The sequence below is a fragment of the Myotis lucifugus genome, unplaced genomic scaffold (genome assembly GCF_000147115.1).
Source record: "Myotis lucifugus unplaced genomic scaffold, Myoluc2.0 scaffold_70, whole genome shotgun sequence".
Taxonomy (NCBI): domain Eukaryota; kingdom Metazoa; phylum Chordata; class Mammalia; order Chiroptera; family Vespertilionidae; genus Myotis; species Myotis lucifugus.
This window is the reverse complement of record NW_005871118.1, coordinates 4,155,996-4,228,084: the sequence shown is the minus strand read 5'-3', so window position 1 is coordinate 4,228,084 and position 72,089 is coordinate 4,155,996. Positions and strand designations below refer to the sequence as shown.

At 39.3% G+C, this 72,089-nt stretch overlaps 2 protein-coding genes and 1 pseudogene across 7 annotated transcripts in view; 1 reads left to right on the top strand and 2 right to left on the bottom strand.

Annotated features, from left to right (window-relative positions):
• Positions 1-20,137, top strand: part of ARHGEF26 (Rho guanine nucleotide exchange factor 26) — a 112,298-nt gene extending 92,161 nt beyond the window's left edge. Inside the window, 4 exon segments of the mRNA XM_006090334.3 lie at positions 4,977-5,186; positions 15,831-15,898; positions 17,375-17,479; positions 17,982-20,137. Coding sequence (XP_006090396.2) covers positions 4,977-5,186; positions 15,831-15,898; positions 17,375-17,479; positions 17,982-18,124 — 526 coding nt within the window. The 3' untranslated portion in view covers positions 18,125-20,137.
• A 5,825-nt stretch (positions 20,138-25,962) lies between these two features.
• DHX36 (DEAH-box helicase 36) lies at positions 25,963-71,437 on the bottom strand. Of its 6 annotated transcripts, none has more exons than XM_023755171.1 (25): positions 71,135-71,437; positions 66,495-66,619; positions 65,550-65,781; positions 60,816-60,854; positions 59,893-60,063; positions 58,524-58,601; positions 57,717-57,793; positions 57,435-57,601; positions 56,036-56,117; positions 52,605-52,745; positions 52,233-52,335; positions 51,368-51,455; positions 48,584-48,639; positions 47,049-47,113; positions 46,128-46,271; positions 41,880-41,997; positions 41,131-41,229; positions 39,554-39,727; positions 39,319-39,405; positions 38,331-38,414; positions 35,590-35,689; positions 35,409-35,499; positions 31,547-31,667; positions 30,052-30,204; positions 25,963-29,692 (listed from the first exon to the last, which is right to left on the bottom strand). In XM_023755171.1, exons 1-25 carry the CDS (start codon positions 71,369-71,371, stop codon positions 29,507-29,509), a joined length of 3,018 nt encoding a protein of 1,005 aa, XP_023610939.1. In that variant the 5' UTR covers positions 71,372-71,437; the 3' UTR covers positions 25,963-29,506. The 6 variants fall into 6 exon arrangements, 4 of the variants coding, with proteins under 4 accessions (XP_023610939.1, XP_023610940.1, XP_023610937.1 ...); XM_023755172.1 differs by adding an exon at positions 69,960-70,210 and having other exon boundaries at positions 35,409-35,689; positions 71,135-71,251; XM_023755169.1 differs by having other exon boundaries at positions 35,409-35,689.
• On the bottom strand, positions 56,215-56,310 carry LOC111826353 (annotated as a pseudogene).
• Positions 71,438-72,089: the final 652 nt, after the last annotated feature.

Here is a 72,089-nt window from a genome sequence, read left to right as displayed (position 1 = left end):
AAAAGTTTTTTTATGACAGGGAAGCCATGGGAATGTTTGATAGAAAGCCTATGGAAAGGAAGCTGCTGAATAGGTAAAAAATAATCACTACCACTGGCCAGCAGGGATCAGTGGTTGAGTGTCAACCTGTGAACCAGGAGGTCACGGTTTGATTCCTAGTCAGGGCACATGCCTGGGTGTGGGCTCAATCCCCAGTGTGGGGCGTGCAGGAGGCAGCCAAAACATCTCTCATCATTGATACTTCTCTTTTTCTCCTCTCCCTTCCTCTCTGAAATCAATAAAAAATATATATTTTTAAAGTCACTACTTGGCTATGTATGCAGAAAACGGTGTTTTGTTTTGGATAATTGTTGATATCATCTTTTCCTTTAAATTTAACTCTTTTATAAAAGGAAGAATTGGGAGAGGGGGGTACTGGTTTGCTTTTCACCTGTCAGATTTTGGTTATAAAATAAAGTTGCGGAACAATGCCAAAGGAATGTGAGACAAGTCACAGGGCTGATAGCAGGGGGTTGCAGTCTACCCTTCCCTCATGTCCCCACTCCCATCTTTCCTTGCATATTCCTGGCTATGTCTTGGTCAACTAACCTATTTCCCATTCTCGGTCATCCTGATTATGTACTTACGATGTTGGCTAATGCATGGTAAGGTGGAAACTCCCTCTGAGGTGTTTGCATGTCTGAAAGCACCTCCCTGATCTAAGGCAGGCCCAGATGGGTCCGAGCCCCACAGGAGGACCTGTTCTGTCCCACGTCTTCTTTATGACATGTATGGACCCAAATCTGGGTCCAAGGAAATATCTTGGTTTACGGAGTGAGATTGGGATCCAAACTTGTATATTTTCCAGACATTTCCTCCAGATGTCCTGATATTATTTGTTGACTAACCCATCAATTCCTCCAGATTTGAAATGCCACCTATGTCATGTACTAAATTCCCAGGTGTGAGCACACTGTTCTTTCTGTTTTGCTCATGCCCTGTCCCAGTCTTTGAATTACAATAGCTTTACAATCTGTTTTTACTATGTCGTAAGGCTCATTCTTATCAGGAAGAGTTGATACCTTTATAATATCAATCTTATTTTTTCAGGCCATTTTCTGAAGTACAGTAGTTGAAGGCTGTCTTTATATAGCAGGAACTGGTTAAGTTTAATCCTAAATATTTTATGTGTCTTGTGACAATTATAAGGGTGATTCTTCTGTTATATTTTCGGAGTGTCATTTATGTATAGAAGAGCCTCTTTTTTAACCCAACGATTTTACTGAATTTCATCTGCAAATAATCAGTTGTTTGTACGGGGGAACAATGCCATTGTCCAATAGTCGCTTAAGCTATACCCATCGGCATCCACAGACACCTGGAGTGATGGTAGTCTTTCACATCTATGCATTTGTTATTTTTAAATTTATTTGTACCTTGAATTGTGAAATACTTCAAACGAACAGGAAATTGTCAAATACTAACATACCTATCATTTATATTTAACAGATACTAACTTCTTTTCATATTTATCAGATCTCTGCTTTTTAAACAAAAACCTGGTATAATACCACAGGTAAACCTGAAATCCCTTTACCATTATTCCATCTCCTTCCTCCCTCTTCCCAGAGTAACTCCTGTCCTGAGGTTGGGGCTATCATCCTATACTCCCTGTGGTGTGTGTGTGTGTGTGTGTGTGTGTGTGTGTGTGTGTGTATGTGTGTATGTATATATGTGTGTGTATGTGTATATATGTGTGTGTGTGTATGTGTATGTGTGTATGTATATATGTGTGTGTATGTGTATATATGTGTGTGTGTGTGTGTGTGTGTATATATGTGTGTGTGTGTGTGTGTGTGTATGTAGTTTTAGTGTTTTAAAATACATGTTTATGCAGTTTTCAATGTTGTCCTAATTTAAAAGTAACAAATATATCCCCGTTATAGATCATTCTAGTCTTTATAGAAATGTATATGGGACAGAAGGGTAAAAGTGCTCCATAATCCTCAGTTTAAGAAAGCCACTGTTCACTGTGAGGTGTATCACCTTTCAACCCGTGCTGGTAGGTGGAATTTAGTAGAACCAAAAACGATCTGATCTGCTTAACAAAAGAAGGCCTCCCCGAGGGAAGCCTAATTGGGGTATGTATTTACCACCATATCCTGTTCTGTACGGATAGTTCTTTATCTTGTTAAAAAAAAAAAGACAAGAAAAGGTTGTCAACAAAGGTTACTGGACTTGAAGCGGGGTTTAACCGGGAAACCCATCATTGTTTATGCCACAGAGCAACAGACTTATATAGACTTGATCGCTGCACCTGATAGAGCCCCGGCTTGCACAAAGCAGCCAGCCTTGATGAGCAGCTGGTAAACTTGGAGCACGTATAGGACAATCAGAGGAAGTCTACATATAAACTTCTCCCTGCGAGGGAAGGTGGTTTTTCCATTTGCCTTTTTCTGAGCAGTTTAACTTCCTAATTCGTGGTCCAAATTGTTTCAGAGACTATGTAAACCATATGTTTGCTAAGCGCTGGAGACAAACATGGGGAAGTCTGATTAGCAGCAGCTTCCCTCCGGAAAGGGGCTTCTTCCCCAGCCCAGCTTAGCCTGCTTTCTACTTACTGGACAGGAGCGAGGAAGCAGAGGAGGGAATCGGGTCGGAAATAGCTGCCTCTGGCTATATCCCCCCCCCCTCCTTCTGCTTAAGCACGTATTCTAACACATATGTTATCCTCTGTATCAGCAGGAGAGCGATAGTGGGTGCTGACTGACATGAGGAGGAGGCAGTTCAGTATTTAGCAGGTCTGGAGAGGGGAAATGCAGTTACTTTGAACCTTTAGGAGATTAAGTGCATGTGTGTGAGGGAGCATGAGCAGTGAACGGGCTAGCAAGAGTGAGATGCTTTTCAATATTTGTTTTATTGGGTTTGAATAATCGCTGACAAGGATAAAGATGTTACTACTGTTAAATGAAAGCATGTTCTTTTTATATTAAATTTATTAAAAGAGTAGGGAAGTTGTAAATGGTATTTATTATGAGATGATGAAGTTTACAGGTCCAGATAAAATGATGTTATTGGATGATTGCTATTGAATCAAATTTTTTTTTTTAAAAAAGGCAAACATTTCCTGCTTCCTATTTTGGACTCACAAGTCAAAACAGTGGGATAGTTCCCTTATAAGGCCTCTTCAATGACACAGATGTGCAGATGTGTAGAAACTGTCACCTGCAGGTGAACTCTCAAAGCTATGAATAAAGTGGCGTAGCTCATCACCCAATCTGGATATTTGATAGAACAACAGGCATACACTGGGTCAGCGGTCACCCTCGCTCTTAATGGTCTTGTAGTTCTTATCGCTGAAGAGAACAATTAAAAACATTCTATTATAATTTATCTCCTTCTTCTGTCTCTAATTACCCTCAAAGACAAAGATTCAAAGCACCCATGAAACACAATAGCTACTATTGTTTGCATTTGGGCAAACACTGGGGAAATTAGAAACTCTAAAACTTAAGAGACAAAAAAAAATAAAAAAATTTAGGTAGTTTATTCGTATTAGTTTACATTAGTTTCCTGTAAACTCTTGGTCTTGGTTTCTAGTGGGGACTACCCAACAGGTAAAACCACTTCATGCTAAAGACTTTTTGGAATGTGAGTCATCTTGAATGACTGCTTTATAGCATGTACATTTCTTTGCCTCCTATTTCTTTGGAAATGCAAAGACTATCTGTTCAGTGTCATTGTATAAGGCACTACTTAAACACCCAGGCACACAGCATTAGGGTGGTTGGAGTTTTCTGTCTGCAGCAAATTATTTTAACTGGAAATTGAGTGCCTTTGACTAACGGGGGTAGTATTTTTTAACTTGAGAGTTGGATCCAGAGTAACTAGGAGTTGCAGAGAGAGGGCCATAACCAGGAAGCCTTCCTCATCTTGTTGTTTTTCTTGTTGAGGTTTTGCTTTTGCTTGTGTGTTTGTTTTATCTTGAGTCCTGGGCTGTTAAATCCATGTCTGAGATATCTGGACATACATTATAAACTTTCTCTGCTCTTCCAAAAACTGACTGCTTTGTTTCTGGTAAACATGGTCTTTTAAACACACAATCTTAGTTGTTTGTAAAGTGTATCATCTCTTTCCTCCTTTTATAAAAATTGTGAGCTTTGATAAGCCTCATTTTGGTATGACCAGTACTGTTGAATATTCTGAGTATGGCTTTGCGAGTCTGTAGGCAATTAGTTCCGGGAGAGCTTTGGGGGTGATCTTGCCGTGTGAGCTTTCAGTTAATACAGATTATTACCCTAGCAACAAAAGGCTTGTCAGAGGGCAGGATTTTGCTTTGATATATAATAACTGTGTTCGCTGTTTTTTGAGGGAACACTCTATCAAGCTAAATTTTAGAAAAGATATAGTTTTTCAAGGAGAGTACAAGGGAGTAGTTGATAGGCAGCTGTCCAGCACTGAATAAAAGAAATTCTAAGAAATCTTGAGCAAATGGCTTGTTCTGGAATTCCTAGTATAGGAATTTTTCTTTTATCTTAATTTCCCTAAGTTCATACATTTGTGTTTATTATTAAGTCAGGAAGCCATTTGACATTGTTACTAGACTATACTTAAATGTATTGCATAGTTATCAATTTATTCAACAGGTATTTATTGAACTCTCCCATGTTCAACTGTAAAGGTACATAGTCACAGTAGCGGGAAAGCTGTATCTAACCTGGGTAGGGGTTTTCAAGGAGATAAGGGTGTATGCAGGGAGTGATTATAACTAGCCACCAAGAAATCCAAGCATGAACCAGAAGACGAGAAGGGTTTAAGGATGGGAGCAAGGTGGTAGCATCAATGGCTTGTAGAAACTGGTAGGTTGAAGAATTGTTGGGCTTTATTAGAAGAAGAGAGACAGGCAGTGGTGATGAGAGTCCTGTTTGACATCGGGATTACAGGTGACAGTCTCATCCACTGAATTATTGACATGTTCTTTTCCCTTTTCCTTATAGTGAAGAAAGTTACAACGTCAACGATTATTCCTTAAGAGATCAGCTATTGGTGGAATCTTGTGACAATGAAGAGCTTACTTCGTCGCCAGGGAAGAACAGTTCCACAATGCTTTATTCAAGACAGAACTCTGCCAGTCACCTCTTCACTCTGACCGTCCTTAGTAACCATGCGAATGAGAAAGTGGAAATGCTGCTAGGGGCTGAGACACAGTGAGTAGGGGTGGGGAGAGGGTTTCAGAACAGCTGGTATCAGTCTTCCCTGCCTCATGGCCCTGGGACTTCCTGGAAATAGGGAGGGGACTTGAGTGGGTGTGGTGATTGCTGGGCTGTGCAGGGGACCAGCAGGAGACACCTTCTCAACTCTGAGGAAGGCGATTCTTCAGCTCGAAGACAGTGCACGACCTCCTTTGGGCGCCCCTCTCCTAAGGAGAGAGTGTAATATGTCTGAGCTTTGGATTTTGTAAGACTTGAAGTAGCCCTAACCGGTTTGGCTCAGTGGATAGAGTGTCAGCCTGCGGACTGAAAGGTCCCAGGTTCGATTCCGGTCAAGGGCATGTACCTTGGTTGTGGGCACATCCCCAGTAGGGGGTGTGCAGGAGGCAGTTGATGGATGTTTCTCTCTCATCGATGTTTCTAACTATCCCTCTCCCTTCCTCCCTGTAAAAAATTAATAAAAATAGATTAAAAAGAAAAAGACTGAAGGATAAAAACGTCTTACACACTTTGGAGGTTAGTGCGTGTCCAGATGTTCTGGAGCATTCTCAGAAACTGGAGACTTCCTTTCATCACTTGCAGTTAGTAATGGCGAAAGTGTGTTGGTTTTGCTTTGTGTTTCCCTTTTCTCTGTGTTTATAAGGAGTGTTTGTTTTTTATCCAGGCCTTGCCAACATAGCAGAGCTCTTCCCAGCTGTCTCCTTTGTAATGTATGTCATCTCCACCACTGTTTCTGAGATTCCTGGAGGAGAGTAGGAAGTAAACCGACGTGCGCAGTTCTTTTTGCACCGAGGCCAGGTCCTTTCCTGGGACATTCCGTAGCATTATTCGCCCCACCTGCCTTTTGATCGTACCCCGGGCTGAATGGATATTCCTTTCCTCAGTCAGAAATATTCTCAGAAGATCTGGTTATGTCACCAGTAAACTCATGCGTGTGACTCATATTTGTAGTTCTTTAATTAATAGAAAAGAACATTCCAGAAAGGGCATGGGGCAGACGTCTCCTTGGGTACAAAGGGAGTGACTCCCTCACTCTCCCCCACCAGCAACTCAATTACAGTTCAAAAGTAAATAACTAGACAAAGACTTTTAAGCTCACGGATGTGGTGTTGAAGGAAAATATATTACAGCCATATGCACTTTCCTTTAAAAACAGTAGACTGTTTAAAAGTCTAGCAAATTGACCCTGGTGGCTCCATTCGTTGAAGCATCGTCTGTTTACCAAAAGGTTGAGGGGTTCGATTCCAGGTCAGGGCACATACCTAGGTTGCAGGTTCAATCCCTGGTAACCAATCGATGTTTCTCTCTCACATCTATGTTTCTCCTTTTCTCCCTTCCTCTCTCTCTAAAATCAATAAACATACCCTTGAGTGAGGAATTTTAAAAAAAATCTGGTAAATTGGTATATGCCATAATTGGAAATGTGCAGGTATCTCTGGGTTACTTGGTTTTGAGCAATCAAAGTTTGGGTCTATGTATCATGTTTTCTTTGCTTCTAAGATTTGCAAAATGTATAGGAGTGTATACATTTTCATGTCTTGCCTCTTTTGTACATGGTTAATATAGTTCATTAGCAATCCAGTTGAGAAAAGAAGGTTTTCACCACCGTACTGGCCTTGAGTAATTGTAGAACCCAGGCAAGACACATGTATCCTTTGGCTACTAATTCTTCAATTTGAAAAAGAATAGGGTTCATCCCTAAATATTTACCTTCTTTGAAAAGCTGTTCTTAGCAGAGGCCACGTGGGGGAATAGGAAATGTAGAGTTAGCTGTAGGAGGGGTGCAGCTGTTTGGCACAAAGACAGTTCAACAATCATGACAGTGACATTGAGGAAGAACAGGTCGATAGCTCTGATTACATGAAGAATGCAGAAAAGCTCACTGAAGGAAATGGGGCACACCCTTGGTGAGCATCTGGGCTGTGCCAGGCACTGAGCCAGCTCTAGAACAGGAAGAAGGGGCCCATAGCTGTTTCCAGAGAAAGGGAGAACCTCAGAGCTGAAGGGGCGTCTAAGTCAGGTGACAGTGCCGATTCCCCAGGATCAATATTATGTCTGTTCTGGCCAACTGAAGAATACTACCCTCTTGGAATCCCAAAAGTATCTTGTTTAGACAATAAAATATGTGATGACCCTAATTACAAGTCCGTAGTCCAACTCCCTTTTCCCTCTAGAAGTAAAACGAGACTCACAGAGGTGAAGTGATTTGCCTGCAGGAAGTGAGTTATTGCCAAAGCTGGGACTAGACCCTGACTTTCCTCAATGCAGAATTATTCCTAGTAGCAGAGTTTTTCCTTTAGTTTTCTTACTGAGAAGCTGCCGGCCATACAGACAGTCCTACCCCATCCTTGCTGCTCAGGTTGGCCTTGTTCTGGATCTAGAAGGGATACTAGGAAGTCAGTTGCTATAAAATGTGGGAAACTATTAAAATGTGGATTTTTCCCCCAAGTCCGTAAGCTGTAAAAAGGAAAAAGTTTGTGGAAACTTAGATGATAAATTTTTAAAATACTATATGCTTTGAAATATTTTAAAACAAAATGCTGAATATAAGTATCTGAAAAGTTATTTTCTGCATAAAACTACTTTTTGTTGTTGTTGTTCCTTTGCCTGGGTTTTTCCCTCTTCCTGGAATGCCCTCTACAGATCTCCTTGAATTACCAAGTGCATCTCCTCTCAGGGCTCATGCCAAGTCTTCCCTCTACGACAGTGGTCGGCAAACTGTGGCTTGCGAGCCACATGCGGCTCTTTGGCCCCTTGAGTGTGGCTCTTCCACAAAATACCACGTGTGGGCGCGCACGTACAGTGCGATTGAAACTTCGTGGCCCATGCGCAGAAGTCCTTGTTTTGTGAAAGAGCCACACTCAAGGGGCCAAAGAGCCGCATGTCGCTTGCGAGCCGCAGTTTGCTGACCACTGCTCTACGAAGACACCTGTCAGGGCTGCTCGTGGTGATGTTGTCCCCCCAAATTCTGGCTGCTTGCTGTCTGTACCACTCTTGATAATTCATTTTTCTCCTTAGCTTTTTTTAAAATATATTTTTATAGATTTCAGAGACATGAGGACAAGGAGAGAAAGATAGAAACATCAGTGATGAAAGGGAATCATTGATCGGCTGCCTCCTACTGGGGATGGAGCCCGCAACTCCGGGCATGTGCCCTGACTGGGAACCTAATCATGACCTCCTGGTTTATAGGTTGACACTCAGCCACTGAGCCACAGTGACTGGGCTCCTTTGTTTTCTGTCTTGCCTATATTCTACCCCTAAATCTCTCTTTACTTACAGCTGAACTTCTTGAGAGCATAATCTTCATTTCCCCCTGTTAATTCAGCACTTTTATTGGGCACCTACATCCTTTCAAGAGCTACTCTAAGTCCTGGGATGTAGCCGTGAACAGTAGAGACCAGACCCCTGCCCTTTGGGCTTCTGTTCATGTGAGAGGCTTACCTCTGCGTTCTTCCCACCCTCAAGGAGGGTGACTGGATGGCAGTGAACTTTGGCCAGTCGGCTTGGGCAAATGGCCTTTGATGAGCTGGGGCAGTGGGAAAGTATTTCTTCTTGATCCAGTTAAAAGTCAATGTAAATGCAGTGAGGAAGCAAAGCCAGGCAATGGAATTTGGAGTGAATGTTGAGTGCTGGGTCATGGACTCTAAGTTAGATGGTGGAGGAAGACTTTTCTGAGGTGACATTTGAACTGAGAGCCCTAAGTGACAAGAAGTTACCCATAGGAAAATGCAGAGCCAGAATGTTGTAGGCAAAGGAAACGGCGAGTGCAAAACTCCTAAGGAAACGAGTTTGATGTTGTCAAACTTGGCTTGAACATAGTGAATGTAGGTAGATAAGAATAAACCAGGGAGCGGGTGGGTGGCTAAGAGGCCAGCGGAGGCCAGAGCATTTCGGAGCAGAGCTATTCCAGGGCCTTCTGTGGGCTTTAATCTCCAAACATTACCAACCTGGCATGAGGGTAGGGGTTTAAAATGTATAGTATTTTGACATTTCTGCAGCATCAAAGCATGTAATTATTTTAACAGTAATTCATTTTTATTGGATTTCTGAAAACACTTGGTTCACAATGGATTGGGTGGTGAGGATCGTTTCTTTACCACGGATATTTTGAGAAGCACTAATCTGGAGCCTCATAAGCCATGGTTGGGGGATCCCTGGAAGACTGGAGGGGAGGTAGAAATTCCCATGGGGAGAGCAACTCAGGCCATGTTGGAGGGGTCAAGGGGCTTCGGGGTGGTGCCCTGGGCCATGGTGTATGAAGGGAGAAGGAAATATTACATTTAGGAGACAGAGACAACAGGACTGACTCACGATGAATTGGGTGGCACTGCATGAAAGAGAGGGGTCAATGATGCTTTGGATTTTTGGTACTTCATATGGAGTTACCCCTTAACCATCTTCTATATGGCTTCCTCTGCCTCCCTGCTGAGGCCGTCCCATCCAAAATAAGCCATGGCTTCCTAGTTACCACACCCAGTCAGTCTTCTTCTTTCTTTACCTCAAGGCCATTTAATGTTGACCATCAGACTGGGGCTAACTCCTTTTGGAGATTCTTTCTCAAAGACTTTTTAGTTTTATGTCCATGTTTAACCATCCCTCTTCGCTTTCCCTTCAGAAATGCAGCCTGTCTGAAGCCAGGCATCACCCCTGCCCACCGCTTTCCCCAGATACTCAGTCTGGAGATTTGGTGTCATTTCTGATGCCCCCAGTCTGCACAGATCCATCACCGGCCAGCCCTTCCTGTACTAGAGTCTCCTGCAGCCTTCTGCGTGTTTCCACTCCACTCCCTCTTCCTAGGACACCCCCTACGCCACTTATCTTTTGAACCACCTAACTATCTTCTCTCTAATCAATTCTGCATGGCGTCACGACTAAATTCCACACTCAGCTCTGGTTTTGTCCTTGTCTCACTTTGTACCTAGCAAGCTCCCAATAGATATTTTTGGAATTGACCCACAATGAATATAATTAGCTTTTCTTTATCCAAAGGAAGGCAGCGTAGTAGCCACATAGAGGGAAATACTGCCTCTCTCCCAATCTCTGTTCAGGGTTCTCTTTTTGGTGCTGGAGCAAATTTTCTCTAAATTCCATGTGTTTTACAACGTTTGCTCATTAAGGAGTTGATTAAATTTTTTTTTTTTTTTTTTAGGATGTACATCTAGGCCATGTGTACTGCTATATCTGTTTGCCTGTTCAAGATCTTAAGTCATTGTCTTGTTAATGAGACAGGAGTCTGTGAAAATTACAAAAGCTCCCCCTTTATGAAAGGACAAAGGAAGCATGTTTGACTACTGTCCTCTCTTTTCCCTCTGGGCCTCTCAAGAGGAATGTGGGAGCCGAAGAGCCCCCTTTGTCTGCCTTCATTCGAATGAAGCCCAGACAGCTGCTGCTGGCACGGACCGGGGCCGTGGCAAGTGGCATTCTGGCTCCTTTGTCCCCAGTGGCATTTGGATGGCATCTGGGTCTAGTGTACATCGTGATGGGATGCCAGGAGATACTCAGCGGTGGGCACAAACTTTCTCCACCCATTATTTTTAGCGATAAGATGTAATCACCTTACACGGTAATAAAAGATCCTTCTCAACGTTTCTCTCTCGCAAGAACTGGGAGCCTAATGGACGGGGTTGGTCCTGTCAGCTGTGCAGACAGCCAAGTCCTGGGCCTGCCGACAAAGGCGCATGGATTGCCCGGAGTCTTTGGTGCTCTTCCTGCTTATGTTAATGATTTAATTAACAACAGAAGGTAAATGGTATGGGATAAAATTGTAAATAGTATGTTTGACAGACTCTTACACACCCTTTAGGGAAAATCCACAATATAGAGATGACAATGGACGTGGAAAAAAATACATTTATTATAGGTCGGAGTATTTTCTCCGTGTTGAATCTTGAATCCGTGTCCAATAATGATCTTTTACTTGTACATTGTCTGTCAAAATTCATTATCGTTTGTGATCCTCATTACTGACCCCAGTGAAGGAGGAGGGCAGGTGATAGTACGGATCTTTCGTTATCCAGGAAACAATTGACCCACTGCAGGTGAACTCCTGGATGCTGGAATAGACCAGGTCTCATGAGCTATTAGATATGACAAGAAATAATTACACTCTAGTGCATGTCACAGAGCCTAAATTCTAGCACTCTTAGTGGGCTTGGGGAATGATTTTGCTCCGGCTCTAGTCCAGCTTCATTGGTTTTGTCAAACAGCATCTTGACATCATTTTTCTTCTTACCCTGTGAGTTTTCTTTCATGGAACACTTTATTGAGCTCAGCTAGTTGAATTGAGTGTCAGAGTGAACAAAAACAGCATCTCCACTGTCTTACTTGTTATGCAAGCTTGGAAGACTTAACCAAAGGCTGTGGGTATATACGAATTTCAAAAGGCACCACAGGTAAATGTCTAGGCTGTGAGAAGGAACCCCAAAGGTATCCGGTCAAATGCCATTCTAAGAAGGATAAAAGGAAGGTGAGGCAGCAGCTGGGGTCTCAGCCTCTATGGAAAGGACAGGAGGACCAGGTCAGGGGTCAGGTCCTTGGTGGGCATTCCATTCCGTTCAGCCTCATCCTCAGCCTTGCCTCTTCGTTTCAAAGCCGACTCTGCACTTTCTCAGTACTTAACTGTCTTTTCTAGCCGATGCCTGGAATTCGAGGCAAGTCCAGCTTTGCACACAGTATCTTCGAACTGTGTGCAACTAAGTTTTAATCGATTGTGTTTTTAATGAATGATATGCGAGCAAACTCCTGCGCAGAGAACAGTACTTGCATCATTCATGCCTTGCACTGAGAATGTGGGGGTTTTGAAAGGATGGCATGGGCAGATGTTTGTGTTAAAGGCGTCTCTTCTCAACTCCATCGTCTCCCTCTGCCTGGTCCATGTGTGCTGTGCAAAGCGCTCTGCCCAGGCCCATGGCTCTGCGTTGGGTTTGTTTTCTGCTCCGTCTGCTCCACGCTGAGGCCTGTGAAGAGCAGGAGAGCCGTTTACTCGCTTGGCGGCCTCAGCCTAGCCCAGACCCTGGCACAGGCCGGCGCTCAGTGAATGTGGAAGAAAGGAGTGGTCGGAGAGCCTCAGAGGTTGATATGCCCAGGTCCCCAGGAGGGCAGCCCTGTTTATTCTCTCACTTTGTTTGGGCCAAGGGAAAAGTCTAGGAACTAGGTGTGTGTGGGGGGGGGGGGGCCCTGTGACTTCATGTTGATTGGTTCATATTGTCCCCCAAGAAAAGAGCTGTCTGGAGTGAGCCCCGGACTTGATATCTGCATTTCATAATGGGTATGTCTGGGCCTGGTTTGTCTTGTTCTTAGACTCCCGTCTTTTATGGAGCGCCTCCTCCCTGTGTGAGAGGAGCTGTGCTCTCTGCTAGCTGACGGACGGGATGGGGTGTGTGTGTGGGGGGCTCCTTGGCAGGGCTCCTGGAGGCCCTGGGGGAAGTCGTGGGGTTCTGACAGCATCTACTCCATTGAAGCCATTTCAAGAAGGGGCCCCTTTCAGCCAGGGCAACAAGGAGTGTCTTGTTCTGTCCTCCAGAGTCCCTGCGAGGGCCGCCTGTCTGAGCGGTGCATTAGCATCCAGGCAGCATGCCACAGGAGGGAAGGGTTTCATCTGGGCCTCTGGGAACTGGCCGCAGGGGGAGGCCCGGCTGAAAGCGGCCGCTCGCTGCCAGGGCAGTGCCGTGCCAGGGAAACCTTACGTGGAGGATGCAGCCAGCACAGAGGAGCCTGGCTTGCGGATGTGGCACGGAGAGAACGCAGATGGGTCATTTTAGGTTTCTCTTGGGAGCAGCCCTTCCACCCATAAGATGCTTTGTTTTCAGTTTCCTTTGTACTTTGCAAATTCCAGTTGAGCCCGAGGGTAAAAAAAAAAAAAAAAAGATGGTACCCCACAAAGAGATGATATCACAGACTGAAGTGTTTGCTTGGGGTTATTTTAAAGGAAATGATGCTTTCGTGTTCCTGATAAAACCATCCTGAAGCCCTTTGAATGTTTTTAAAAGCCAGACAGCATGGTGAGGTGCTGTTTAAATTGTGTGTATTACTCCTGACACTCCAGCCCCACAGAGCCCAGTCTCCTCCTCCTCCTCTAAAGGAGTCTGTCTTTCACACACTGCCGTGTCCACGCTTCCCGCCTTCTCTCATTACCCGTGAGCACCCACGAGGGAACCCCAGCTCGTGGACCCCAGACCACCTGGCTTTACCTTCTGTCTGCACTGCTTGAATTGTTTTTTTGTGTGTGTGTGTGTGTTTTGTTTTGTTTTTAAATATATTTTTATTGATTTCAGATAGGAAGGGAGAGAGATAGAAACATCAATGATGAGAGAGAATCATTGATCGGCTGCCTCCTGCACGCCCCCCCACTGGGGTTCGAGCCCACAACCCGGGCATGTGCCCAGACCAGGAATTGAACTGTGACCTCCTGGTTCATAGGTCGACGCTCAACCACTGAGCCACGCTGGCCTCACCACTTGGCTGTTTTACTGTGAGCAAGCACTTCACACTCCAAACTTCGGCTTTGTCCTCTGGGAACACGGAAATAATCATGCCAGTATTTTCTTCCAAGATTTTTGATAAGACTAGATTAGATGGTACTTGCAAAATGCAAAACGTCCTGTACCTGTCACGTAAATAAAACTGTTCAGAACAAGGCCCAGTTCCTACCTCCTGGGGTGTATGGCCTGGTGAGAGAAACAGGCGAGTCGGTAAATGTTGGGGGATCGGTGTGGGATGTGTGATCCATGATTTCATAGGTCAGCAGGTGTTTGCCGAGTCCCTGCTGTGTGCCAGGCAGTGAGCCGTATAGATACGGTGCCTGCTTTCATGAGGCTTACAGTGGACCAGGAGTGTGCAGAGGGGAGTGTGGGAACAGGACCGCCAGACTGGGAAGGGGACGAAGGATGGGTGCACGCATCAGAGCAAGCTGCCTGGGAGAGGTGAGGCTTGTGTTTTCAGTGTGGAGTGGGTGTGTGGAACAAAAGAAGTCAGACACAAAAGTGGACACAACATGGGATTCCATTTTCTTACGGAACGGAATAGGCAACACTAGTCTATGTTGGTGGAAGCCAGAACCGGGGTTACATTTCCGGGAGGTCATTGCTTGGAAAGGGATAAAAGGGAACCTCCTGGCACATGTCTCCGGACCTGGTGGCATGTGTACGTGGGTAAACCGAAGGAAACTCACAGAGCTGTTTACACATAAGATCAGTGCAGGGTTTTATTTTATGTACGTTCTTTAATCTAAAATTTTTAAGTAGCGATTATGAGGGCGTCTAGCTCAGTAAAGCAGGAAGGTTGTATTTGAGAGTGAACAGAGCCAGTAGGAAAGGTGTGGAACAGCATGACGTGTTCTAGCACTGGACAACGGCTGCTCTGTCTGGATGGAGGGTGGATACACATGGGGGTGAAGAGGGGGTGGCAGAGCCCGGCCGGTGTGGCTCAGTGGTTGAGCATTGACCTATGAACCAGGAGGTCATGGTTCGATTCCTGGTTAGGGCACATGCCCGGGTTGCGGGCTCCATCCCCAGTAGTGGGCGTGCAGGAGGCAGCCGATCAGTGATTCTCATCATTGATGTTTCTATCTTTCTCTCCTTCTTCCTTGCTCTCTGAAATCAATAAAAATATATTTTAAAAAAGATGGGGTGTTAGTGAAAAAGAAGCATCTTTTAGGAGCAAGCTATTATGGGAGGAAAAAATTGTTTTTCAAGTACTGGACGTGAAGAAGGGAAGAAGGTAGAGTGGCCCTAGTAGAAATTGACCTTGGTTGGAATCTCGGATGTTAGAACTTAGTATTCTCATCTTTCTCACCGGCTTTTGGGAGGACTATATGATATAATGGATGGATGTCAAGTGCTGTGTCTGTCACGTCGTATGGACTTAATGCTTCTTAAGAGATTTCAAAGTGTGTATGGGTGTGTGGCTCATTTCATTGCAATCCCGATATTTGGCTTTTCCAGGCCATAACCTGTATTATGGAGTAGTGCTTGCTTATATGAAACTTTTGATCCTTTCATTAAATAATTATTTTGTTTCATGTAAATATAGCTTAATGTTGAAGAAAAAGTCTTGGTTGTTTTTTGCCTTGAATTATTTTTGGCTGTACTCATTAAGCCGTATTAATAAGCATTTGAGCACAGTCTAAAAAAGGTCAAAAATTTCTATTTCAATAGAGCTCATATGTGGCAATATTAGTTGAAGGGGGAACAAAGCAGCTTTAAATATATCACGTTTCTCATCTTTTCCGAAATGGTTTGAGTATGGGGGGAAAGGGAGGGGAGGGCATGGAGGGAGACTGCCTTAGTGGGATGTTTTTTCTTTTTTAAGGAAATTTACTTTTTTGAAATGTTTAACTTCAGATTATGCGTTACTGAACATGTTTTTGTGATTGCAATGTGTAAGTGTAGTCAGCTCTTTATTAAAGGTTAAACTGTCAAGTGAGAAGTTCCACTTCGCCAACAGCTAGCCAAGGTCATTCAGAATAGTTTAAGTGTCCCAGATGACTATTTAAAAACCCTGACCTTTGTTGTGAAGGTCAGCCCCAGGCCTCTCTAGGTCATCTCTCCCCTGTTTGGGAAGTGGCTTTGCATTTTAGGACACACTTCGTTCTCTGTAAACACCCTGCATGTCTCACCTGGCTCTGCCCTGTGTGTTTAGGAGTGAGCGAGCCCGCTGGATAACCGCCCTGGGACACAGCAGCGGGAAGCAGCCTCCCGACCGAACCTGTAAGTAACTCCTGGGCTGTCTGCTCTGAAAGGCTGACCGTGGAGGGGCTCTGCCCCCTGCTGGACGCTGGGGTATTAACGCTCCCCCCAGGTTTCTTTCCTTCCTGCTGTCTGTCCTACATCAGAACTAGGTGATCCCTGCTTTGGAAGTCCAGGGCTCTGAGTTCAAATCCAAGGTGCAGTTGTTCTTTGTTGTATAAACGCGGTACATTGTGGCATATCCTCCCCGAGCCAGTTTGACCTTCTGCAGTCGGGGGCATCATGATATATACACTGAGTGGCCAGATTATTATGACCATCCCATCAGTACTTCATTGACACTTCCAAAAATACTGGATATTGAAAACTTCCTAAGCAAATACTCTCAAGGTTTTATTATTATTATTTGCATAACTAATTAACTTCATTGTACTAATGGGGTGGTCATAATAATCTGGCCACTCAGTGTACAGTACTGGGTTATTGGGAAGATGGAGTTAAATAATATCCATTGAAAGCCCTGCTTAGACTTGTGAAAGTAAAGCCCTTACATTTCTAGCTGTGGTTCAGGGTCATTGGCTGCATGTTTAAGCCATACTGACTGTCTAAATCTAAGCTGAAATGTATTTTTAACCGTAAAGAAAATGGCTTTACCATTCCTTTTGACCTTTTTTTTTTTGTAATTGAAGTGGTAATAGTTACAAAATGTATTTCATTCTTCTAGAGAACTAGGAACTAATGCGGTCCAGGGTGCTGTATTAGCGCCTTCACGCTGATGTTATGCTTCTCTGGATGGTTCTAGCTGGAAGGTCAAACCCAGAGGATAAAGGGCAACGAAACTGTTTGTCCTGGAACACTCAGAAGTCATAGCTTTAAGCGTAGAGCCAAAGCTAAAGTGATGGATTGGAATAAAAGTTCAGAGAATCAAGTTCTGTATTAAAAAAACAAATTAAGTAAGAAGTCTTGCCCGTCAGTACCAAGTCACTGAAGTTAATGGCTTTATTACGATTTAGCATAATGGGGAGACTCACAAAGTTTTCTAACTTTTGGTTGGAGATCTTTTTATTTCTAACCCTCTTTGGCAGCTTCCATGTGCTGCTACTGATGGGAAAGCACCTTGGATGAGAGCCTGGAGGCCTGGATGTGTTGTGGATTTCATCATCAGCTGCATGTCCTTGGCACGTTACCTAACCTGTCTTGTCTCAGTTTCCCCACTGCATATGGCTGTGTTCTGCTCTGTTATGTGACGTGACTAATGGCTCCTTATCAAGGCTGTTCTTGAGGGGATTCCTACATCATAAAAGGCCTCTCTCGACTCTGAGCTTCTGAAGTTATAAAGCTCTTAGCCCAGTATTTTCTGCTTCTTCATAGAAGCCTAAGTTGTTTCTATCAACGCCGGCCCCGAGTTGCACAGAGAGACTGAGAACACCATTGATTTGTACCTGTTCTGTTTTTCCTCTGCTGCTGGAAGCTCAGTGTGTTCCCTTTCCTCCCTAGCACTGACCCAGGTAGAAATCATTAGATCGTTTACCGCCAAGCAGCCAGACGAACTCTCCCTGCAGGTGGCCGACGTGGTCCTCATTTATCAACGTGTCAGCGACGGTGAGTGCAAGTTCTCACGGGCGGGCCAGCGTTCAGGGTGTGAGGAACCAAGGAGGCTGCTTTTTGTTATTCATGGGCACATTCCACATCCCTTCAGTTTTTCTCATGTGCACCAGCCTCTCCTCTTTCTACACTTTATGGCTCTTACGTGTTTTTGAAAAGGGATGCAGTCACGTGGTTTGTTACTCGAAAGGAACTATGAAAAGTTTTCTTTCCTTCCCAGTGACCTAGTTCTCATCTCCGGACAGTCATTTTTTCCTGCTGCCCCTACCCAAAGCGCCCTCCTCCCCAGCTCAGCCCAAACTCACAGACTGTCTCAGCTGCTCACTTCGGAGCCTCTGATCATGTCACTCATTCTCCCTTGAAGCCATCCCCTCTGTTCCACCTCTCTCTCCACTTCCCATCATCTGTGCTACCCAACATCCTTCCTTGTTGGAGCCGAGCACAGTGAAAATGCATCCAGACACGCGTTGCTTCATGAGGACTCTGTTCTTCTCTGCAGGCTGGTATGAAGGGGAGAGACTGCGAGATGGAGAAAGGGGCTGGTTTCCGATGGAGTGTGCCAAGGAGATAACATGTCAAGCCACAATCGATAAGAATGTGGAGAGAATGGGACGTTTGCTAGGACTGGAGACCAACGTGTAGCCTCTCTGGTGGCCTTTTGCGACTGCAAGATTTGCACTGCATCGTGGTGGGTGGGATGGTCCTGGGCTGGTGTTCTTCTGAGGTTTTACACGGCCGATTTGATTAAAAGGAGGAAAACATTTGCCTTTAAGCTTGCCAGGCGGTTTTGCTCTCTCAGGAGAATGGCTAGTTCGCAAAGCTGGGTGTGCGCACAGCGATCCTGTTGCAAACCTCTAGGTAAACAGAGTAGCTGAGCAGGCAGCCCACATGCGGGATGCAGGGGCCTGGGCTCCTCCCAGTTGCACTGCGTCTGGCAATAAAACATGTACATACGATGCTGTATCCTGATTCTCTAGCCTCACTTAACCAAGAAGGGGCTCTCGCTGTGTAAACATCTCCTTTATGTGGTTTTCCCAGCATTAGCAGGAGTCTCTATCTTGAAGGAATGCTCAGTTTTGTATATACTTTTCCTGCTCTGACATTTTAGGTCTGATTAGAATTGCTGTGTGGATTTTGAAAGAAACTGACAGAGTTCTGAAGGTGAGCAAAGTTCTTTTAAACCTCTTCCCGGGAAAGGGAAATTGACACTTGAATTGTTGCCACCTCTCTCCTGGTTAGCAGGGAAGTAAGGAGGCCTTCCTTATTTTTTTAAAGATATATCCATCGTACCCAATATTGGCCTAAGACAAGTATAGCCTAATAACACTACGCTACTTTAACAGCATAAAATTTAGATGGTTCGCATATGTGACAAAAGCTTAAATATAGGACAGTAATCCAACTGAGCTGATACACGGACATGAGGCTGCTTCGCCTTCAGTAATGCAAGGTTTCTGACTGTTTCTTCTCCCACTCATTTCCAAATAGGAAATGGGCTGACACGCTTTAACATCCCCAAGGAAGATCAGATTCGGCCTTAAAAGGGACGGAGAAACCAGCATGGTACTGAACTGAAACATAACAGTTTGCTTTTCATGGGGGAACCCATTTTCTCTGCACGAAGGCCTCCCTGGCTGGGTTTGGAGCCTCTCTTTACTGCAGGTGTCTGCAGAACTTTACTTCTTCCACTCGTGCAAGGAGAGAGAAGAGTCATTTTCAAAGTGTGTTTCAGACACAGGGCGTGATGTTTGGAAGATTGAGAGAGGAGAGCTGATCTTTACCATCAGCTATGTTCGCTCTCTGCTCCATTCTCTTCCACCAACGGGTAAAACCTGGCAAAGGATGCATTGTTCAAGGCCTCAGATCTCTGTGTGACATGCCCAGCTGCTGTCTGCCAACCAGTTACCCAAATTGGCAGTAAAATTGAAAATAGTGCACGAAGTAAGTATAATTGGCTCACATGCCCTGAGTCCACCTCAGCAGTGAGCCAGGGAGGAGCACCCTGGGCCTTCTTGCCCCTGAATGGCTCCCCTTTCCCTGTGCATACATTTCTGGGAATAAAACACATGCCAGGCCCTGAGTTCCTTGAGGTCAGGAAGTCACAGCAGGAGGCCACAGCAAGAGATGTTGGGGACTGATAAAAAAGAAATCTGTCTCCTTCCTCGTTAATGTCAGAGACTTTTTGGAGGAGAGGGGAACAAGTTGAAATCTAATCTAACCTGATGTTTTCATGTAGGAAGGAAGGTCAATTTGTTGCTTGCACAGGGATCATTTTGTGTTCTTTTTGCTAATACCCAGACACTAAAAAGCAACTAAACGAGTCCTGTGAATTAATTTATAAGTAGAGATGTCAAACAGTTTTGAAATATGTGCATCTTATAAATCAAAGCCTTATTTAGCAAGCAGGTTAATACTGTTGTTAGGTATAGTGTTTTACAGGAGGTATTTAACACATTCACAACATGTGTCGTTTTTATGTGACACAGTGCTGTTTGCCAACCTAGTTCAGGTTCTAGAATAGCTTCTCTGAATTGCACAATTTCATTCAGCGACCTGTGGAGAACAAAAATACTCATTTTTGTCCCAATGAATTGAGACTGCTTGTACACTTATGACGAAACATGTGAATTTATAAAGATTTTGTATATACGTGTTCATTTGTCCTGATGTGATTTAATTTACTGTAGATATATTCATTTAAGTAAATGGTTTGCTGAATTCTTGGCCAAATCTGAGTTCTACGAAAAAGATATCGGCAACTGACATCAAAGGGAACAGGTGTGTCCTTGGTTTTGTGTTGGCATCAGCTGCCCCAGAAGGCTGAAGCATTTTTAAGAGCTGGGCCATACTGTTTCTTCTCATGGTTTCCACAAAACTGCATGACTGACTAGCTTCTATTAAATAGTTCACAGTCCCCTAACTGCTATTGACCCCTGAAGTGTATCTTGATTCATTTTGGCCACCCAGTATCTAAACCTTTGTGCTTGTGAAATTTCACCACCTTGTGAATGTTGGTAGAAGGCAAAGAATGAGTTATTCTATAGCAGTGGTTCTCAACCTTCTGGCCCTTTAAATACAATTCCTCATATTGTGACCCAGCCATAAAATTATTTTCGTTGCTACTTCATAACTGTAATGTTGCTGTTATGAATTGTAATGTAAATATCTGATATGCAGGATGGTCTTAGGCGACCCCTGTGAAAGGGTCGTTCGACCGCCAAAGGGATCACGACCCACAGGTTGAGAACCGCTGTTCTATAGTTAGTTGTTTTTTTTTGCTGTGTGACAGATTTCTATAAGACAACACTCATTTTTTATCTCACAGTTTTTAAAAATGTTTTTAATTTTTAGAGAGGAAGGGAGAGAGAAACATTGATGAGAGAGAAACATCTGTTGACTGCCTTCTACATGCCTGTACTGGGGATCTAGCCTGCAACCCAGGCATGTGCCCAGACTGGGAATTGAACCGGCAACCTCTCAGTGCATGGGACGATGCTTAACCGAGCCACACCGGCCAGGGCCATCGCATAGTTCTGTAGTCAGAAGTCAAGGATGGCTTGGTGGGGTTCTCTGCTTGGAGCATCGCAGACTGAAGTCAGAGTGTTGGCTGGCTGATTTCTCAACTGGAAGGAGCTAAGGTGTCTTCTTTCAAGCTCATACCTGTCATTCACACCTTCACTTCCTTGTAACAGTCGCCTGAGATCCCTGTTTCTGTGCTGGCAGCCACTGCAGGGTGAGGGGGAGAATGCTCACAGCTTCCCCTGGCTGTTCATATTCCTTGCCAGGTGGCTTCTTCCATCCTTAAGGCAGCAGTGGCGTGTTGAATCCTCACACTTGGGATCCCTCTGACTCCATACACAATATGCTACCAGCAGGGGAAAAAACTCTGCTTTTAAAGAACTCCTGTAATTCTATTAGACCCACAGGACGATCTCCCTTATGTTTAACTCAAAAGCAACTAGTTTGGCATCTTAATTAAACCTGCAAAAGTCCTTTGCCATTCAGTGCAACGTAATCAGACACAACACCAAGGAAGCAGAGATCGGGAGTCATCTTAGATTTCTGTCTCCAACACCCGTTATAAATCCTTAAAATGCTTAGTTTCCCAGTATTCCGTGTAGCTAAAATAAAGCCATGTGCTAGGATACACCAATCAAAGGAACCTTTGTTAGATTTCCACACAAGCTAGGGAAGGAAAAGAGAGAGGAGTGCCATCTCTGGGGCTGCCTCCCCATCTGCTCCATCCTTTATTCCAAATTACTGCTATGTTCGCTGACTTTGGAAAGCAACAGAAAGGTGGAGTTACTTGGTGGACTTGCAGTGCTAAACGACGCTGGCCATAGTGCCTGCCATAATCTCCCATGTTGTGGATTGGGTCTTCAAAGGACTTACTCCGGAGTGAGAATATGAATCTTGAGGACCTGCAGCCTCCCTCTTTGGGCTTCTAGAATACAGTGGGGCCTTGACTTACGATTTTAATTCGTTCAGAGACCGAGCTCATTAAGGAGCTCATTAACTCAAATTACTCTATCAACTCAATGCAAAAAATTGGAGGAGAGACAGCTGGTATCTCAAAAAACTCGTTAGTCGGGACACTCGTAAGTCAGGGCCCCACTGTACTAAGATCCTGACAGAAGGAAACAAAACCTACTCTAGAGGAAGCTAGCATCTTATTTCTCAAGTATTTCCAAAAACAAATTCGCAAATGAAAGGTTCAGAAAAAATAAATCTGAGACCCAGCATCATGATACAGAAAAAACTGACACTCATCGGGATTCTAGATATTCAAATCATTGGAGACAATAAAATAATTGTAATAGCTATGCTCATGGAGATAAAGCCAAACTTTAAAATGCAATACAGACCTAACAACTTCAAGAAGAGATCAACCGAAGGACTTGTATGCATGCATATAAGCATAACCAATGGACACGACACTGGGGGTAGGGGAGGCCAGGGGAAGGTCAAGGTTGGGGGGGGAAAGGAGACATATGTAATACTCTTTGTAATACTTTAAGCAATAAAACAAAGAGAAAAAGTGACAAAGGAAAAACAGCAGCTGGAAATTGTGGAACTGGGTTTTTACATAGGATTAGATTGTTAAAAGAGATTGGTGAACTGGAAGAGAGGCTAGAAGGAACCTACATGGAAGCATGAAGAGAAGAGACATGTGGGATGCAAGAATATATAATTGGACTCCAGAGGAGAGGGGAGAGGGCACTTAGCAAGGACTGCACCTTTATGACCCTGTTTTGACCACCCATATGGTGTAAACTGTCCCCAGAAAGAGCAAGTGGCCCTGGGTGAGAGGACTCCCTACAATTCCTGCAGAGGGTGAAGGCTGTCATCTTGATAGCACTTCCAGCAGCTAAAGGAATAAGTCCATCTGGGCAGAACACCACAAAATCCACTGCATGTAGCTATGTCAATACTAGATCAAATCGTCTTTAAGATAAAAGGTATTTCTAGGGATAGTGAGTCTACATAATGATGAAAGTTCCATTTAACCGGAAGGAGATAATTCTAAATATATATTATCCCAATCACATGATGTCAATATATATAAAGCAAGAATTGGCAGAAATAGAAGAAATCTAAAATCATAGCATGAGACTTTAACATACTTTTCTCACTTGACAGGAAAAAAAAGATGTAACAGTGCAGAAGTAGATAAAAATCAAGTAGATATGAATGACTATAAAATAATAGGCATAATAGGCCTCTGCAGCAATTTCAGCATATACTTTTTTTTTTTCGGGCACACAGAATATTTACATTTCCTGAGTGGTAAAACAAGTTTTACCAAATTTTAAAATTCAATTGAAGGATTGAATTTAGGACAGAGTGAATCCTCTGATAACATAATTAGGTTAGACATCAATAACAAAAGTAAAATTAAATATTCATTTATTTGGAATAAGTGAAAAACAGTAAAACTCTTAGAAGAAAATATAGGGGGAAATTGAGGTGATCTTGGGTTTGGAGATGACTTTTTAAATACCACACTAAAAGCATGATCAATGAAAGAAAAACTTGGTTAAGTTGAACTTTATTAAAAGACAAGAAAAAGACAATCCAGAGTATGAGGGAAACTAGCAAAACATCTGATAAAGGATCGGCATGTAAAACATCAAGAACTCTTAAAACTCAACAATTAGAAAACAACCCATTTTAAAAATGGGCAAAGATCTGGAAAGCTCCCACAGATATATCTATGGCAAATAAGCAGCTGAAAAGATGCTTAAGATCATACATTAAGAAGATGCATATTGAAAATGAGATTATCATGATGCACCGATTAGAATGGCTAAAATCCATAACCTTGACAATATCAAATACTGCTGAGAAGGTGGAGCAACAGGAACTCGCATTCACTGCTGGTGGGAGCGCAAAGGCCACTAGAACAAGTTTGGCAGTTTCTTACTGAACTAAACCATATGCAGCAATCACAATCCTTGGTATCTACTCAAGTTTAAAACTGTCCACACAAAAATCTGCACACAAATGTTTATAGCAGTTTCATTTATAATGACCAAAGGTTGGATATTTAAACCATTTGACAATTTTACAACTTAGATAAAAATGGGCCAATTCTTTGAAAACCACAAACTGCCAAAAGTCTAGTCCTGTAACTAAATACATTGAATTCTTAAAAATTAATAAATTGAATACTTAATTTTAAAACTTTTGAAAAAGAAATATCCAGGTGCACATGGTTTCACTGAAGTCTTCCAAACATTTAAATAATTATCACCAATTCTATACAATCTCTTCCAGAAACTATGAACTGGTATCCCTCATGAACAGAGCAGCAAAAATATTAAAATATTACACATTGCAACCAAGTGGGGTTTATTCTAGGAATGTAGGACTGGTTCAATATTTGAAAATCAATCAATGCAATCCACCAAGAAGAAAAACCAAAGCAAAACCATGGCTATATCATTTGATGTAAAAATATTTGGAAAAAGTTGAAATAGTTGGGAAAACTCTCAAACTAGGGCTAGAAATCATCTTTGATATTTTGCTGACCAGTTGTAGAAAAAAACATGGTTTTATATGCCATTTCTCACTTTTTCATTATGAATGTATATTTGTCAAGTTAGGAGGATAGGACATATTTCATCCAAGACTTGTGGTGTTGGCTTTCATTTATATTCTTATTCCAGAACCTACAAAAATGTTTCTTTGCCTTCAAATCAGGTTTCCAGTAACAATGAAAAAGAACAAGTAATTTAACAAGAGAAATAGCTGTTAAGAGAGAATGGGGTGGCCCTTGCTGGTTTGGCTCAAGGGACAGAGCATCAGCCTGCCGACTGAAGGGTCCCGGGTTCGATTCCGGTCAGGGGCACATGCCAGGGTTGTGGGTTCAATCTCCAGGAGGGGGCGTGCGGGAGGCAGCCGGTCAATAATTTTGGCTTGTCATTGATGTTTCCATTGCTCCCTCTTCCTTCCTCTCTCTGAAATCAATAAAAATATTTTTTTTTAAAAAAGAGAATGGGGTGAATGGAAGCATTAAAATACCTAAAAAGTATACACCTGAAAGGCCTAGAAAAAGAGAAATCACCAAGGAATCATTATTTTATCAAATGAAAGCTTTGCTAACATGAAGTTTTATTCCCCAAGTTGCCTTCATTGTATGAAGGTAACATCATATATTCTGCAAGGACTCAGAAATATGTCATTGTCTTCTGGGAAAAAAAAATTACTTGAACATTCACAGTGGGCCATGAAGACAGAAATCAAAATTAAGAACTAGGAAAAAGGTAATTACAATTTAAAACAGCTCCCCTAGCTCACTCAGCAGGACTGATGGGACTCTGCAAAGTTCCACCTCAGCCATCTTCCTTAGCTCCCAGGCTTTCTTAACCCACATCAAGAAATGCTTTGTCTCAGGCCCTATTCTTTACCTCCCAGTTGCTATGCAACCACTTGACATCCGTTACCTGACACTCATGCTATTCTCTTCTGGCACCTAACACTGGCTGACCTCTTTGCATCATACCAACCAAACGAAGAGTGGCACATTTTGCCGTTTTCAGTGTCAATGAATTTTAATAATTTTCTGCATCTCTCAAATTCATCAACAATCCTCCTCCCTAGTCAGACATATCCCTAAAGCCCTAATTACTTAACATGAGGGGAAAATCAAAACACAAAGGAAGAGAGCAAATAAGCACGTGAAATATGCTCATCACTGATCATTGTTAAGAAATACAAAATAAACCACAATGAGCTATGGTTCCACATCCACTAAATGCTAAGATAACCAAAGCAATAACGAATTGCAACTAAAAATACCAGTACCTGGCAAGGATTTGAGACACTGGGACCATCACACGTTGCTGGTGGGTGTGTAAAATGGTACACCTACTTTGGAAATCGGTTTGCAGTTTCCTTTAAACACACCATATGACACAGTAATCTTAATCAGGCATTTACTGAAGAAAAATAAAAACATACCCATACACAGACTTGCATACACATATTCATAGCAGCTTTATTTATAACAGCAAAAAACAAAAAACTCAAAGGTCCATCAACAAGTGAGTTTATAAACAAACTGGTATAACCATACAATGCAAACTATTAAACAATAAAAAAATAAGCTAACTACTGATACATGCAACATAAATATCTCTAAACCATTGTTTAGGGAAAGAAGCCAGACACAAAAGACTACATATAATTCCATTTGAAATTCTAGAAAAGGTAAAACATTAGTGACCAAAGCAGATCAATGGTTGCCTATGGAAAGTGGGGGTCAGGAGATTGATAAAGGAAAATAAGGGAAATATTTTTAAAAAAATCCTCACCCAAGGATATGTTTTTTAAAATTGATCTTGGATAGAGAGAGGGAGGAAGAGAGAAACATCAATGTAAGAGAGAAACATCAATCTGCTGTCTCCTGCATGCACCCTTACCGGGAATGGAACCTGCCATCTTCGGTGTATGGGATGATGCTACCAGCTGAGCCACCCAGACAGGGCAACAAAGGAAATTTTTAGGTGATGGGAATGTTTTATATCAAGCTTCTGGTGGTAGCAAATACATGACTTCATACATTTGACAAAATCCACAGATTTATACACTTAAATTGGCTAATTTTATTATATATAAAATAATACCTTAAAGCTTAAAAAAGATGTAAATATATCAAAATGGGTAAAATCCTTGTTAAATTTCTAAAGTCTACAATGATATATATTGTTTTAAAATCAGAATAAAAATGCCATTTAAAAACAATTATAAAATATGATTCTACTACATAATCACAATTACTTAAAAATAAATATACACAAACTCAGAGCTAAAAAGTGGAAGGAAAATTGCCATTTACTTTGGGTGAGAGGGTATTAAATTCCTTCTAAAGGCATTTGTAAATTAGGGTGGACTTTGTTTTAAAAATGCAGTTAAAATTATTTGTAATTATCGGTATAAATCAGCAATTATCAACCAGTATGCAGCAAGAATTTTAAAAGCATGCATTACCTGATGATTTAGTTAGGGGCACTGACTTCTTTTCCCTTAAGACTGTCAAAATGACAACAGCCAACACAACAATAGCTGTCTGGTGTGAAAAAATCAAAATCATGCCCTTTTTTTTGTCGGATCGGCAAAAAAATATACTTTCCGGTGTGCCGCATAATTTTAATAATTAGTTTATGTGTGCCATGAGATGGTTGAAAACCGCTGGTATCTAGAGCTTTTGTTCTAGTTAATGAATTAGGAAGGTGTCACATGGACCCAACTTTTAAAAGACATTTTTAATGATTATTCAGTGATTCGTTTACACTTTGATTTTTTGTAAGTTTCTGTTTCCGGGTTATTTGTTCAAGAGTTATCCTCAGTATCACTCAGAACAGTGAGGCAAATACATTTTCGTCTTAATTTAATGTCTTATTCTTTAAAACTACCAAGTAAATAGTTCCCAGACCTGGAATACATTTTCAATTCAGTAACACACTACTTTGTAAACAAAAGAAAGAGAGCAAAAATAGCACCTTCAATTAAAATTTCCATCCTGACCAGCTGTAGAGAAGACATAAATTGGGGGTGGTAACTGCTTAATTTCTTCGAGTAGCTCATCTATTAAAACAATTCTTCAGGAACATTTTTTTCAATTTATATGGAGACCAAATATTGGTTCGCAAACATGGAAACCAACTAACTAGTAATCTTGTTTTACAGATTTAAAAAAATGCTTTCTGTCAAGACCATTGTGGCCAACTGTGTATAGTAAGAGCAAAAAGTCATTCTTTAGAACAGAACCTAATGGTCAACTTGAGTTTAGGGGCAAAACTAAGGTGCTACAATATTGTGACATGACTCAATACAAGAACAGTGAGAGACAGGTCACTTTTGGGAGACTAGCCAAGGGAATGGACTTAGGACACACAGGACATTCCACACCTTAGAAGGCAATGGTAGGTGGATACCCATTCCCAGAAATGGAGCAGTACCTGAACCAATGCTGTTTACAGATCATCATGGCATTATCAGGAAATCCCAGGCATTGTAGGATACTCTTCCTTTGTGTTCTTTGTATTTACTGGAAGGCACAGTAAGATTTGTGGCTTTTAGAGTACAGCAGGAGGTTCTTGATGTTTCTTCTGCAGTATGTCCAGTACCACCACTTACATACCCTTTTATCAGACATATGCGTCAAACTATTAGATCACAAAATAAATGGTAAAAACAACGCTCAGCTAACAATGCTTGGTGATGAATAGTTTGTGTTTCAATGACAGATTTTTTGCATCTGTGAGTAGGGGTTTGGATAATTCAGCGGCTCCCTAGCGTTATCAAGGACTGATGATTTTCACTACTGTCCCAGGGAAACAACCTTGTGACCATAAAATGACTGTAGCCGTTCTCATCCAGACGAGGAGGAGAGCAGAACTTCCTGTGCCAAGTCTGTTAGTGGGGGAAATCTTTCTCCCACGCCCCAGGGCAGGTTCACGTAGTCATGCCTTATCAGTTACTTAAAAGGGAAATAAGACCATGAAGGGTCCAACATCCTCGGGCACAAGGCTGCACAGAGGGGGAATGCTTGAACAAGCAAGTAAGAGGGAGGGACAGGATGGCTGTTGGGTAATAACCAGTATTTCTCACAACTGGATAGGGCTAAAAACACACAGTACATGGCACACTAACGTCCACTGGCTGAGAGGGTAAACTAGTACTCAGAGTATGAAAAAAAGTATAATATAATGGACTATGATAAAAATATATTTCAGGGACAAATAATACCTAAGATTTAGTGAGCATACTCTACATGCCAGACACTAGTCTATGTACTTTATGTGCATTAACATATTCAAACCTCACACCGCTACCTGTATTTTACAGACAAGGAAACAGAAGTGAAGTGACAGCTGAAATTTTAACTTAGGAGTTAGACTCCAGACCCATGCTCTCAATTGCTACCTTATGCTGCACAAGGTAATGTAAAAGAGGAATGAATATATTCTAAAACCATTTTTAAAAAATCAAATTAACCAAGGGAGAGGTGGAGAGGTAGAAACCAAGCCAAAAGGGTAGCAGACATTTACACATTGTACATTTTATTAAATACTGGGTTTTATTAGAACAAATGAACTTCTGATAGAAGTTTCATTTAAAAAATGTGGCTGTGTTCAAATTCCTACTTGACACTGCCTTTTGGGTAAGCATTCTATTTTTACCAGTTCTATACTCAGTCATTATGGGCAGAAAAATTATTTTTTTCATAACAGAACAAAGGACTTTCTCAAGTGGTACAACACTATTTATAAGAGGAATAATCCCAAAGTGTATGACCACACAGAGTATATGATCAGAGAACACATTGTTTTTATGGTATATTTATAATATCTACAGACAACATTGCGAACTCATGCACAGTAAGTCTTTACTATCTACTGAAGGTTCTACCTGACACATGAAAATTATCCATGTCCCAGGGTTTGGCATTTAGCCAAACATTAAACTATGATGGAAGATGGCTATCAAATTGGCTTTTCCGACCACACAGAAAAGGTGTCAGCTGCAACCTCCATCCTGGAGTCGTGGTGGCAAGTTCCTGGGAATTGCTTTTTCCTGTGTTTTGATCAAGTCTGTAATGGCTGAGAGCACTGCACAGTCTCTAGATTTAGTGTCCTTCCAATCGACAGGATGGGGGCTTTCGATCTTCTCTTGCAGAAGGGTATCTAGTTCCTTTCTTAATTCCTAAGGTTGGAAAAATTACACAAGTTCAACAAAGGCAGATGTACAATAAAACAATGTAATAAATAAAAGTGACTAGCTGAGACAGGAACTTCATAAGTTGTTATACAAAAGACTGAAATATTTAGTAAGCAACTGAAGTTCAGTAAAATTTAAAAATTTAAGCTTCCATCTCACTTAGACATTTACAATGGTTGGTCAGTAAACTACCTCAAAAAACAATGAATCAATTTCTCAACACTATTTGTTTTGCTGAAATATATCAAGAAATGCTCACAAAACATATAACACCCTGAACAAAACCACAAGACAACATCTTAACTGGCAAGTATATTCAAAGACAATCACATAAAGCCAGTCACCTTAACCAAATGGGCAATCCTTGCTGGAGACTGAAAGACAATCCATTCATCTACAGCAATAGTTTCCTGATCATTATCTTTCTGGATGGAAATATCACCTCCAAAGAACAGGAGACAGTATGGGGAAACTTCTGTGCAGTCATACAAGTATATCTATAAGGAAATTAAAGCAAATTAGAACATTAAAGAGTCTGAATTACTGCCACAGTAATCCAATTATAAATAGTATCAATTTGCTATTAGTATTGATCCTTTTAAAATAGGTATTATCCTATTCGTGTAATTAGAGACTAGTTATGAAGAAATAATTTTAAACAAGCCATTCTTAACTCAGAAAACATAGTTTTATATTTTTATTTCAATTCAAAGAATATCATTATTCTTAAAATATTTTCTGAGGGACAAAACCAAAACACTAAAACAGTTGAAACTATTTTTAAAACTTTATAAACAGAATCCCACTTAACATTCTGACCAATACTTACCCTATATAATAAAAGGGTAATATGCAAATTGACCCTAACAGCAGAACGACTGGGAATGACTGGTCACTATGACACACACTGACCACCAGGGGGCAGACACTCAATGCAGGAGCTGCTCCGTGGTGGTCAGTGCGCTCCCACAGGGGGAGCTCTGCTCAGCCACAAGCCAGGCTGATGGCTGCCAGCACAGTGGTGATGGCGGGAGCCTCTCCCACCTCCTCAGCAGCGCTAAGGATGTCCGACTGCAGCTTAGGCCTGCTCCCCACTGGCAAGTGGACATCCCCCGAGGGCTCCCGGACTGTCAGAGGGATGTCTGACTGCCAGCTTAGGCCTGATCCCCTAAGCCAGCAGATGGACATCCCCTGAGGGGTCCCAGACTGCGAGAGGGCACAGGCTTGGCTGAGGGAGCCCCTCCCTCCGCCCCCCCCCCCCCCCCTACATGATGAAAATATTCTAGGAGGGATACCCGAAAGAAGAACAAAATATGTTTGGCCAAAGTAGACGCCGAATTAGAAGGAATCCGCCGCCCTCTCAATGAAACTCTCCTCTAGAGTTGTAGTTAGTCGGACACTCGTCCCAGTCCCAATTAATTAAAATACAAAAATGGATCATGACATACATTCACATTAAAAGTATAGTTTATTTGCTTAAGTTATAATCCATGTCATAAAAAAATTTTTAAAGAACAAATTTGCCAAAACCGGTTTGGCTCAGTGGATAGAGCGTCGGCCTGCGGACTGAAAGGTCCCAGGTTCCATTCCGGTCAAGGGCATGTACCTGGGTTGCGGGCACATCCCAGTAGGAGATGTGCAGGAGGCAGCTGATCGATGTTTCTCTCTCATCGATGTTTCTAACTCTCTATCTCACTCCCTTCCTCTCTGTAAAAAATCAATAAAATATATTTAAAAAAAAAAAAAGAACAAATTTTGTTTATACTTATGAAAAATCATACAATGACAAGAAAACAACAACACTGACATTAAGATCCATGATTATTTTTATTTACTTACACTACTGGTTCTCATCTTCAGGTGATAGATAAGCCAATTGTAATGAAACTCTGTTTGCTCCACATTAACGGATTTAGGATGAATAGAAACTAGTCCATCAGTTTTTGTGTAAACTTTCACCCTTTAAGAAAGTTAAAATGGAGTTTGTTAAAAAAAAAAAATCCTAGAGATTCCAAACCAATTCCAGAATCTAAAAAAGCGCCACAGGTAAGTTCAATTTATTTTTGCGATGTAAGTTTACAAATTTATATTGGAGGAAATATATTTTTTAATAAAACATGGAAAAATATCAGCTAAATGTGAAAACTCTATAAACCACACATCAAATCCTCTTCAAGGTATAATTACTCAACACATTAAAAAGGTGTCAAAATATTCCTTAATTATGTTTCTACTATTCCACTGAAGAACAAAGAATGAAATAAACAGCTGAAATACTTCAAAGTGATTCACACAAGGGAATGGTCTATACATAATACTGTCAATTATGATACTAAAGCCTTTAATCTACAGAATAACTTTGTGAAATGATAATTTAAGAATTTCACAGGTTATACACCCAGGTGAATATAAAATAAAAAATTAAGAATGGTTAGAAGGAGTTTTAGCTACAACTGTCTTTTAAAAACCTATTCTAAACTCCCATTTTCAAAACAGGAATACTTGGAATAAATGTACTCTGACACAACTCTAGTTCAGTCTCTTCATTCCTAGGGGTCTTTTCTTTGATAGTCATAAAAATTTTACCTCAATTTGTGTGAGTTTTTAATTAATATTATTCAACAAGGAGCTGTTTGGTGACTTATTTATAGTCAATGGTAATTACCTATATTAGATGTGTACAACTCAGTGGTTAGACAATCATATACTTTATATAGTGTTTCCAGTAACCACCTGGCACCATACAGTTATCACATTATTGACTATATTTCCTATGCTTTCCTTTACATCCCTGTGGCTGGTCTATAGCTAACGAATTTGTACTTCTTAATCTCTTCACCTCTTTCTCCCAGTCCCCCCAAATTCCTCTCCTCTGGCATCCACCAGTCCAGTCTGCTCTATGTCTATGGGTCTATTTCAATTGTGTTTGTTCATTTATTTTGTTCTTTACATTTCACATATAAGTGAAATGAGTATCTTTTCTGTGTTTCTAGGAATTCATATACTTCTGTCAAAATCATGGTGATGAGGCATCATTCAGAATAGATTCAGAAATTATTTTCCTCACTGCACAGTCCATTTAACCAGTGCCATCCTGAAACCCTACATTGCTGCAGCAGCAGAGTCTGGCACTTTTTCCATATGGAACCAGAGAGAAAATATTTCAGTTCAGGCTTTGTGGGCCCTATGATCTTGGCCACAACTACTCAGCTCTGCTAGTGTAGCAGCAGAGCAGACACGGACAACAGGTAAACAACCCGGTGTGGCTGTTTTCCAATAAAAATGTACACAAACAAGCTTTTTGCCAGTGTGCCCAAAATTGCTGACTCCTGGTCTAGACCAAAACGAAGTACCAGTCCAAAGAGACCTACCCCTCCCCCAATAGCACCTTCCCCGGATGGCAGAGGGATATATAAAATGTTTGTATTTAAAATAATCTGTTAAACTACCTTTTAAGAAAAACTTGACAAAGTACTAATGTCAAAAAGTACTTGGGTCACTTAAAATGTGAATAATCCAGCCACGATTAAAATTCATGTTATGCATAATCTTACACCTGAGAATAGGGTTTCTGAGAATCAGCATTTTTGACATACTGAGTTCTCTGCAGTGGAGGGCTGTCCTCACAGAGCACCCCTGGCCTCTATCTATTAGCTGCCAATAGTATCACAGCAGTTGTAACCATCACAAATGTCTCCAGACACTCTCAAATGACCCAAGAGGCAAAAATCAAACTCAGTTGAGAACCAACAACCTAGAACATTGACTATGCTTTATTTTTAAGGTCTATATTTTTTATGTTTATAATCATAGAGTTACACAGCTTTTTCATTTAACATGTTAAGGGCCAAGCCTGTTTTGTCTTCCTTTCCGTTTAGCCCGCGATACCTGATTTCACCGATATGCTGGCAGCATCAGTGACTGACATGGCACTTAACGTGTTAATATCAGTTCCAATATTGTATATGTTACAATACAATGTCTATTTTACATGCCCACCTATCAGAAAAGTTATATAATATGGTATTATAAAATCACTAGAGGCCTGGGGCACAAGATTTGTGCACTCGGTGGGAGAAATGGGGGGGAGGTCCCTCTCGCAGTCAGTGAGCCCGGCTTTTGGCTGAGGGAGCCCACTGACCACCAGGGAGCAGCTCCTGAGTTGAGCATCTGCCCCCTGGTGGTCAGTGCACATCATAGTTACCAGTCGTTCTGCTGTTTGGTCAATTTGCATATTAGCCTTTTATTATATAGAATAACTTTCTCATTTGTTACTAGACTTCTATGTTGTTTAAAATATAGCTTTAAAAAAAATCTGCAATTACTTCCTTAGGACATATGCCTCAAATTAAAATATTCACTTATGAATTCACTGTGCCAGGGTGTATTTTAATGACTGTTGATATATAATTCTAATTTAGAGCACCCTTAAAAAAAAAAGGGTGGCAATTCACATACCACTAGCCATTTGACTTTCAGTCTCTCTTTTTCCTCACTAGCTCATTTCTTAGGCAAAAATATGCCAAGTTCTCTCATTCTGTCCAACTACAACTGAGGCTAATTCTACTTGTACATGTCTTATATAATAAAAGTGTAATATGCAAATCGACCAAACGGCCGAACAGCGGGATGACCATCCGGGACCATGCTGTGACACCCACTGGCACCAGGCCAGCCACGGCGGGAGCAATATGATTGCTCGGGAGCCCGGCCATTGCCCCATGACCACCCCGCAGAGGGAGGCCCAGGTTACTGGCTGGTGGGGTGATCAATTGGGGGGCTCCACGATCGCCCCAAAGAAGGAGGCCCAGGCCACCAGCCAGCGGGCTGCGGTGGGTGTGTGATGCCTCCCTCTGTGAGGGAAGCCCCAGTCCCTGTGGCCAGAGGGAAGTCTGGGTCCTGGGTGCCAAAGGGAAGTGATGCTGACAGCCGGGGGAAGGAAGGCCTACCCTTGCACGAATTTCGTGCAAAGTCATACTTTATTTTTCACAATAGTAAAATCACGATTTTATTCAAAGAGACAAATTACAAAATTATGTTTTAAAAGACAGGCAAAACATCCTGAAGCAAATCTATTCTAAGCAATGCCCACCTGGTACTGTGTGTTTTTTTTTCACATTTAAAAGTTTTGCATTTAAAGTTTAAGATAGCTTAGAGAACTTTGATATAATATGGCTACAAGTAACCCACTCATATCATGTCACTGAGCTTCTGGGATGATTTTAATACCTGGCTTACTTTTCTTGTATTTACACTGCTATTATATTCACTAACATTCTTTGTAAATCATGAATAAGTGATTGAGAGCTCACACCAGGGAGGGATGTGCTATGAGGGAAAGTTTGCCTTCTCTTAAATCAGGGGTGGGGAACATTGTTACTGCCAAAGGTCATTTGGATATTGACATCATTCACGGGCCACACACAATTATCAACTTAAAAATTAGCCTGCTATATTTGGTCAGACATTTAATTAACTCACCCCTAATGCCTTTGCTGGGCCAGACCAAATGACTTCTCAGGCCTTATGTGGCCTGAGGGCTGGACATTCCCCACCCCTGTCCTAAATAATCAAAAGTAAAAAGAACAAGAATCTGGCCCAAATATGACTAAGAGCAAATGTATAATGAGCCCTGTTGTATTACAGAATTTCAAAAGTTTAAGAACAGAATTACAAGTAATTCATAATCTTCAATGCTTACATTTTTCTTTTTTTACCCAAATTTAATCGGATTTTAGCAACTTTGGGATAGAGGCCAGCACAGATGACCGCTTTAATTATCTTCTCATTATCTATTAGGGGTGGGAAGGTAGAAAAAAAAGTGTAAAATACTGATACAATGGAAAATAGCAGCAAGTTATTTACACTGTTTTCTGCTTTACCTGAATTTATATTGGATTTTGGATCTTTAGGACTTCTACTGCTTACAAATCCAGCTCCAAGAAGATGTTCAGCAAACTGCCCTTTCATGTTATGCAGCATCTATAGAACAAGTAAACAGAACTAGAAAACCTTTCTCAGATTAACAGGGGGTTATAAAACATAAATAAATTTAGCTATAAGCTTTCCCTGCTCTATAAAATACTGCAAAATGTAGTGTTTTAGAGCAGGAATTGGTAAACTACATTATATAAACCTGTTTTTTGTCAATAGAACACACCCATTCATCTACATATTATCAATGGTTGCTCTGCACTATGATAGCAGAGGTATGTGGTTGCAAAGGAGACCATATGGCTTGTAAGCCTACAATAGTTATAATCTGATCTTTTACAGAAAAGATTTGCGTATTGTAGGATATAAATACTGATATTTAAGGATTACGCCATTTTGCAAAAAGACTAATATAGTCTTCAAAATTGTTCACCCCATAATTTGAAAGAAATACAGAAAAGCATATTTCCAACATCCATCCATATTTCCATTGAGAATTAACTACTGTTGCTTATTGGCACAAAAACTTAAGGTCTTTTTCTTTAAGAAAAATCATTATTTGGGTAAAAATGATGCATTGCTCATTATAAAACATTCAAGTAAAATTGAAAAGTAGAAATAAAGAAAATTCCCTAAACTCAATACTGTCAGAAAGATCATTCATTAAGAAATAATATTGCAGGACATTTATGTATACACTGACAGAAGAATTAGACAAAAAAACTATCCTAACAATGGGATAACAGATTAGAAGCTGTTTTATAAAAGTATTAAAATTAATTCTAGCTCCATTTTTTAAAAGTTAAATAGAAATGAAACTGGACTAGATGAATTTTACAATTTCATAATCATGAGATATTTCATAAGGTATCCTTGCAAGCCTAAAATAAGAGACTATAAAACATAAACTTGGTCATATTTAAGTGTATCTTCCTTTTATGAACTGTGTGACTTTAGTTTTCCAACTGAATTTCTCTTATAACTGACTGGGTTACCTCCTGAGTTTTATTATCATTATTTTTTATTGTTCTGGATAATGATCTTTACATTCTTATTTTGAACTAGTATATTTACATAATTTCAGTGTACATCACCAGCTGATTTAGTGTGCATTCTTCATTACTGAATTCGTTTTGATTCATCCCTCAAAAGGCAGCATTTCATTTTCAATGAATTTTTCAAGGACAGCTCAAGTTCATGGGTGCAGTACTTCAAGTGCTTTCTTGAATGTCTATCTTTTGTCTTCAGATTTTAATATCTTGACTGAATACAATATTCTCAAATAACACTTGGGTTTAGTCAACTTTCCATACTTATGGTTCATTATTTTTTTCCAGGAAAACGTTCTTACACATTTCTCAAATACATACTTCATCACACTTGAATTGTCTATGTATAGACATCTATTATTTTCAGGATGGATTAGTCCTGTCTTCCTGTAAGTTTTTTACTTATTAGTTTAATGTTTTCCTTTTGCAGCTGCATTTACAAAGTGTGATGATCTCAAGCCTTTCTTCTATGGCAATACTTTGCTTTAAAGGAATGTATATTTTGTTTATTGTAATTCTTTTGGTCTTTAATTTTTCTGCTTAGCCCGGCAGTCTTTTCATTCTATGGTTTCCTTTCTTATTTTTGCTTTATTGAATTCACATTCTTAACCCTTTTCGGTCCAACGTCCAGGCTGACTCGACAGACCAGGCGCTAGGAGCAGGTACAACGTGGAGCTGAGGTCGACACCGCAAACCGCTGCGATTATATGCATTGTCAGTGTAAGGTGCTGGGTTGATTATATGCATTGTCAGTGTAAGGTGCTGGGTTGCATGTGGGGAAATGTTTCAAAAGAGAACATACTTAATAAATTAACCAGTGAATTTTTGGTTTAAACTTTAAAGTAAGAACATTAAAAAGTGAATTTTTGGTTCCTGTCAATTAATTTGGACCAGGCTGTTTGAATTCCAAAAATAAAATTGGACCACAAAGGGTATTAAACTGCCCCACATTAGGAAACAGTTGTAAGTAAGGCTATAGCCATGATCCTTCTTTTTATTTTGTTGATGCCTTGGCAGTTTTGATTAAATATGCTAGATTCCTGATTCTTTTACCCACTTATAGAATTGTTAAATGTCCAGTCCAGGGTTCGTGCCACACAGCTGAAGTGTATACGTGATGGGGAAAGGTGAGGACATTCCTATTCTTACTGTTTTGAGATCACTTCTCCCTTACAGAGCATCTGCCCTATGTATTGTTAACTTTCTTCTGTTTCACAAATGCCTACTGGCCAGTGTTTTCTCACTACACTCAATCAGTTAAAGATAAAGATACCTACCTAAAAGTTAAAGATACCCTGTTTGATATTAAAAATAGGTTTTAGGAGTATTAGTGAAAATTTTCAGGCGGAACCATCAAAATGTCAACTAGAGGGTGGGTACAGGAACAGTAACCGAGCTTTACTGTGTTTTCTTGCTATACTTTAGATTCTTGTAGCTTTCCTTAGCCATCAGTTGTTTATTGTATTATACATCTTTTATTATTTTGTTGCAGTTGCTTTAATAAAGATTTTTATAATGACTCAATTTCATAAGACAAATTCACACAATTAACCTTTTGCTACCAATCTAACTGTACAAAATGCATTCATATATTCCCTCTCTAATATAAATGAGAATCACTTCAAAACATTCACCATTACCTGCAGCGTGTTTGAAGACAGAAAATATTCCCAGCAATAATCTTTTTCATATCTGAAACCACGTCGTCTAGCTTCTTCCCAGCCCTACGATGCAAAGAAATAAAGAAAACTATATCATTCCCCAAAGCAAAGATTGCCTACTTGTCTGTCTTTATTTGGGTAATAATCTTCTATTGATGTTCTCTCTGTAAAAAGGTCAAAGAATTTTGAAATTTATAAACTAAAGAAAAACTAAAACCTCCCCATGATCCTAATTGTTAAGAGATAACTGCCACTGAATTTCCAGACCTTTCTACAAATAAGTTATCTAGTAATATATTGTGCATTTTATATAAACTGGCATCATACTGCACATAATGAAGTTAACAAAATGAGCACTATTCAACAAACTTCAATGCTATCAAATATTTTTCAACTTCACAAACATTAAATTATTTTTTAGCTAGAGCAGGAAAGACGGGGAAAAAGGGAATACTGAATGAGCTCAAAGGCGAAAAAAAAAAAAAATCCCATGCTATGCAGTACAAAACTGACTCTAGAAGTTGCTGTCTCTAGATACCATATAACATTTAAATTTTTGAAAAGATGGGTGATAAATGTTTATCTTCAGCTAAGCCTGGCATCTGGAAGCAGAAAATGTCTATATTCTGAATAATGTACATGATTAAGATATTCTATCAAAATGTTAAATCAGAACATAGGTTTAATTTATTAATGATCAGAGAGAGACTTGTCATAAATGTCAATAAGATAGATACAAGTGAATATCAAATAAAATTTTAAAATAAATTATTCACTTGTTCAATTGTGATCAAAACAGGAATATACACTGAAAAATGAGGTTAAATTTTTTCAAATGTTCACCTAATTTTAAACATTCTCACTTAGCAATTTATTCCTAATACCTATGATGATATAGGTTTTAAAAAGTTAAATATTATCAGCTTTTCTCTTGAATAAACTGTCACAAGTTATTTATTTTTTTTACCTCAAATGCATTCACAACCGTCAGGTGGTCACTTTTAGAATCCTTTGCCAATTCCTTTCTTCTTGCATCTGCGACCTTTTCTTTCCCCTTAAAAAAATACAGAGGAAGGCAATTTAAATGGCTCTGACAGTATATAATAGGGCACAGTAATAAAAAGCGAGTGAAAAATTGTACCTAAGCAACAACTATTACGTTTGCATAAAAATGCCGAGCCTTTCCGTTGTATCTTTCTTACCAATGGAATGACAAAGGGATCCTTGAAGCTGAGACTAGCAGCAATGGTGAGGACTGGGTCTAAGCAACAGAACAGAGCTCCGAAAAGAATCATTTTTCCAATGTGTGGCTCAACTGGTAATCGTGCTAAGTGGACTCCAAGAGGTGTCAATTCTTCTTGTTTATCCAAAGCATTCTGTAAGGCAAGGGTTTATGTTTAAAACAGACACTCTAAAGCATCACATTCAAACCTGATTTTAGTTTGCTTAGAAAAAAAGAGGCCACTCTTACATGGGAATGCTGTAATTCACAGTCAAGTTTTTTAAAAACCTGGGCTCCAGACCCCACTGTTGACAAGAATTTGCTGGCCTTTTCAAGATTTTGTTGTCTGCAAATGATGACATCAAGATCGGCTCTTAAATTCAGTTGGGGAAGGGGATGTCACCCTGCTCAGGCTTTAAATGTTGCTGTCCTTTGGTCGTCCATCTCTACCCTAACTAATAAGATGATATAAGCACCACCTAGCTCTCCAGCTGTATTCTATTAGATAAAAGCTTGAAGGGGAGAGGGGTCACTAGTAAAACCGTACTACTTCCTAAAATGCTAGTAACCTCACTAAATCTAACCTACTTTCCAACAAAGACAGTTAGATAATATACAATGCTTGTTCATTTAAACAACTTATTACTCACATTAAAAGCTATTGCAATGTTCTAATATGGGCGAAAGTCTCAAAACATTCTGCACGGATGGCTGAAATAAAACTGAAGTATGTAAAGTATACTTGGGCATCCTCTAACTCAGCACCAATGAACAGAACTTGTAGCGATAACAGAAATGTTCTATTACTGTGCATTGAATACATGAGGCTACTCATGGCTACTGTAATGGACAGCACGGCTCTAACTTCGTTCTCTCCATTCTGGGCACTAAGTCACAGTCCCTTTCTCATCGCTGTAGGCACTACCTCACAGCTAGTTCTGTGCTTCTCAACATGATCTTGCACAGATGGCTACCAAGTAAGCAGTCACTTGACTAAGATACTGAAACTTAGTTTCTCAAAATACTGACTTCATTAAAAAAAAATTTTTAAGGGGAAAAAACGGTAAGAATAAAATGACAGGTAGGGAAACATGCTATTTTGGAGTAAACCCACTTGTTAGTATTTCTTCAAAAATACAAGAGTTGCCTTAATAAAATGTCCATACTGTCAATAAGTTACTTAGATTTGACAAAAACTCTAAAAATACTACAGTAATCAGAAAAAGTAAAATAAAACAACTAAACTCATTTCAAGAATACAAACAGAGACCAAGAATTCAAAGATTTCAAAACTGTATGGAATTTTAAATCAAGCCTACAATGAAAAAAAATTGTGTGGAAAGGACCCAGTATTAGAAAACATCATAAAGGTATCATTTTTTAACTTTCCAACTCTTATTTCATACACTCAGGTGAATAGTCAACTAGTGTATAAAACTGGCACTGCACATTCACCAGTCTGCTCTGCAGTAATGAGAGTAAATATATAATTAGCTGGCTGACATGCTCTTAACATTCTACATCTAAGTTACAATTAAAAAGAAAAATCAGGTTTACCAGTTCCATCAGGTGTTTTATGGAGAGTGACACTGCTTCATTTGACGGTGGGTCCATTAACCTACTCAGAAAATGAGCAATTCCACCTAGCCTTAAGATCTAGGGGAAGACAAATATAATTAAACATGTATCATATATTGACATAACAGTTTAGTCCTGCCTGTGTCACACATTCAAGAAGAGTAGCAAACCTAAACATTATTTTCAAGTTAGTGTTTTTACTAGAGTAAGTTAAAATTTCATTTGTGATTCCATAAAAACATGTTTAAAGGCTAACATGCTACTTTCTATCATCCACCAACTCTTATTAATGAGAAAAGTAGTTGGTTAAAATCTCAACTAACAAGTTGATTACCAATTAACAAGTTGATTACCTTATTTTCAAAATAAGGATAACTTTATGAAAATATGTAAAATACTGGAAAAAGGGGTAAGTGATTTATAAAGAGGAATAAAAATCTTAAGATGGAGTAACAGTAGCTAATATTTACTGAACACTTAACTATGTGCCATTAAGAGTTATGAGAATTGAAGTTATTTATCCAATGTAACAAAACTGGCTTGTCAGAGGGGTGGTGAGATTCAAACACAGGTTCTTTGGCTCCAGAGCAGTAAATGATAAAAAACTTTTAAATAAGCATCTGAAGGAAGTTTATAAGCATAGTTTACTAACACACACAGGAAACAAACGCGTGATAAAAATTAGAACCCCACCCCCTTTTAGCTTTTGAACCACCCACCTAATTTACCTTTATTTGTAAACAAAGTTCTTCCAAAGGAGTTCTCAAGATTTCTGGCAGTTGATAGTCATCTAGAAGGCTTGCTCTAAGACTATTATACAGATGATAGCAATGACCAGGCTGAACTCTTAAAAAAAAGGGGGGGGGGGCGGGGAAGCAGGGAAGAAGCATTTATCAGTGATATTTTAGAACTCCAGAGAAAAGAACAGGCAGAAAACGTAGCCAATTACCTATTTCTTACAAGCCACACCATAACTAATTATTATTTCACTTTTACTTATCATATATCAGTGTCCCGGTACACGGATTCGTGCACATTGAAAGGAAATTAATTAGAATATTTTAATATCACTATTTGTCCTTTCTCTATAATAGAAGCGTCAACCAAATTCACAATTGACAATGACAGATCGAAACACACGCGTGCCATTGATGCCAGTGAGAGCTTTATATGTATTGTGCATGTGCGAGTCAACTTAGCCTTTTATATAGAGATAAACTTGATTAGACCTGCTTTCTGATTTAGCTAAACTTTTTCCAGCCTAGTGAGGCACCCCAACTTCTCTTTCAGGTAATTGTCAGCAACAGAGCAGTAAATATCAACACAAAGCAGATTATTATTGTAGATCACTCAGGGAGAACAAAGGGTAAAATATTTAACTGTAGCAGTGTTTGACCGTATTCTGCGCAGTGAGAAAACCTGAAGTGGTTTTCAAGTTTACCATTTTTTAATTCTTTTCCGTTGGATCAAGTTTCTAAACTTTCTGAATCTCCGTTGTCTTGCTAATAAAAAAAAAAAGGACTCTACTGAGTCTCCTATCTACCTACTCCAGGACTTCTGTAAGGATCAAATGAGATGAGGCATGGGAAAATGCTCCACAAACATTTGGTTGAACTGTAAATTGTTTGCACATGACTATAAAGCAAGTCAGGTTCCTGGGCTGAAGAAACTCCAAGGAGGCTAGTCCCTAGGGCAGGGGTCCTCAAACTTTTTAAACAGGGGGCCAGTTCACTGTCCCTCAGACCGTTGGAGGGCCGGACTATAGTTTTAAAAAAAACTATGAACAAATTCCTATGCACACTGCACATATCTTATTTTGAAGTAAAAAAACAAAATGGGAATACAATATTTGTATTTGCATGTGGCCCGCTGGCCGTAGTTTGAGGACCTCTGCCCTAGGGAGAGGAAGCCGGGAGTTGCTACATGACATCATTACCCAGTGCCCACAGTGACCGTTTCCAGGCTGGGCTGTGGGTCACATTTTGCGCCAGCAGCGTTGCCTGCGATTTGGTGGGCTGTCGCTCTGGAGTGGTGGCGGGGCCTGTGTCCCACTTCGGGGAAGCCGAGTGTTGGTTTGTCGGTGCCAGATTCTTGGTGCCCTTTATTTTTAAATGGCCAGTGCACATCAAGGCAGCTCCTGCGTTAAGCGTCTGCCCCCTGATGGTCAGTGTGCGTCATAGCTACTGGTCGAAGGGAAGGACACTTAGCCATACACACACATACATACACACACACACACACACACACACACTCTAGTGGCCCAGTGCACGAAAGTCATGCACATTAAAAGGGAATTAGAGGAAATATTTTAATATTGCTATTTGCCCTTTTCCTATAATAGAAGTGTCACAGATGAAAGAAAATTAGTAAAATGTATATGAAAATCTTCCTCCTGTCAGAGTCTGGGGCGAGTCAAGTTCCCCCCCACCTATGTGCGTTTCGAAATTGCACAAGACCCAGACATGGCCAGCCCCACCCCCGTCAAGCGAGGTGGGGGGCACAGCCTCAGGTCCCCCGGCCCGGCGCTGGGGTGGGGGTGGGGGCGCGCGGCCTCAGGTCCCCCAGCCCTGGCCGGCGCGAGGGTGTGACGACCATTTGCATATTAGCTCTTTTTTATATAGGAGAGATATAGATTCCTTCTCCCAATGTGTTTTCAATAGCCTTAAATCCAATATCCCTATGTCCTAGATCTAAGAAATAGAAGACTCTCTTCTCCCACCAATAATTTGGTTCCCTATTTCTATCTTACAGAATCCACACTGCTATGCTCAATAACAGCAGTCTATTTAGATTAATCTCTATATGCCTTGTGAACATTTTATGTAACACATCCTGACATTATATTAACTTGTCTATATTATTTAAAATGCTTTTAGGTATGTGCTAATTAGTTGAGCTCTCAAAAGAATGTTGGAAACTTCATTATTTTAAATCTAGTGACATGAATGATATTATTCACTGGACAATATTAGGGACAGATAATGAAGAGGTGAGAATATTCATTTCATGTATTTTCAAACAAAACAAATTTTCTATCAACTCTTGCTGCTATTGGAGAAGGTGGTCCTTTTCCTATAGGAATAAAAATAAATTCTAAAAATTGTAGCTATTTCTATCACAAGTTTACAAAAACTTCATCTATTATATAACACTAGAGGCCTGGTGCATGAAATTTGTGCACAGGTAGGGTCCCTAGGCCTGGCCAGTGATCAGGGCCGATCTGTGGGGCAACCAGTGGGGCGACTGGGGGGGCCTCCCCGCTGGCACCCACCTTGGCTGACCTGGGGCCTGTGGGCTGGGGGCAGCTCCTGCGTTGAGCGTCTGCACCCTGGTGGTCAGTGCACATCATAGCGATCGGTCATTCCGCTGTTTGGTTGATTTGCATATTAGGCTTTTATTATATAGGATGTGCTCAAAAACTAACGGTGCTTCCACCTAGGACCACATAATATATTTTGCTCTGACCTTTAAATTAATTATCAAGCTAATCAGGTTTTGCTAAAGGAATTTACATCTATGGAGCCTACAAGGGACTATTTTCCATTTCAATTAAAACATTGTAGCCCTAGCCGATTTGGCTCAGTGGATAAAGCGTCGACCTGCAGACTAAAGGGTCCCAGATTCGATTCCGGTCAAGGGCACATGCCTGGGTTTCGGGCTCGATCCTCAGTGGGGACCATGCAGGAGGCAGCTGATCAATGATTCTCTCTCATTATTGATGTTTCTATCTCTCTCTTCCTCTTCCTTCCTCTCTGACGTTAATAAAATATATAAAAACGAAAAACAACAACAACAAAAAACCACATTGTAATTCCACAGTTAATCTACACTAGGAGAGTGGAGATGAAGAGTTAGATAAAAATGTAACATACTTCATTTATTTTATTTCCTGGTTCAAACCTAAGGCCTAGTGTATGTGCTATTCTTAAAAGTGTGACAAAGCCCATTCCCTACAATGAATACTTTTTAAATCAGCACCCAGTGGTGATAGGTCTGCATGGAAAAACCCCAGTCTTGCTGGGTCCCCAATCAAGTTATCCCCTAATAAGTGATTAGAAGGGTACATTACTTACACTAAACCATGACTTTGCATAATCTAATAAACTACCTGGAAATCAAGTTTTACTGGGACAATCTGCAAGTATGTCAGAGCTTTATAGATATATTACAAACTTAAAAAAATGGTCTGTAATTTTTCTTTCAACTTTAATTTCCTTACTTAAGCCAATACCTGAACACTAAAGGGAATCTTCTCTACAACTCAATAGGATTCTACACTCACATGAATAAAAGTGTAAAAAGGCTGTGGAAAAAGGCATGAAAATCAAGAGTAAGTACAATTATTTGTGTGAATGGCAAATCATTCACCTATCATTAAGACATACTTTTACTTATACTACTATTTATGTCAATGGGAGAAAGGTCCTTTCCTTGTGTGTTCGTTGGTAACTAATGGTGCAGAACCAGGAGGCCAGACTGAGGGACCAGACTGCCTGGATTCAAGTCCTGCCTCTGCCATCTTACAAAGTTGTGTGACTTTAAGCAGATTCTTTAACTTCTTTGTACCTTAATTTCCTTACCCTTGAAATAGAGATAATAACCTACCTCATGGCACTGTGCTGAGAATTAAGTTAACATAGTAAGTGATTAGGACATGACCTGACATTCAAATAGTATTAGTAGTTACCATTAGTAATATACACTTTTAAAAAGAAATAAAATTATAGGTAATATAACTAATAAGAATAAACAACATTAATTTTAATTAACTGTATTGAGAATAAGAGGTAGAAAAATCATAAAAAAGAATTCCAAAGAAATTATAATTAAAATTTTTCCATTTAAAAATGTGCTACAGTGTTTTAAAAAATATGAAGAATAACTCTCCTAATAAATATTTTTAAGTCTTAGGAACATATTTTGCTACATAACATTTTTGTTTGTTTTTAAAGGCTTCAGACAAAGTCCCATCTTACCTTCCAGCTCGACCTTTCCTTTGCTTGGCATTAGCTTTACTAACCCACTCAGCAGACATAGTACTGATGTTGTTCTGTGTGTCAAAGTGTGTTTCCTTTATTTTTCCTCCATCTATCACATAAACTACATCATCTATGGTAATGCTGTTAGGAAAATAGATATATAAAATATTAACACATAAAAAGCACATTAATCTATGTCAGGTCTACAGACAGAGATTTTAGAACATTTCTAATGGATCACATTGATTGTAGCAGTTCAGGATTTTCACCACTCTTCCCACACTTACCAACGTTATGGGATCAAGCACCTCATTGTATGCATCCTCAGCACCTGCAGTGGCAGTGTCCTGCCAATTCTGCAGATCCCATGCTAGATTCTTACTTGCCCACAGACAAACTTCATAGCTTGCCTGATGACTTTAGTTCCTAGCTTTTGTGACCCCTCACCCCTTCCCAGTGCCCTGGTTTAATATCAGCTTTCACAGAACAACTTTGGTGCTGTACCGGTATATTAGTACCCTCAAGACAATACATTTTAAAGGCTGTATATAATTGCCAAATTACCAAACAATTCCATCCCCAATCAACAAAAGGCAAATAAAAAAACACTGACATCAGCTCCCATGGTTTTTAGAAAGGCTTTGAAAACAAAAACAAACAAACAAACAAAAAAAACCCCAAAAAAACCCACACACCCATACAACACTTAAAAGGCCGTTTCTGAAGAAGACGAAAAAATTAGTATAGGTTAAAACAAACAAACAAACACTAAACAAACCTATGCCACTACCATGATTAAAACACTTATTTTTAAGATTACAAATATTTTGTAGAGAAAAAAGATTAAGGTATGTTAATAATTTATGGGGCTTAAAACAAATATAATCACAAGCAGTTGATATTTAAAACAATATTTACCTAGTCTCTGCAATGTTGGTAGCAATTACTATTTTCCGAACACCAGGAGGGGTTCTTTTAAACACCTGTAAGAAAAATTACATCAAAACCCCAAAAGTACACAAATTTCTGATACATCACTCTTGCAATTAGAGAAATTACTTCAGATACTATTCATTTTTAGCACTGTTTATCTGTTGACATATGTATGAATCTGATATTTATAGTTGTATTTATAAGGTATATATCATTTTCAATACCATAAAACTCCCTTTAGGTATACCAAATTAAAACCTCCCACAGATGTCAGAACCTTATCACAAACAAGATTTTAAAAGAAATACAATAATTTACATAATTTTTTTAAACAAAAACTGGTTAAACATCGTATTGTGTAGTCAAGCTTTTAAGGGAGAGAGAAAAATTTAGTTTAAGGATAAGAATTATGAATTACCCAAAAATATATGGGTAATGACAACAAATAACCAAGCAGATGCCCAACTCATCAGAATAAATGTTAGCTGGTGTACCTTCTTAAACTAGCTTTTGAGATTAGACTGGATTAAAACAAAAATCCTCTTCAAATGCTGAATCCTACCAACAATGCAGCATCGACAAAGCTACCAAGTTGATGAAAAGACATGCAGCCAAGTCCCACTTGGCTATAAAGCAACAAAATGCACAAACTTATCCCTACATGTATAAAAGTGGTAATAGAGAAAATGCTGTTTCCAAGTCTATCACATATTCTCTAGCAAAGGAATAAAAAATTGACGATTAGGGTGACAGAGATGGAAGTGCCTCCACATCGAAAACTCTGCTAAGTCTTTGGAATCAAGAGTTCTCTCTCTTTCCTCTTCTCTTCTTTATCTAGCAGCACTCTGCAACTAATTCAGCTGGCTGAGCCTTATTCAGGACTGGTACCAGCAGAAAGGATATTAAAATAATCTCAGTTTTTAAAAAAAGAAGCCTTTATATTTTCTTAGAGAGAGAGGAAAAACTAGAAGGGACCCACCAGGGCCTGCAAACACTGCAATCCAGAAAATTATCTTGCCTTTGAGAATGCAGAGTTCATTCTAATCAGAGTAATCTCTGAATCTGACTAAGCCAAAATATTGAAAACAATAATAAAAACCAAAATAATACATTACTGACAAAACAGGAAATCTCACACCTACAAATATATATACTAATGCTGTTATATCAAAATTTCAAATATAAAGATATTTAATTTCTGGGTTGATTTATATTTATGAATACTCACATACCTTTTTCCTTTTATTCATAAAAGCCAAACAAGTTATTGGTGAAACCAATCTTTAAATTTTTCCCTAATGTTGGTTGACACAACTAATTTGATTTGTGGATTACCCTCTATAATTCATGTTTTTGTAAAATTATCTCCTGAAGACTCATTTGCAAAGGTTCCCAAAGAAGTATTGTTATATGGATTACTATTTGAAAATGTCTTAAAAATAAAATATAAAACAAAACGCACAATAAGCAGTCTTTTAAGATTGCCTCTGTTTGAAAGATAGTGAATAAATTTAACATACCTGTGTCTGGTTAACTGTAGGCATCAGTGAATGTAAAGGTATAATAAGAAACCTGTCTGAAAATTAAAAAGAAAATTAATTTTTCTTTTTAGAAAATTAAATTTTAAGATAGTTGCAGAAAAGCTCCATCAGACATATATAGAACATAATTTTAAGAAATTACATTCATACGTTTTTTTTAAGTTTCAAAATGAAATAGCTCAAGCTCATTCATGATTATTAGCTAATAGAAAGTTTGTTGCAGTATAGTGAGGGGAAGGAGGGTGACTGTTAAGGAAACAAATTTCACATTTAGCTGTGGTTACAAAAAAATGCAAACTGACTTAAATCTCTAACAACAGTACCCAAATGAATCAAGATAGCTATATTTCTACCAGAAAAGAACTGGTGTTATTTGAAAGAGAGACTGTCTGTGACCCTTCTGAACTTAAAAAATAATAAAATGCTGTCAAGCAAATGGTTGCTAAAAAAGTGCTCTAAAATTACTTTGGTGACATGAAATAAAGTTCATTAATTCAATCAAAATTCAAACCAAAAATACTTAACTCAAATTGAATTAAGCCTTCAAACATACTTCCTGTTTTTAGAAAAATCAGGTCAGAAACAATCAAATGAAATGATAACATGAAGATTCAGACAAATCAGAGTTGATCTAGTCTTTTCCATAAGTCATCAACATGAAAGAAGTAAGGAAAGAATGAGAGTGATGTTCTAGAACTAGAGTCAAAGATTTATCTGGTTTGACTTTTTCTATAATTTGAACAAGCTAACCTTGAAAGACATTACAGGGGCAAAACAGGAAAACCTGATTATAGACTGGTTTATTAAATGATGTTAATGATTAGGTATGATAGTGGCATTGAGGTTATTATAAGGAATTGTCTTTATTTTTGAGAGATGCATGCTTATATATTTAGAGATAACTTATGATAGCTACAATTTACTTTAAAAAGGGAAAAAATTAGACCATGAAAATTATTGTTGCATTGAAGTCATTTGTATATGGTATTCATTATATGATTTTTCTAATTTTCTATAAGTTTAAAATGTTTCATTACAAAGTAAAAAAAAAAAGAGCAGTCAGGGATGATGAAAGTAATAACAATTTTGCTGAAGACAATATAATTGGGATAAAAATAATTTATATAGCTGATATCACACACCAAAGTAGTCAACAGAAACAAAATTTCTTATGACAAGAATGAGAATGTTGATAAGCATTTGATAAATTGAATTTCAAGATTTACTTTTCAGTCAGTATGGAGTACGACCAATTTCTCCCTTTTTTACGACGCAGTATATAACTGATTATTAAGACTAAATTTTAAAAATATGATTTGAGAAAAAAATACTTGCTAAACTTTAAAAAACTTCCTTTCAAAGAAATTGAGCTGGTGGTGAAAGTTTAAATTAATACCTCCATTCTTGAGAATAATTAAGTTAAATTAGAAAATTAATGAAGTCAATTATAGTAATCTAGCATATCACACCCTTTCCCCATTCCCACAGAAATAATATTACATTTGGGCATATATCTTCCCTGCGTTCTTATGATGGGGAAAAAAGAGGCCAAAGTTGGAAAACTCAACCCCCCCCCGGAAAATTCCCATTGTTTTTTAAAAAAATTCAGCGTAGGGTTTAATCGTGCCTAGTCTTCTATATGGAAATGTTACTACTTACAAGAAAAAGTGGCATTTCATCATAGAGAAGTCATGGTAATCAGATAAAAATATTTTTCTAACTTGAGAAGAGTAAATAATTTTAATTATAAAGAATACTTTGGCCGTAACCAGTTTGGCTCAGTGGATAGAGTGTCGGCCTACGGACTGAAAGGTCCCAGGTTCGATTCCGGTCAAGGGCATGTACCTTGGTTGTGGGCACATCCCCAGTAGGGGGTGTGCAGGAGGCAGCTGATCGATGTTTCGCTCTCATCGATGTTCTAGCTCTCTATCTCTCTCCCTTCCTCTCTGTAAAAAATCAATAAAATATATTTAAAAAAAAAAGAATACTTTGAGGGCACTACTACAATAGAATTTAACATAGAATAAAAAATACACCTTTTACTAGTCTAGCCAATACAATTAGAGCAAATATTTTTTAGTTTTATAAAATAAAATGTGTCAAAATTACTTCAAGAGAGTAAAGTTAGAAGTTATATTCACAATTATACATTAAATAGAAGTTGCTTTGTATTTTACTGATTTGAAGTTAAAAATGACACCTGAAGATGCTGTAACTGAATTTTATAGGAGAAAAATGTCCCCCTGCATTTCTCTAAGACAAAAGAGGTGATGTCTCTTAAAATAATACTGTTAAAGAATCAAATCATCTCAGAAAGTTTTAAAACTTCAGGTCACTTTCTTAGATTTGGGGTGAGGAGGCGGCCAGGTATCTGAAGTTTAAATAAGTGCCATGCTGACTGTTGTATAGTCAGAGATGAGAATCAGTGGACTAAGGGATTACATACTCACATGCCAACATTTTCTCTTTAAGGGCTCAATTTATTAGGCAAATTTAGGAGGAGAGGGGAAATGTTCTCACTATAATAACACATAAAGAACTTCACTAAAATACCCACTATCTTCACCTAGAATTTCAGAAAAAAACAACCAAACAAACATAAAATAATCCAACTTTTGAAAAAAACTAATCTGGGCTAAGACCACCAAGTTCTTACAATGACATGGCCTTAGAAGCAATACTTCCTCAAATGAAAGATAAAAACCAGGCTACATGATTCAAGTACCACTCTTGGAACTGCAATAAAATACATTTCAGTAATACCTGATTTAAACATCACTTGTGACATCAAGAGATCATGTAAAGTGCTGATATTGTCCCAGCCTGGTAGAAAGACCAATATTGCACCATCCTGTATGGAAGGGAAATAATCATTACAAATGATCACATAACAAAATACATAAAAAAAATCTGTGCACTTTAGCCTTCATTAAAATTATACTGCCTAAGGAAAATTTTGGTTACTGATTGTAAATAATGAATACAAGCTCACTTTTTAAAAATAGAATTTGTAAACCAGATTTTTCATTTGTTTAGTCTGTTCTTCAAATAGGTCAAATATCTAAATCATTTGGCATTTTGAGATTCTCATTCCTGGTGTCAAAAGCAATTTCTTCTGTAAGTTATTTTTATTTATTTATTTTTAAATATATTTTATTGATTTCAGAGAGGGAGAGGGAAAGAGAGATAGAAACATCAATGAAAGAAAATCATTGATCAGCTGCCTCCTGCATGCCCCCTACTGAGGATCCAGTCCACAACCCAGGCATGTGTCTTGATGGGGATCGAACCCGGAATCATACCCAGGACCCTTCAGTCCACAGGCTGACGCTCTATCCACTGAGCTGAACAAGCACTAGGGCATCTATAAGATATTTTTAAAAAGCATTTACAAGGCTCTGGCCAGCTAGCCCAGTTGGTTGGAGAGTTGTCCTAATGCACCAATGTTGCAGGTTTAATACCTGCTCAGGGCACATACAAGAGTCAACCAATGAATGCATAAATAGGTAGAATAACAAATCAATGTTACTCTCCCTCAAATCAATTTCTTAAAAAAAGCATTTAATTTTTTTTTTTATGGCCTTGATCTAAAAATAAAATTAAGTCACTTGAGGAAAACAAAACTAACCTCTTCTTCCAAAACAATGTAGCGAATAAGGGCAGCAATCAAATTCAGATCAACTTTATCATCATCCATCATTTCTATAACATCTACAGTACTTGCAGAATACCTATCAAAGTTAAATAAAATATCATGAAATACTTGATATAGTTTCCTGAGGTTTAAATTTTTATATAATCTAAAAATTAACTCAACCTTCAAATGAGGGAATGATAGGAGAGAGTTAGTGGGGAAATAACAGTGTTTACAACGTAGTTTTCAGCTGGAAAATGAGATAATAATCTTCTTAAATACGTACAAATTCAAGAAGATAATTCCTGCTTTTTGTTTTAGTCAATTCAGTCACTATGCTCTGACTTCCAAACAGAACAAACTTACCTTTTCCGCAGTTCCCTTACATAATCCGGCCAGCGTTCTTTATAGGTTGCTTCTTTTTCTTCTTTCTCTTGTCTATTTACATGCCCTTGCATGAAACCCCTCTTAAACTGGGATCTGTGTTCTTTTTGTTCTGGAACATATCTAAAATGAAAACATTCTTAAGTAGCTTCACTTTTTAAAAACTCTCTGGTTGTAGCTAATATTCAGCTTATATTTAGGATTTTTAAAAAGATTTTTAAGTAATTTCACTATAATTTCTAATGAACACTAGTTAAATATTCATTTATTTGCAAGTATTCATTAACATAAAATCTGACATTCTGGATGAAAATCATTCTTCTCTATAAAGTATATACAACTCTAGATCATTTTAAGCAATCAAATTTAGAGTAACTTTCACCTTCAATTTTAAGTTTGCTCTAAAAAAAAAGTTAACATTAAGTCCAAAATAACAGTTAATGTTGCCTAGTAGAAGACTCATATTTTACATATAGGTTTTCAAACCTGAGTACATATAAGAATCCCCTAGAGAGTTTGTAAACTGTAAATTCTGAAATCCTATACCTTACGATTTGGATTAAAGTCTGGTTGGTTGGGGTCAGCTAACTCAGGAATTTTAATTAGTGCCTCAGGAGATTCAGATAGTGTATCTATAAATGTACAGACACATGCATGAGAACTATTTATTCTGCTCAGGCTCACAGATACAGCTAATGGCAGAGCCAAATCAGCATTCAAATCTCATCTGTCCAGCATTATGCTCTGACTCCACCATGCTGCAGTGACTGCTATAAGCAGGGCACATTTGCCCCAGAATCCCAACTATTTACTCTAAGTGGGTTCTGAGAGCATGAAGGTGGAGAAAGACAAAGAAAAATGAACTAAACTTTTAACCCCAAATCCCCTCAGAGTTTGCCTAGGGAACAGCTTCCAGATAGAATGGGAGGTTTGGAGCACTGGTTTTGTGAGTCAGACAAATTATGGAAATGATGTCCTTGCTCTGACATTGACTAGCTGTGTGACTTTAAATAAGGTTTAACTTTCAGGTCTCTAGTTTTCTTATTTTAAGAGATTAATACTTTGATAACAGTATTGGCATAAGAATAAGAGCAAAAAGTGATAAAGTAAAGCACAGTGCCTGACACATAGCAGACACCCCAAAAGTGTTAATCCCCTTCCCTATGCAGTACCTGTGACCCAGGATCCCCCTAAGTCTTCCATACATATAGAGGCACCAACTTGAAGTAGGGCAACCTGAGACAGAGATTAGTCCTAGTCAGCAGGATGGACCCACGGTTGGTTCCCGTCCCAGCAATTCCAACAACAGAGGTAACCTTCAACCCCACCCCAAGGGCCCAATCACAACCCTCCATCTCACGTCACCTTACTTTCTTCCCTCCTGCTTCCCTGTAGTGCAGCTCTTCTACAAATAGATACTATCCTTTTGCTTCGAGAGACCCCTTAACTACAGTTCCTTGTATATATAACCTGCCTTCTAGACAACTTAAGAAAGCAATCCATCCTTATGTAATTTTAGATTACTGATCCCGGAAACTTTGTTTTCATCATTATTGTCAAATGCTGACTTTTATTCTCTTAGAAAACAATTGATAAATGTGCTGTGGTAGGACGCAGAACACATAGTGGAAAGTAGAATTAAGGGCATAAAAATTTCTGGACATGATAAAACCAGAGCATGGGAGACCTATATAACTATCTCTCACTTTTAATATGTTCTACCCTGACATACACACTTCCCTCTTTCTTACTCTGAATTTCACTGCTTTTCTGACTTACCTAGCCTATCTCTGCTATATATAATCTCATTTCCGACACACTCTACTTTCTCACAACAGGTCAATCACACCTCATATTAACAGTGTACATGTCTCCCTGCCTCGATATAAGCTGTGAGGTTTCTACCAAATCTTGCCTTGTTTTATTCTCAGAACCCTAAGGCAAAGTGCAAGACATAAAGCTTAAAAAAATATCTGTTAAATTCTGCCGACTTTTCTCCATATAAGATCTTTCTTCTCACTTTCCCACTATTCATTTTCCCATTTAACAAGTAAGCTGTGGAATCTTGAAAAATCTCATCACAAGTGTTTCTACATCTGTCCCTGTACTTATTCAGATGTTTACTAGAGGTCAGGCACTGTGCTATGCACTAGTTACAGAGATAACGAGGACAAAATCCTTGACCTTGAACCTTCTGAAATCTATTGAAAAGGCAAATATAAAGAGGCACTTTACATGGTGATAATGTGTTTTAAGGGACATGATAAAAGTGCTACAGGAGCCTGGATGAGAAAACATCTCATTCTGTGAGAGGACCAGAGATGGTTTAATGGGCAATGAAGCTGGAATTTATTTTTATATAATCAATAGTTTATAGGAGAAAGAATGGAGAAGGTGGCAAATCAAGTCGAAAAGGAGGAAATAACATGTAACAAAGCACAAGTCATGAATGAAAGGCCAATGGCTGGCATGGTAGAGAATGGCAGCAATTGTGAGAGTGAAGATCATGGTGCCAAAAGAGGAACTATTATGTTAGCACAGGAGAGATAATATGGATCTTAAGTAGAAGAAACAAAAATGAGAAGACAATGTATGATCAAGGCATTGTGCTAGGGGGTGGGTAAGGGGAGGAATACAGGATAACTTAAGAGTAATTTGGTTACTAAACAAGTAAAGCAGTTAACTTATCCTAGTTACATAACTCCTTGATAAATATTAGCATTTTTGATTTGTAGCTTAGACAACTGGGTGGAGGATAACATCAATAACCATGATACGGCATAATTGTTTTGGTGAAAGCATGGTGGGAATGGAATGTAAGATGATTTTGGTTTAAAAAATGTGAGGTTCAAGGTGTCTGTGGTACTGGAATGCTGCGGAGCAGAGTTAGATAACAAGTTTAGAGTTCAGGAAGAGCTTCAGCTTTGAAGCTCTACTTCAGAAAGCTGTGAAAATACAGAAGTATGGTCATGCAAATAGGACTGCACCCAGGAACCACAACAGACTGAGAAAAGGCTAATGGAGAACCGGAGGGGAAAATCATACTTAAAGGGTAGGGAATGGAAGCCCGTGAAGAATGAGAAAACCAGGTAGGAGAACCAGAAGTGAGGTCCAAGCACTAAAGACAGAGGCTCCCAAAGTTCGCTGCCCAGGGATCTCTGAAAAATACTGATGCCTAGCTGCCAGCTCAAACTGTGTAATGTGATTAAGGAATGGCGTGTGATCACAGCATCTGGATTTCAAAAGGCTAAGGGTGACTTTAATGTGCAACCAAGTGTGGGAATCCCTGATTTAAGGACTCATTAACAATGTTTTAGGAGGAAGAGGTTAAGAGTGAATTTCTGAATTAAAGTTTAATAGAAAAGGTAACATGTTAGCATTTTTAAATCTCTTATTTCTTAATATTTACTTACCTTATTTTTTCAATTATATCTTCCAAAAGATACTCCACAACTGGAAAAGTGAAACCAGGTATGTGTATCATTGGACAGTTACCTATTATGGTAAAAAAAAACAAACATAAGTCTATACTCAATAAAATAAAAATAAACACTATAAAAAGGACGATGAATCTATTCTTTTTTTTTTTTTTTCCTGTATTCCCCCATTCAATCTTGTCTGCCACAATCAGACAGACAGAAAGGGGAAGGACACTTTTTTCTTGCATCTGTACTGGAAACCTTTGCAGCAGACAGTAACTGCTCCAGGGAATCTATTACTTTTTATAACTTCAGAAAATGGTCCTGAGCTTTTACAGCTCTATCCTATTTTCTATATCTAGTTCAATAAAAGGCAGCAGCCTAGCCTTCACTCAACACCATTTTACTACTACTAAACTGTGCATATACCTCACAGTTCTACAAAGTAATGCAGAATATCAAAGGACAAAGTATTTTAAATTGCACTTAAAATCCATTATGAGCAGTCTATTTCCTCTTCATCATTAGCCAGAATATTGCATTAGAACCCGTTTTATTTAAATCTATATATGAAGCAGTCCTCCGTGGCTCCCAGAATTAAGAAAAAAGTAGTTAAAATAAAACCTAATCAAATATTAAACTGTTACTATTTTAGAATTATTAGTTTTTAAAAAAATATTCTTAAAACTGTTTTCTAAATGTTATTCATATTTTGTACCAAAGAAAACAGTACACACTGTAAGCAATGGTCAACAATGCAGTAGAGGTCAAAGTAACTGAGGTGGTATCACAGCTCTGCCTCTGATTTTCATAAATTTGAGTAAGTTACTCAATTTTAGTTCTGGATACCGAATTAAAAAAAAAAAAGACATAATACACTCAACCGATCTCACAGGCTTTGAGAGTCAACGAGGCTGAATACAAGAACATGTATTAAATATAGCTCTATTCCATTTAACTCCCTACTTTTTCCTCTCCTGCCCCAATTAAAAGTAGGAGAGACAGGGGAATAATTTTAAAAGAATATATTTTGCAGCTAGTCAAACTGAATTTCAAATCCTCTCAACCCTCTGCTAATTAGGCAACCTTGGTAAGCTATTTAACTGGCTGAGGCTTTCTCTTCTTTAAAAATAAAAATAACAGCACCTACCTCACAACATATTATGAGAATTAATAAAGACAAAGTGCCATACATACTACGTTGCACAGTGACTAGTAATCACTAGTATTATTGTCATTAGCAAATTGCCACCCTAGCCTGTGAATAGAACATAAAAGCCACAAAAGTATCATAAAATGTTAATAAAATTATTCAGATTTGTGGTTTGACTTTATTGATGCCACCTTAATTATCTGGTAGTTACCCAGAGTAATAATCATAAATTTTACTCACCAAAATATTCTGAGAATTTCTCAGCATTCAATGTTGCACTCATCAATATTACTTTCAGGTCAGGTCGATAATTGAGAAGGTCTTTAATTACAGTCATTAAAACATCTGACTGCAGGTTTCTCTCATGGATTTCATCAAGCACAATATGACTAACACTGGACAAATGCCTGAAGCAGAAGTATGGTGAAGTATGTAACTCAGTATAACAATTAGTAACATCCTATTTAATAATTACATCTTTTATAGGACTTAATTAAATGTCCTGAATTGAAATATACTCACGGGTCTGACTGAAGCCACTGAAGGATGATTCCTGTTGTACAGTATAAGATAGAACCCTGTTTCCTTGGCAACCGGCTGTGAATAAAAGACACAAGTAAACAATTCTTGGTTTTCTTTACTAGTACATTACTAAGTACCACAAACATCTAAAAGAAAATCTTCAATTTTAAAAAGGTTTATAGTTTTAATGAAAATCTTCAACTTAATTTTGTAGTTATAGGAATGCCTACCAGGTAATGAGAAATACTACATCCACATTCATTATACATTGTTTTTGTTGTCATGATACAATGTTAATAATTTATTTTTTAAAGGCATAAACAACCACTGACATTCAGAAAATGACTCATTACTTTGGACCTAAACTTCTGTTCAGTGATTGGAAAGTCAGTTGATTAAAAAAGATAAATGGAATCTTGATCTCCAGGAAAAAAACTAAAAAAATACAATGAAGTGGGATAAGGGGTTAAAGATACCAAAATCAATAAGGTAGGTCAGGGGCTGGGTGTGGTACCAAAATATAGGACACTAACTCCTTTCAGGGGAAGCGATGATCTACTAATGTATGTCCAGAAAATGTTACTTTTCAAATCATTCCATAATATAGAAGACATTAAAATGGTAATCTAAATATCAAATTGGGTTACAAAAATGACTGAGGGTTGCAAACCTCCTATGCTTGTTACTTTAAATGTTAATTCTAGTAGTTATAATTGGCATACATATGGAGAAAAATCTTTTCTTTTTTAATCTCTAGCTTCAAATTTTAACTAAAATATACCTGTAAACAAGTGAACATTCTTTACTCTGGAGACGAATTTGGTATCCAGTACTATTACCATTGCCACAAGTTTCTGCCCTTTCTGCAGCCACTCTCTCTGCAACCTTTAGTTAAAATAAAATACAGTTACAAAGAAAAGAGATTTTCCTTTAGTACAAATATCCTAACCATCCATGAAAATCTGATGGTTATATTTACTCGCCTCTTATATTTACTTTTCATTTTCTCTTAAGCTCTCCAAGGCCAAATGCTCTTTCTTCACTATTTTCAAAGTGTCTTTCTACAGCCACCCTCTCATTATTTCTTCCCTTTCTTTTTGTCTTTTCTAAAAGAGTAGGAAATCCTGTTCTGAACTTATATTAACACTAGAGGTCTGGTGCATGAAATTCGTGCATGGGCAGGGTCCCTAGGCCTGGCCGGCAATCACAGCCAATCTGTGGGATGACTGGTGGGGCAATCGTGGGCCCCCACTGACACCCACCTTGGCTGGCCTGGTGCCGCTCGCTGGCTGGCCCCAACCCCCATCGCTGCCACCGCCGCTGGTTGCAAACAGCAGGGCAATCAGGGGGCCTCCTGCTGGCACCCGCATTGCCTGGCCTGGGGCCTGAGAGCTGGGAGCAGCTCCTGCATTGAGCATCTGCCCCCTGGTGCTCAGTGAGCGTCACAGCAACCGGTCATTCCGTCATTCGGTTGATTTGCATATTAGGCTTTTATTATATATGATGTATTTACCCTCAAATTCCATGCAAGTTTTATATTTGGTTGTTTCTTTTGGTTTTAGACTGGTGGTTCTTTCTTTTTTTAAGAAGTGTGTTTATAATTTTTTAAAATGTTTTTACTGATTTCAGAGAGGGAGGGAGAGATAGAAACATCAATGATGAGAGAGAATCATGGATCAGCTGCCTCCTGCACACCCCCAACCTGGATCGAGCCCAAAACCCAGGCATGTGCCCTGATGGAAAATCGAATTATAACCTCCTGGTTCATGGGTCAATGCCCAACCACTGAGGTACACTGGCCAAGCAAGATTGATGTTTCTTAATTCCTAGTTCTTCATTGTGTTTTAAAACTTATGGTGCCAAAGGTAAGCTCTGGATAGATGAAATGCTATTATAATCATACTGATTTATGTAACTAAAAGTAAACAGTCATCTTGTAACAGAACAGTGATGACAGAGGTTAGAAACAGAAAATGACATGATTACTTTTAAAGAAATACTTCAGAAGTAAAACTTCCAATCAGTGTATCTGGTACACATCATTATTTCACTTTTCACTACTTATACTATCCATTCAAAAACAACAGATTTGGGGGGAAAAAAGAAAAAGAAAAAAAAAAGCTATTATCAAGACTACCCTAAAGGAAAAAGGAAAGTGAAGTGAGAGATAACTTACAGAAATGGCACTAATTCTTCTTGGCTGGGTACAAACTATCCTGCATGCAGATCCTTTTCCTCTTTCGATGTAATTATCCAAAATGAACTGAGTAACTTGAGTGGTTTTTCCACAACCAGTTTCACCACTTATTACCGTCACCTGATGATTATCGATCATATTTACCAATTCCTATTTCAAAAAGAAAAATAAGTGAAGGACATCACATGTTAAGTCTGAAAAGACAGTTATCGAAGTTCTATCAAACTGAAGGTAACTGCTCCCAACAAACACTAATGCCTTTTAAATTTTATGTGAAATGCTGACAGTTTGGGTTTTTGGATATACCAGTTTTCAAGAGCTAAGAAGCACTAAATTATTAAAAGAACTCAGCCAAGACACTGTTAAAGAAAAACACACTGGTAAGAACAAAAGAGTCAACAGCTCATAAGTTCCATGCATAAGGATTAATTAAAAAGAATGTGATCATATGGGGCTATTAAGTACAAGGCAAATATCCCCTGATACCTAAACAACTACTGAAGACATTAAAAATTTATATCTTAATTCATAAATATGGCTTTATCTGTAGGACAAATTTTGTATACTGTTTTAAAGAATAATGTAATTTAAAATTATTTCCTTTCAAATAATTAAAATCAAGAAAAAAATTTAAATACCTAAGTTTACAAAATAACTTTTGTGAAAATTCTTGTTTTTAAACTCTAAAAATTTCAATTATGGACATAAATATAAGCAAACTTTAGAAAAAATTGTTTCATGACCATATTTTTGTTTTCAACAATTCAAAAGAATGAGTTTCTAAGAATATCCTTCAGAGAAAGGTTGATAAATTTGTATTTCTTCTTAACATAGCACTTTGTAAAAAAAACCTGTATTCAAGTATTTTACAAATCAAATTAAACAGTGCATAATCATTTTACCTTTTGCATTCCAAATGAAGGCAGCTTTTCCCTGAAATGCTGAAATAAAAAAAAACACAAGTTATAAATTTTCACCAAAAACTGGAATGAATTTATAATTCTGGTAATCAGAATATATTGATAAATATGCTAGAATACAAGTATTTTATTACCTCACAGCTTACGTGAAGTATCAAGACTTAAAAAATAATTTTTTAAAAAAAGAACTAAGTAATAACTCAGCAATCACTTTGGTTTTTGAAACATAGAAAAATAGAATTCTATTACATCCAATAGAACGGAGATACTTTCTTAGAGTAAGTGACAGTAAAATTAAATCTGATCTATCATCTAATAGCATTCTTACTATCCCTAAGTTGCATTTACAATTTTTTCTCTTCGTTTTATATATTCATCTTAGATTTTATTTCTGTATCATATTCTTTTCCCACTCATTGATCCACACCATTTACTAATGCATTAGGCACTAGAACATATTCAAAGTATTCTGGGTACTTGTCTTTGAGTATAAAACAAAGCTTAAAACAGTATCTGCAGTAAGAAAATCTGGTACTGTCATTTAAGAACTGTGATCTTAAGTCAAACTTGGAGGCCCAAAGGTTTTAACTGAGGGCTACCACAGATCTGAATGAAGAGCCTTTATATAAAAAATTAGTAGCAGTTTCTGACACATATTAGCTACTCAACAAGTTTTTTGGGAATTACAATTAGAAATACTAAAGACAGCATGACTAATTCTTTCCTGTAACTTTTACATGGTAATTTCTAGTTTTGAAAACTTTATGGAACCCCATACCCACACTACATAAAAATGACATACACTAAGAAAGAAGCACTATGGTTGACACTGAACTAGATGTATTATCCTATACCCGTGGTCGGCAAACCGCGGCTCGTGAGCCACATGAGGCTCTTTGGTCCCTTGAGTGTGGCTCTTCCACAAAATACCATGTGCGGGCGCCCACAAACAGTGCGATTGAAACTTCATGGCCCATGCGCAGAAGTCGGTATTTTGTGGAAGAGCCGGTATTTTGTGGAAGAGCCACACTCAAGGGGCCAAAGAGCCGCATGTGGCTCGCGAGCCACGGTTTGCCGAGCCACAGTTTGCCGACCACTGTCCTATACTATAATAAGAGCATGATATGCAAATCTACCAAACGATGGAATGACCAGTCACTATGACATGCACTGACCACCAGAAGGCAGACACTCAACACAGGAGCTGCCCCTTTGTGGTCAGTGTGTTCCCACAAGAGGAGCACTGCTCAGCCAGAAGCCAGGCTCACAGCTGGCGAGTGCAGCGGTGGTGGCAGGAGTTTCTCCTGCCTCCGCTGCAGGTGGGCAGTAAGGAGCGAGGGGTCCTGGACTGTAAGAGCCCCGGACAGCAAGAGGGATGTCTGAGTGCTGGCTTAGGCCCCATCCCCCCTGGGTGACTTAAATGAATTCTAGTGCTTTGAGATAACAAGTCACAGGGCCTAAGCCGGCAGTTAGACATTCCCCGAGGGGTCCCTGACTGAGAGAGGGAGCAGGCTGGCCTGAGGGACCCCTCCCCACTGTCGTGCATGAATCTCATGCACCGGGCCTCAAATATAACATAAAAAAAAATCTTCAGGGGTATAAAAAAATAAACCAGTTTTAACAAACCCTCTTTATTGAAGAGGGGGAAAAAATGCAAAATTACAACTATCCTAGGTAATCTAGTATATTACTGCCATGCTTTTTAATTTCTTGAAACATCATCCTTCTTAATTTTTTGCCCATTTGACTTGTCAAGATGGAGACTATGTCAAAGTCCCTAATACTAGTTTATTCTATATAATAGAGCTAATATGCTAATCAGACTAAACAGAACGACCATCCGGACATCCTTCCAGATGACCGTCTGGACGACCTTCTGGATGATGCCTGGGCTGCGAGGGCTGGCCAAGGCTTTGAGGGGCTGCCAGGGATGGCCAAGGCTGTGACGGCCGGCTGAGGCAGCCGGGGATGCGGGGGCCAAGCCCCTTGCATGAATTTCGCACATCGGGCCTCTAGTTGAGATATAATTTGGCACATAACATTGTCAGTTTCAGGTGTACAACATAATCATTCACTATCCGTATATACTGTGTAATGATCACCGCAATAAGTCTAGTTAATATCCATCACTACACAGTTTTAATTTTTTTTCTCATGATGAGAACTTTAAGATCTATTTCCTAGCAACATTCAAATATACAATATAGTGCTATTATTAACCATGCTCTATATGCCATCCTTGTCATGGTCAGGTAATTCATACTAGTGCCATAAAAATGAGTCAACATGGTGACTTAAATGAATTCTAGTGGCTTTGAGATAACAAGTCACAGTAATTTTCTTAGTAATTTATTTTATTATAATTTTAAAATTATTTAAAAACCATTTCTTAATGATTTAAAAAAATAGTACCCTATGTAGTTAAATGCAACCATCTTAACATGTAAGTATATACAAGTTATCCCATTAAACTAACATCAACCATATTTGCTTTCTATATACGTAAATGCTGGTGAAGGGAGAATTACAACCAAATATTCTTTCCCATTCCTTATCTAAGGACAGGGAATATCTTATCAGTCTTTGGAAAATATAGCACAACGAAAGACATCTAGTAAGTAAAAAATTAAATAAATCATAAAGTAAGAGAAAATATGGCATATTACCAAGGATTAAAGAGTTGAACTCTTAAACACATCTGAACTTCAGACCTGGTTCTATACTAGCTATGTAACCTTAGGTCGCTTAACCTAAGATTCCTTTTCCTCATCTGTAACAGACATGTATAATCTCATACAAGGTGTTGGGAGGTTTAAAGGACATAGTATATGTAAAATATTTACAACAGTGTCTGGACAATAGGTACACCACTAACTGGTTTTGTTTTGCACATTTCTTCTCTAACTTTCTCTAAATTAAAACAATCATTCAACTTTAATAACATTTGAGCTCTATCCTCCATACAAAGTAAACAGAGACAGTAGCTAATTCTCCTTGTTCCTAAGGCAACAAACAAAAGAAGCTGTACTCTCTTGTTCTGGCCAGCGTGACTCAGTTGGTTGAGTGTTGTTCCAAGCACCAAGAGGTCACCAGTTCGATTCCCAGTCAGGGCACATACCTGGGTTGCCGGCTTGATCCCCAGTAGGGGGTGTGCAAGAGACAGCCAATTGACAGTTCTCTCTTATCAATATTTCTCTTTCCCTCTCCCTTCCCCTCTCTCTAAAATAAATAAAAACCTATTATAAAAAATAAAAGAAACTCTGCTCTCAACTACATTCTGAATTAATTCATCTTGAAATCCTCTTTGTCCTTATATTTTCACTCAACAGGCATAAATAAGCTACACAATTTGGCCTCTGGACAACCTCGGTCACCTGTTCTAATCAAGATATCTACTCTTAATCAGCAACAGTCAATGCATCCTTTCTTTCCCACAGAAGATGTGATATTCTGCCTTTCTCTATCTCTAGAACATCCACAAATCACACAATTTTATCATTTAACTAGAGGCCCGGTACGTGAGCGTCTGGCATGAAAGGGCAAGTCCCAGCTGACCTCTGGGTTCTGGGAAGCACCTGGGCCCCCAGGAGCGCCCCTCCGCCTGAGTCATCGGGCCCCCCGCGAGCTCCCTCAGTGCCTGAGAGCCGGGTGGCTGCCCAGCTCCCTGCCTCTGCCACCACTGGTCACCATCTGTGGGGTGATCAATGGGGTGATCGCGCCCCGCTTGCACCTGCCTTGGCCTGGCACCGCAAGCTCACCTGCTCCACCATCCTGTCGCAGTCCCACTCTGGTCAGGGCCCATCAGGGCTGGCAGTGCCTCTGCCAACGCCCGCCATGATCAGCACACTCATAGTGAGCAGTCGAACTCCCGGTTGAGGGGGCAATTTGCATATTAGGCTTTTATTATATAGGAGGAGGAGGAAGGATAGGAAGGGACCTTAAAATATCTTGCCTAGCACAAAAATATTGGGGGGGGGGGGGGAATCCAGGACAATTTCAGTTCCTATCACAATCCTGTCTTTAAAATGTTTAATATCATATAACTTTTGAGGGGGTTTAATGTGGTCATCTGTAAAAGGCAAGCTCTGGACTAAATGGTAGAGAAGAAACTTTATACTTCTAACCACTGTGTCATAAAAGACATTTCCCTAAACTGGCCTAGTAAAGTTAAACTTCTTTTGTCATTTGCATTACCATTTTCAAATATTTTTTCTCCTCACCATATAAGCTGCTGTAAATGAGCTAGGCTATTGTAATTATGTATAATTCCATTCCTGTTGCTTTTCTCTACAATTTGAGGGGGAAAAATTCTCAGAGGAAGGCCTGTTGAGGAATCTCACTAATCTATACCATGCAACTACCTCTAAATATAATTTTATTGCCCTAGCTAGTTTGGCTCAGTGGACGGAGCATTGGCCTGTGGACTGAAGGGTCCTGGGTTCGATTCCGGTCAAGAGCACATGCCCGGGTTGCGGGTTTGATCCCCAGTAGGGGGCATGCAGGAGGTAGCCGATCAATGATTCTCTCTCATCACTGATATTTCTCTCTCTCCTTTCCCTTCCTCTCTGAAATCAATAAAAATATATTTAAAAATATATATATACACATATATGTATGTGTATATATATACATGACATATATATATATACACATATATGTCTATGTATATATATACATGAGAAGTAAAAGTTTTTTCCACGTCTTGCTTCCCATTACCTGCATTTCAATATACCGAAGGTCAGTTTTTTTCTTTTGTAAATCTTCCAATAACTGTTGGTCTAAGTTTACGTCTGGTTCATTTTCTTGCAAGAGATATTCAGAATCTCGGTCAATATATTTGTCCCTGATTCTGAATGTCTTCTTTTCTTGATTCATCAATTTTTTTTCCCGGTCCTCCAATTTCTTCTCTGAGTTTGGTTTGTTCTCAGCAGGAGCTTTAGAACCATACCTATTTTGACAAAATAAAAAAAATGACAAAAGGGTTAAATAACTACTCAAGCCTGGAAAGAAAACAATATTCTGTTTAATTATTTCAAAATCACCAAAATCAAAAGCTTTTATTCTTTTCTTTGAGTAGAGCAATTATGAACAAACTTAGATTCTTAAAATTTTTCCTCCCTACAACTAGATAATGCCAGATAAGGTATTCCTTGTGGTAATAATAATAAAAAAATCGACATAAGTCATTCCTCCATTGCAATGGCTTAGTGAGCCTTGTTGTTTTTAAAACTTTATTTCTTCCTGCCACCTTTTCTGAGCTATAAATGGGATGCTGTATTACAGTCCCAGAAAATTTTTCACTAATCTCCTCTCTAAATGATAGTTTCTGTGATTTTCTTAAAACAACATCACTTTTTGCAGATCTCTCCCACAGGAAAATTTTGGAAATACAAAAATGATGGGAACAATAAGTAACAACTTGATAAATCTCATATGAAGGTAGACTATTCCTACCACTTAGCTTTCCTGTAGAATACGCTATTTTTATTTATTTAATCTTTCATAAAATCTCCATCTACTTAAGAAAAATGACTTCGAGACTAAATTTCACTTATTAGAGAGTCTAAACATGGAATTTCTATTATCATTTTTTCCCTAGCCAATGCTATGAAAGAAGTGTCACTCTCTGCCCATTTTTTAAAAGAACACTTTTTGTTTTACCCATGATCTTCAGGAGCAAACCAGGATATCTGTGCTTCTGAATCTTTGTCACTCTTAGCTTGGACAGAATGTAGTAGCTGCACAATTTGTTCTTCTCGATGTTCATCCATATGCACTACGGCTCTCTATTTTGTGCAAAGAAAAAGCATCCTCATCAACATGAGAAAGCATATATAAAATTATTTGATACAAAAATACAGGCAAATATATGTTCAACAAACACATGTAAGAGAAAGTTAATGTTACCAGTACCACACTTGCCTTCTTACCCAAATCCAATTCCTAGACCTAATATGTTAACATTTTTGTATCTATCCTTCAAGATCCCTATTATATATGTACAAAATTAGCTCTAGTGTAACTGGGTAAAAATGCATATTTATGTTCCTTCCTAAAACTTGGGTTCCCTTACCTTCTACCCTCACATATTATGATTTTGTTCCCTACCTTAAATTTTCAGATACCCACAATTGAAGTTAATGAAACCCAATATTCTGTTTAAAAACAAACACTAAGTTAAAAATTGGAAATACTAGTTTGGTTGCAATGAGAATTTTAAGAGCATTTTAAAGTTCTTACATAAGAGGAATAAATTGGGCTCAGAGAAAATATATACAACAATCAGTGCTCATGAGATGATGATCCAATATGGCAAATGATGCACTTTCCTCATAGAATGAGAATTTTTAAAACACACACACACACGCACACCACACACAGCAAAGGCCTGGCTGATGTGGCTCAACTGGTTGAGTATTTTCCCATGCACCAAGAGGATCCATTCCAGGTCAGGGCACATGCTGGGTTCAGGCTTGATCCCCAGTAGGGGCAGCTGATTGATGTTTTTTTTTCCTCTCTCTCTCTCCCTTCCTCTCTCTCTAAAAATCAGTAAAAAACATATTAAAAAAAAAAAAACACAGTAGAGAAAATATTACATTATTTTATTGGGAGAGAATACATGGAAGATATTACTCTGTACAAAGTTAGAAAAAGAACTTTTAAAAACTGTTCTTTTATAACTGCAAATTATAATTAGTTGAATTATAAGTAAACCCAGTAGTTAAAAGAGTGGGTAGATTTTTGTCTTCAAGTGTGCACACAGTAAAGATGGCCAAGATATTAAATGAAAAAAAGCCAGTTGTAGAAAATGTGCAATAGGATCTTGTTCTGGTTACTATTAATTTTTTAAACAAGTTATTCACTTTACAGTCTACACTTTTTGCAGTATTTTTTCCAGATATATTTCTGGCACATGGTAGATGTTCCAGAGAAGTCTGTCCAAAGAATGGATAAATGGTTGAATCCTTTAAAATGAGAATATATAACATTTGGGTTAAAACCATTTTTCTCTTTAAGAATATAAACATGTGCACAAAAAGAATACAATGAGATATTTGGGGAATTCCAGGAGAGCTGTACTAATAACTTATTAAAGGGTTAATAAAAGCATAATTATGCTCAGACAATTAAAAAGTTTAATACTGCAAAACCCTGGCTAACAGAAAAGCCTTAGAGAATTACGAGCTGCAGCAAAACCTAATTATTGACAAACACTAAACCCCCAAATTTTGTCTGTTTTTCTTAATTGTGCAGCATAAATCTTTTTAAGATGGTTTATATAATGGACTACTGGTATCTTTTCTTCTATAGGGTATGTCCACTGAAACTGGTTTCTCCTGGATTCTGCCCTATGCACCTTTATCTTTGCTGATTTTAATCTGTAATAATTTGCTGTAAAAACAAAAGCAAAAAATTCACTGTGAGTTCGCCAGCTTTTCAGAGTTTTGTGATTCCTCCTAGTGAATCATGGTACCTGAGTGTGGTCTTGGCCACCCCCAACACACAGATTCATTATTAGAATATTTCCCCCTATAGTTTAAATTTTGAAATGTCTTTGACATATATTAACATTTACTGCTCCATGAACTACATTAGATGGTTACTGATTACTATGTCTTTTCTTGACAGTTAGAAATTTAAGAATCTACAGCAATAGTTTAATTAAAGACTCCTCTGGGAAGGAAGCCCCAAGACAGTCTTCTCAAATAAAGCTTTCTTAATTTTTATACCCTTCCCAACTACATCAAGGGCTCAAAGCCATTGTTTCTTTCATTCATTTTCAAAATGGCAAAGAGAAGATTATGTACTGTCTACCAGAAGAACGATTTCTTCCCAACTGAAACTCATTCACAGTAAAGCATTTCTTAAACCAACTGGAACTTTACATTTTGAAGCTTTTGCCTCTACTAACAGAACAAAGGTTCACCTCCTCACCTTGTTACATGAGTTTAAGATAGTCACAAAAAGGCAAGATGATTGCAAAATGAAATAGCCCCTGAAAACATAATTGATACTTTTTAGTAAGAACACAACTTACCTTTTTTTTAAAAAAATGTTTTCATTGATTTTTATAGAGAGGAAAGAAGAGAAAGAAAGAGAGAACCATGGACAAGCTGCCTCCTACCAGAGATGGAGCCCGCAACCCAGGCTTATGCCCTGTCCAGGAATTGAACCAACAACCTTTTGGTGCATGGGATGAAGCTCAACCAACTAAACCACAGTGGCTGGGGCAAAATTTACATATTTTATAAATTAATTTTAATGAGGTTCTCCACACAATGAGGGCCCAGAGGCTACAAGCAGTTGAGAACTTGTTTGTAAGCTGCGTCCTTCCTAACCTTCCAGTCCCATCACTCTTCACTTTATCTCACCCCTGTCTGGAAACTCTCACACACATTTTGTTTATGACTATTTGATTTGATTTTTTAAACATTACCCCTCTCCCTCCCCAGACATCTTCAAATAGTTTTTATCTTTTTCCTGGCAAAAGAGACCCTCAATAGTGTCCAGCAAAGTGGCTATGTCTACTTCACCAGCTTCTAATTATCTGCAACTATTTCAAACTTTCTCCTTTCTGTGACACACCAATACCACCTTCCTGTTCACCCTCATAATTTCACACACAGTATTCACAAAGAAAACAAAAAGTCCTCAATTGCTTGCAATCAAACCTAAACCCAACACTACCAGAACCCATCATTTATTCTTTTCCTTCCTGTTAAAATGGAAGGAGTCCATTTTCCTGCTTAAAGTTAATTTCTCCACCTAAACCCTGCAGCTCAATTCCGTTCACCTCAGGGCTATCTCCTATTTTTGAGGTTTATCTTCCTTTCCTAAATCGCTCTCCCTCTAGTAGTCATTAGGCTATTGATCAATATTCTGGTTTGCTTCTTTCTAGATATATGGTAGGATTGCATTTTCCCAGCCCTGAGTTAAGCATGGCCATGATTTACTGGCCAGAGAAATGTGAATGGGAGTCTCCAAGAATCAGGGGTGATTTACTGTGCTCCCTCCTGGCTGTCAGCAAAACCAGCTAAATGGGTGGAGGCGCGAGGAGCCTCATTCTCATAATGAAAACTCTCAACCGTACTCCCATGGTCAAGTAATATGAGTAGAAAAACAAACCTCTGCTGTTATGAGCCGCTGATCTGGGGGCGGTTTACTGCTACGGCATGATTTGGCCCACGCTGATATACGTTCCCTCTCCACTGACCCCCATCATAGCATCAGTACATGAACAATGTCAAATCTCTTCACTTTTAAAACAAAAACAATCACCCAGGAGGCTAGGAACAGAGAATAAAATAGGGGCTTGACTATGGTAACTGTTGTGATTTGACCTGGGACATATTAAGAAGGCAGAACAGACAGATTTGCTGAAATGAAAGAGAAAAGTCACAGATCAGCCCCATTTTGGCCATGGCAGGTGAATAAGTGGTAGTGACATTTACAAAAATAGGAAGGTTTGGGGAGGGGTTGGAAATCAAGAGTTCCCCTGATAACGGTCCACAGCACAACTGGTTTCAGGTGGAAGTAATGATGAACAATTACTCCTGATTTCACTTTTCATCCGTTTTGGTCTTATTTCCCCAACTAGACCCTAAGTTACTTGGATATCTTATTTCTTCAGGTCCCCATAGCAACATGCATAACACCTTGCGTGAAAACGGGGGTAAACAGAACTTGGCAACGAGTCTTTAGGAAGTTACTGCGGGTTTGTGGCTGTTTTAATACTAAAAATGAAAGCTGGACGATTCTGCCGAACGACCTACACGCCAAATCGTGCCTGGCAGCTTTTGTTCCCCGCAAACCTGTACCTAATGCAGAATGGTCGCTAGTTCAGAGCGCATCGGGCAAAAATCTTAAAAGGAAGCGACCATAATTCTCCTAAGGGAAAGGGTGGAAATCTTAGTAAAAGTGACCATAATTATTCTAAGGGAAAGGGCGGCCACAAACACTATGACAGTGACATCCCAAGGCAGCCCGTCTCGGCTGGAGCCTGGAATGAACACTGGCTTTGTCCCCCGTGCTCCGGCCGAGCGCACTTATGCAGCCCACAACCATCCCAGCGGCTTCAGGTCAGAGGCGCTTGGCTAACGTTAAGCCACAGAGTATCCTCCACAGGAAGCTCTATCCTAGCTCCTTTGCGCTTCATATTCACCCCACAGAGCACTGACACCGGTTAAGGAACCAAGTTAAGGAACAAAAACAGAAACAAAGAGAAAGTTAGGGGCGGCGGCAGAGAACAGAACCGCTACCCGGCCTCACGCCCTGCCTGGCCCCGCCGCGTCTCCGATTACCTCCTGCCTCTCGGCTTCCTTGTTCTTCTGCCCCTGCTTCTTCGCGTACCACAAGCCGATGTCGCGGCCTTTCAGGTGCCCAGGATGTCGGCCTCGGCCTCCGCGCCCACCCCCGCCGCCGCCTCCGGAGCTTCGACTCCCCCCATGGCCCCCTCCGTAGCCCCCGCCGGAGCCGCGGGGCCCACCATCGCGGCCTCCACCGTCGCGGCCCCAGCTCTGATGGTAGTCATAGCTCATGGTCCTGGCGGACTACAACGCGTGAGAACCTGCAACCGATAGAAATGGCGACCGGGACCGGAAGCGAATGCACGTCCACTTCCGCTTTGCTTCCGGCGCCCGGCGCGAGAAGGCGGGCCCATTAGCGTCACAAGCGGCCATTTCCGGCGACGTCACCGGCAAGCGGGAGGTTTGCTCCAGTGAAGTCCTCTGTGATGTTCCCTCGGTTGGTCAGTCGCTTACCTGTGAGCCTCTGGAAGGAGAGCGAGCAAAAGGCTACAAGGTTTTCCCCCTACGCCCAACAAGTGAGGAAATGGGTTTTGCTTCCATGTTCTTCATGGTAAAATCTGGAGTTTGCGTCCAATTGGGCCCTGGATAGTGAATATGGATTGACACTAAAAGGACCAGTGGGACGATGCATTCTCCCCTAAAAGTCCCTAAAGCAGCGGTTCTCAACCTGTGGGTCACGACCCCTTTGGAGGTTGAACGACCCTTTCACAGGGGTCGCCTAAGACCATGGGAAAACACATATATAATTACATATTGTTTTTGTGGTTAATCACTATGCTTTAATTATGTTCAATTTGTAACAATGAAAATACATCCTGCATATCAAATATTTACATTATGATTCATAACAGTAGCAAAATTATGAATCAGTTATGAAGTAGCAACGAAAATAATTTTACGGTTGGGGGTCACCACGACATGAGGAACTGTATTAAAGGGTCACGGCATT

What these genes read in the sequence shown, in the direction of transcription:
- DHX36 (XM_023755169.1), bottom strand. Translation starts at nt 71,371, where the DNA reads ATGAGCTATGACTACCATCAGAGCTGGGGCCGCGACGGTGGAGGCCGC. An exon ending in ACAAGTGATGTTTAAATCAG is followed by an intron (nt 48,640 to 51,367) that starts GTATTACTGAAA and finishes TTTAATTTTCAG; the next exon opens with ACAGGTTTCTTATTATACCT. An exon ending in CTACAGTTAACCAGACACAG is followed by an intron (nt 47,114 to 48,583) that starts GTATGTTAAATT and finishes TTTTTCTTACAG; the next exon opens with GTGTTTAAAAGAACCCCTCC.